General features: G+C 48.4%; 1 protein-coding gene across 1 annotated transcript; it reads left to right on the top strand.

The window, feature by feature from the left end:
• Positions 1–5,407: 5,407 nt before the first annotated feature.
• Positions 5,408–41,941, top strand: VSIG10L (V-set and immunoglobulin domain containing 10 like). The gene is made up of 12 exons (XM_048501668.1): positions 5,408–5,612; positions 8,585–8,701; positions 18,972–19,292; positions 20,286–20,549; positions 25,970–26,257; positions 28,395–28,649; positions 30,591–30,866; positions 32,592–32,879; positions 35,484–35,591; positions 36,850–36,911; positions 38,125–38,250; positions 41,296–41,941. The coding sequence occupies exons 1-12, from the start codon at positions 5,408–5,410 to the stop codon at positions 41,386–41,388; spliced, it is 2,403 nt and encodes an 800-aa protein (XP_048357625.1). The 3' UTR covers positions 41,389–41,941.
• The last annotated feature ends 29,534 nt before the right edge of the window (positions 41,942–71,475 follow it).

Here is a 71,475-nt window from a genome sequence, read left to right on the forward strand (position 1 = left end):
ACTCTTCTTCTTCTGCCCTGGCTAGTGAGGGTGGGCATGCATTTTGCCTGTACTTTGCAAAAGCGGCATCCGATTTGTTTTGCATTTCATCACGGGGGGCTAGTTTTCGAGATTCTTAGACTTTTAAAGTTCAGGCTTGGCATAAAGTCAATAAATAAAGTTATTCCCAGCCTTTAACAAGGGGAAATCACAGACCCCCCCCCCCTTCCTACAGTCACATCCAACAGGGCATACATTTCACAGTCTTCTGTTTCTTGTAGTCAACAATTCTGCCATCAGAAGGCATAAATTGCAGCATATGGATCTTTATGTTCAGTTGGAACAAGTCTCCCTCGAAGCAGAGAGATGTCGCCTTTAAATACTAGCAATCAGACATTAAGCACATCTGTGCCAGCGCAGCGAACATCTGGGAATCCCTTTGTTCTTCTGTTGCGGCAACCCGGTCCACGGAAATCAAAAGGAATAAAAGAGTAGAACTGTTTCTGGACTGTACCGCTCTCTGACTGAAGGAGCGATGTAGATGAAAGCTGTCTCTTTTTTTGGTCATTGAATCACAGCTCACTTAAGGCCACCCAATACGGCTGTTCGCCTCCCAGAAGCACCTGGGAATCCCCTGTTATTACAGCTGGTCTCCAGGTGACCAAGATCAGTTCACCTGGAGGAAATGGTTGTTTTGGCAGGTGGACCCTACGGCATTATATCCAGGTGGGGTCCTTTCCCTCCCCAAACCATGCCCTCCCCAACATCACCCCCCAAATTTCCAGCCTAGTGTTCAGAACCCCCATCTGTGTGGTTTTCAAGGCAAGGGATGTTCAGAGATGGTTTGTCATTGTCTCTGCATAGCATCCTAGATTTCCTGGGTGGTCTCCCATCCAAATACAAATCTCAGGCAGAGGCGTAGCTAGGGAAAATGGAGCCCGGTGCAAAATCTGAATTTTGCAGCCCTCCATGTTCATTGTGTTTTTTGTATTTTTAGTGTTTTGGCCTGCAGGGGGCGCACTTTTTAGGCTAGCAGCATAAAAATTTCAGGGTATCTTTAGGAGACTATCCTGATGATACCAGCCAGGTTCGGTGAAGTTTGGTTCAGGGGGTCCAAAGTTATGGACTCTCAAAGGGGTAGCCCCCATCTATTAGCTCCCATTGGAAACTATGGGGGATGGGGGCACCCCCTTTGGGAGTTCATAACTTTGGACCCCCTGAACCAAACATCACCTAATTTGAGTGGTATCATCAGGAGAGTGAGTCCCCCGAAAACGCCCTGAAATGTTGGTGCTTCTAGCCTAAAAACTGCGCCCCCTGCAGGCCAAAAACAAAAACACAAAAAAACCTGAAGTTTTTGCTCCCCCGCCCCCAGGCGGGTGCCTGGTGCGACGCGCATCCCCCGGTCCCCTTGTAGCTACGCCTCTGATCTCAGGTTTATAATTTTTACAGGATCAGCTGTAAACTCTGTTTGATCTAATATTAGCTGCTGTGGGCCCGACGTTGGGAAGAGTGGGATAGAAAAAAAAATATACTCGAAAGAAGGAACTGTTTACTTTCAAGATATTATGTTCTGTGTACAAGCAGAAAATTTCAGGGGTACCTGTTGCAGTCAGAGAGTTAGCGAGTCCGGTAGCCACTTGGAGATCGTAGATTTTTAGGGTGGGAGCTTTCAGGAGGCAAAAATACCTGATGACGAGAGCTTTGACTCAAAAGCTTGTACCCTGAAAATCTCGCACGACTCTAAGAAGCTAGTGAACTGGAATCAACCTCTTCCATGTACAGGGAACCCTTTTAATAGAGGGAGAGGGCATTCAAGCAGATAATTCCCCCTGTGCATCATCCCATGGTAGCATCCAGAAAGGCTGTTACATCTACCTGTTGGGGCTGGGGTGCTCACAAGAACAGCACTCAGCCCTGCCAGGCAACGTCCCGCACGCTTTTTATATTTGTGCTGCACAAATTACTCGAGGACTGCTCGTCTCCCCCCACCCCGGACTTGGAAGCCTGCTGCAGTGGGGGTAAAGAGCAGGTCTGTTCGGGTGCTGGTGGGGTTCTTCTGGGCGTCATCTAATTTAATGTGTATGTGTGCGTCCCCCCAATTTTATCCTCAGTGACCCCAAATTAGCTGAGAAAAAAAATGTGGGGACTCACTCTTCTTTAGCAAGTGAGTTTGATGGCTGAGTAGATTTCAGAGATACTTTCCCGTGTCATTGTTCAACCACTATACTACACAGTGACACATTCCTCTCGGCAAGGTTTGGGAGGCAGAACACGGTCAGTTATAACTACACAACTTTACTGTGAAATTTAATTGCCACTTCCCTGGGAACAGTAGCGTGTGTGTGTGTGGGGGGGGGGGAAATGGCGCTCAAGCCTCCCTCCTGGCGCACCCCCCCCCCACTTACCTTAGTTCAGCCGGCTGCAAAAAGCAGCCTGGCTGAGCCTGACAGGCTGTTCCGGGCTTCTGCTGGGCTTGGGGGGGCGGTGAGGCAAGGGGAGGAGTGTGGGGGGCAATTTTCCCAGTCCCCACGTGATGCCAATGGCGCGCACCCATGGCGGGGTGCCCCCCCCCCGCCCCATGGTAGCTACGCAACTGCCTGGGAATTGTTATTGTTTTCTGCTACTGCTGCTTCTTGTGGCAGGGAGTTCCACAGACAAATTACAAGCTGCACGGAAAAGCTAGTTCATGCGATCATCTTTGATTTTTTGATATATATGTTTGTTACGGCCCATGGTTAGGTCGCTTTACACTTTATATTGTCTTTTGGTATCTTATTCCCTATAATTCTTGATCACTGGGCTCTGGCTGTGGATTTGAGCTCTCTCTTTCCAGCACGGCCCTTTTAGTTTCCTCAGTTATCTAAACTTTTTTTAAAAAAGAAATACATTTATCCAGACCCAAAACACTTTTAATACAATGGCATATTGGGAAAAGCACTGTGTAGCTACTTCATTTCTGAGCAATGAGCAATATTCAAGGGGAGGGCTGCAATTTTAATCCCTTCGGTGTTGAAGAACTACATTTCCCATCAGCCCTTTGGTGGGCTGATTGGCAGCAGCTGCAGAGGAGCTAAGCCTCTAGATCCCCTCTAGACAGCTGTTTAAATGTTGCCAGTCTGCACAATATGCTGGAGTATGTGGTGTTTATCTGCAGGGAGGGGTTGCTATGGAAAAGAGGAGAGACCTTAAATATTTGGCACTTAACTGGGTCACATGGGAACAGAAGCATTGATGAGAAGGCCTTATCGCGCGGAGGGGAGGCGAGGTGCGCATTGCTCCCTTTTATGGGGACCTTCTGGCTGCCCTCCAAAGGGATATCTGGGTCAGCTATTTTCCTTCTGCCGTTTCTTTCAAGAGAGCTTGTTCCAAGCAGCTGGGTCTTTGTACATTGGCAGCATCTTCCCTCCCATAAAAGATCTGTCCCCCACCCCTTCCTTCTTTTGGGGGGCTACCAATAGCAAAGATTGCTTGCTGGGACAGCCTGTTGGGGGGCGGGGGTGGGATCCACCTTGCTGCAGGCCAGAGGGGAATTGTATCTCAATCCTGCTGCTTTCACCTCCGAAACCAGCTAATTTTCTTTTTTGTTAATTTCTTTACCCTATACAAGTGGGGGCCGGGGGGGAGATCTTTTGGCTTCACACTCGTGGCCATGGTACGAAGTAGGTCAGGGTGAGGTCTGCTTGCACTTAAACAATACCCTCCCCTCCCCCCCGAAAGAAAAATTTCCTGTGCAGTATAAATTATGCACATGTACATAGTTCTGCATGGCTTGGTGCTTTGCTTAATTTATTCCAGTCTGGCTAGACTTGGGGAGAAGGACAGGGAACTATGTACATCCTGAAGCCAGAGAAAGAAGAAGATGATGAAGAAGAAGAATTGGATTTCTATTCCCCTTTTCTCTCCTGTAGGAGACTCAAAGGGGCTTACCAACTCCTTTCCCCTCTCACAACAAACACCCTGTGAGGTACGTGGGTCTGAGAGAGCTCCAAAGAGGTATGACTAGCCCAAGGTCACCCAGCTGGCATGTGTTGGAGTGCTCAGGCTAATCTGAATTCCCCAGATGAGCCTCCACAGATCAAGCGGCGGAGCAGGGAATCAAACCCGGTTCCTCCAGATCAGAGTACACCTGCTCTTAACCACTACGCCACTGCTGCTCCAACCTAGGAAATCTCTTTCAGCCAGTTTTGATATTTTAGCAGGTATCACACCAGCAGCCCTGACTTAGATAGCCCAGAGTATCCTGGTCTTTATAGATCTTGGAAGCTCACCACGGTTGGCCTTGGTCAATACTTGGGTGGGTGGCCACCAAAGAAGACCAAGGTCATGACACAGAGGCAGCGGCCAAAGCCACCTCTAAACATCTCTTGCGTTGAATGAAGTCACCGTTCAAGAGAGCCAGCGTGGTGTATTGGTTTAAGAATGGTGGGCTCTAATCTGGTGAATCGGGTTTGTTTCCCCACTCCCTACACACGAAGCCTGCCGGCTGACTTTGGACTAATCACGGTTCTCTCAGAACTCTCTCAGCCCCACCAACCTCACATGGTACATGTTGCCGGGAGAGGAAGGGAAGCGATTTGTTGGCTGTTTTGAGATTCGTTCCAGTTGAGAAAAGTGGGACGTAAATCCAAGTCGCTCTTCTTCATAAATTGACTGCAACTTGATGACACTTTCCAACGTTGCCATTATGGCAGTGTGATTGCGCTAATATAATTACGGCATTAATTATTATACCATCATAATGTTAGGGACATCATGAGGACTAGAAACTTGATCTTTCCTTTTCAAATGAATGCTGTTTATAGCTGAGGCGTGGTGGAGACTGCTGTCAAATCAGAGCCAATTTAGGGTGCCTCCATAGGGTTTTCAAAACGAGATGTTCAAAGGTGTTTTCCTGTTGTTGTTTTCTGCATAATGCCCATGAACATCCTTGGCGGTTTTCCATCCAAATACTAACTAGAGTCAAGCTGCTCAGGTTCTGAGATCTCATGACATCCGGCCAGCCCCGGCCCCCCAAGTCTGGGCGATTCACAGCTATGCAATGACTGCTTCGTTTGTTTTTAAATGCCGTTTACGTATTCTGAGTTTTGAATCTCTTGACAGGTGGTCAGTTCATCTCAGGAAGCCGGCGCTGGCTTTTTATATGCAGATTCAAATCTGGGGTGAAAACCTTTGCTTTGTACAGTTCAGACAGTTCGAGGGCAGTCCAACGGCATTGCTTACCGCAACCCTCCTTGAGTCAAGAGGGGCGGTGCCTTTATGATTGAAGAAGTTTACAATGTGGAAATTTGACTGTAAGGGGCAGGTAGATTTATAGTTTTGCAAAAAAACTGTTTGGGGAGGAAGAGGAAAAGAACAAACTTGCATCTGAAGCAACAGCAAGCCTGAAGACGCTGGTGAGAGGCAGTGGTGTGCTGCTAATGGGGACATGGGGCATCCCATGTTCCCGGCGCACGCCGCCGAGCCCTGCCCCCCTCCTGGCCTCCCTGCAGGACGGCTCCTGACCTACCCCAGGCCCTTGGGAGGGCAGAAGTCAGCCTGCAGGAAGACTGGGAGGGCCAGGCGGGCGCCACAGCGCAGTCCGGCTCAGGAGTTGGCCTGCCGCCACAGCACCCAGGCCGGGGGAGGGCAGGGTGCAGGGAGGCGGTCATGCCCCTGGGTGCCATTTAGACTTGTACACCACTGGTGAGAGGAGAGGTACAACTGTTCACTGAGTGAGTGTGTCACTCTCTTTTGGAGCAGCAGTGGCGTAGGAGGTTAAGAGCTCGTGCATCTAATCTGGAGGAACCGGGTTTGATTCCCAGCTCTGCCGCCTGAGCTGTGGAGGCTTCTCTGGGGAATTCAGATTAGCCTGTACACTCCCACACACGCCAGCTGGGTGACCTTGGGCTAGTCACAGTTCTTTGGAGCTCTCTCAGCCCCACCTACGTCACAGGGTGTTTGTTGTGAGGGGGGAAGGGCAAGGAGATTGTAAGCCCCTTTGAGTCTCCTGCAGGAGAGAAAGGGGGGAATATAAATCCAAACTCTTCTTCTTCTTCTTCTTCTTCTTCTTCTTCTTCTTCTTCTTCTTCTTCTTCTTCTTCTTCTTCTTCTTCTTCTTCTTCCTCCTCCTTACAACAAGTGCTAGAAGAAAAAACTGCCTTATATTTAAGATGCCGCTAAACTCTGTTTTTGCAACAATCGACTGGAATGGCTGGTGGTGGAAAGTAAAACAGAAAAGACCAGAGTAGGTACAGATATGTCAAAGTAAACCAACATCAAAACATTTCTATACCTCGGCTACACTCTATAGAAATAGCAATCTGGCAGTGCAAAATGACAGTATATTAAACGTTACGTAAACATATACACAAGAACAGTTATCCACAGAGGTCTTGCCAGAAGACAGCGCACATCCAGTGTTAGCGCTCAAATACAAAAACAAACCAGTTTATCAATGCAAACAGACAAGTCCCCTGGTATCTGTTCCTTTCGTGGGATAAATTACTGTCCACTTCCTCAATATAGTATCATCAGTCCTGTCCGCTTCTTTATAAGGTCACCTTCCCATTAATAGCATCCAGATTCATTATAATCTCTCGTAACAAGGAGGTATCCCGTCTGACGGGGTGGAAAGTGACATCAAGACATGGCTAGTTTGTGGCAACTCCACAGGGTTTTTCAAGGCCAGAGTTGAACAGAGATGGTATGTCATTGCTGTCATGATATATAAAAAAGAGTAAAGGTTCACTAAAGGGTCATTTCAAGTTAGCAGAAGTTTGCCAACCCCAAAGGACGGAGACAGTCAGTTTAGGGGCGAAGGAGCAGTTAACCTTTAACATGATTGGTTAGTTCAACTGTGACTCTAGACCAATGAGAGGCTGTTGCCTGGGCGGGGAAAAGTATCCTGTTGGATGTATGCATTGTATATGCTATGCTAAGTTCAGATAGATAGAGATAGAGACTGAGTTGAGTTCTGTGTGTGTTGAACTTTGTTATTGCTGAAAAGTTCTGTATAGTCTTATAGTCTTGTATAGAATAGACTTGTATAACCTTGCAACTGCTAAAGTAAAAACCTTCCTATGGAAAGAACATCTTGTGTGGAGAGTATTCTTTTCCAAGTGTGGTAGGAGGCTGTAGTGAGTGCAAGAAGACTATAGACCGTCTCATCTTACCAGAGTGATTCCACTTTAAACTCTGCTGATAATCGCATGGCTCTGCAGAGACCCAGGACTTTCTTGTTGATCTCCCATCCAAGAACTAACCTTGCTTAGCTTCCAAGATCTGATAAGATGAAGCTAGCCAGTGTGATGTAGTGGTTAAGAGGGGTGGGCTCTAATCAGAGAACTGGGTTTGTTTTCCCACTTCTTCACATGAAGCTTGCTGGGTGACCTTGGGCTGGTCACAGTTCTCTCAGAACTCTCTCAGACCCACCTACCTCACCAGGTGTCTATTGTGGGGAGGGCAAGAGAAAGCAGTTATAAGCCACTTTGAGACTTGTTCAAAGTAGAGAAATCAAGATAAAACAACCAACTAGCCTAGAACATCCATGTCATCACATGGTCATTGCTGTGAAAAACAAGACACACCCTACTCACTAAACACACACTAGAGGAGCTTGCCGTCATGTCTCTGATTCACTCCTTTGGTTTTTGCTGCCTCGTCAGGTAAAGATAATTTAGTTACATTGACATGTGAGATACACTCAGTGGTGGGATCCAAAAATTTTAGTAACAGGTTCCCATGGTGGTGGGATTCAAACTGTGGCGTAGCGCCAATGGGGTTGGGCGGGGCACAACGGGGGTGTGACCGGGCATTCCAGGGGCGGGGCATTCCTGGGCGAGGCTGTGACAAGGACGCAGCCGCTGCGCCGGTCCTTGGGCGAGAAACGAATACACGCAGGAGCAGGCTGCCATGCACACCGGTGCACCTCCTGCTAGACTGCTTCAAGTTCTGCACGCTACTGCTGAGAGGAGGGCGTAACTAAGGCAAAAATCACGTGGCAAAATCACCCATTAGTAACCCCCTCTCAGCACACACAAATAATTAGTAACCTACTCTCGGGAACCTGTGAGAACCTGCTGGATTCCACCTCTGGACACACTGGATTCCTTTGACCATGCTTGAGGCCAAGGGATAGCAGAAATTCAGAGGAGGTGCATCCAGAACAGTGACTCATGCAGAGACATGGAGGGTGAACTCCACACCGAGAGCAGCTCATTTATGCTCTTCCAGATGGCGGCAACAAACGTTTTTGGTGGGGCAGAGTGAAATTAGTCCACAGTTTTAACTTGCGGGAGGAGCAAAAGCCTCTGCTACAAACAGAGCTGTTCATGCATTCCCTTTCTGCCTGCTCTGTGCCCTGCCCCAAACCACTTCATACCTCCCTTGCAAAACCGTATAAAGAACAGTTTCTGAATGCTTCTCTTACAGTGATGTCCCTCCCCTCCTCGAATAGCCCAACAGGTTTTCCTGGTGCATAACTCGAATAACTGAGAGCTCCCATTGTCGTAGCTCCCTGAGGGAGGATCGTATCTCCTCCCCGGGGCCTGACAGCTCCTTCCGCTACCTGGCGTCACCTGCCTTCCGGCCAAGACAGAAAGCCCTTCCCTTCCCCATGGCAAAGCTCTAGACCTTCAGACCTTCGCCCCACCCCAGCGGGGTCAGCCAGGCATGGCACGCTGCTGGCAACAGGGTACCTGTCTCTCCACCGCCCTCACAGGCTGGCTGCTGGCCCTGCTAGGTGAGTCTGAAACACTCGCTCCAGGCTTTATTTCCAGTTCAGTTTTGGGGGTTCCTGAGAAAATCTGGTAGAGGGGCTGAGCTGAGCATACAAGACACCAATTTATTTTTCTGGCACCACACAACGAACGTAGATAATGACAGCATGCTACGGACCTTCTTTGCCTGCTGAGTCCAGATTCAAAACTGGACTCGGGCCTTTATTGGCTAGGAAAAGAGGAGGATTATGCTTGGGAGCTGTTTTCCCCTTTATATAAGGACAACACTGTAAGGAGAAGTGGGACCTATGGGTTGCCTCTGTAACCCCGAAGCCAAACGAGCCGAACTTTGTGGCTTCCTGGCTTCTTGGCGACCCCTGCTTTAGTAGCCGCAGGCAGACACAATAAAATGTATTTATTGAAGACATTTCCCCCTGCCCTTCCTCTCAGGTGATCAAGATGGGCAAACTTTGTTTCCCCAACTCCTCCATTTTATGCTCACAACATATCTGTGAGGTAGGTTAGGCTGAGAGAGACAGCAGTCCAAGACTTGGCAAGCTTCTAGTTTATTGCGTGTGTGTGTGTGTGTGTGGGAGAGGGTCGAACATAAATCTTGCTCTCTGGCCTTGCAAGCATAGAATCTTTGTTCCACCAATCAGATTTGGGGAAACAAGTCATATATTTGGAGGGTACTTCTTGTGTCACCAGTGGTAGTCATAAAAGGAGGCGGCTGCGCTCACAAGCACCCAGGGAAGGTACGGCAGCCGCCGCGAGTGCATATCTGTTAATAACCTTCCTCGAGGAAGCGGCTGAGTTTGGGGAGAATAAATGACATGCTGATTTTTCATCTTCATAATTGTGCCTCTCTGCTCCCACCCACCCCGAATTAAGAAATGCTGGGTTGAAAGGATTCCGATCTGTATGATGCAGTGCATCAGCCCCTACATAGCCCTCTTCATCTAACTTCAAGGCATACGTTTTTCCCATCAACTGACTGATTGGGTTTTGAAGCCTGTGGGTTTGTGGGCCTGGGATATTTTTTTCACATTTGGACTCCTGCTCTTCTCCCAAGGTCGTGGCAAGTCTGTGCTGTTATCGCTTTTTTATCTTCTCAATAACTGGGGGAGGGAAGTTAGAAAAAGAAAGATGTGCTTTATGACTGAGCAGGATTTGAACTTCCTCCTCTGGGCCCAGTGCTCAGAGGAGTGGGTCAATCCGCACCAGTCTTCAGAACTCAGCAGAGTCTATCTGTTTCCTTTCTGAGGCATCAAGATCTCACAAAGATTACTCTGAGGTATCCTTGCTGGTGCAATTGAAGCAAGCCTTTATTGGCATAGACAGCAGTACAACAATAATAAAAACAGATTAAAAAGCATATACAATACAGGATATACATGTTAGGACGAAGGAAATCTACTGGCATTTAGTAATTTCCAGGAGAAGGTCTGCCACTATCATACAGAGAGAAGGATCAGGGTTGTCCAACAAGTAGTGTAATCTAATTAAATCGGGGAGATCGGGTAAATGTAAAGGAGTGAGATTCACATACTTGGATCTGATTTCCTTGAATCTGAGACAGTTAAGTAATTGGTGGGCCAAAGATTCAACTGAGCCATCGTTACATGGGCACAATCTTTTAGCCTTTTCTTGCTTCTTAAATGTGCCATGTAACAAGGCAGAAGGCATAACATTAAACCTGGCGAGCATTATGGCTCTCCTTTGAACAGGGTTTATTAAGCAATACAGGTAGTGTGCCAAGTGGCCCCGTTCAAATGGGAGAGAAAAATACAGGGGGGAGCATGTTTTCTTGGCTGCGGTGATTAGGGTAGAGAACTCTCTATGCAATAGTTGACCTTTTAATTTCCTATAAGCTTCTGAATAGGACAAAGGGCAAAGTGAATCCACTGACAGTCCAATAGAGGCAATTTTTTCTTCAATTATGGAAAACCAGGGGTTGGAATGGGTGTCAGAGAGCAGACAATGGACCTATCCTTGCTGGTGGAATTTTGGAGGTATGGCAAAAAATATGGATGCCTGGATTCACTCGATCCATTTGTTGCATCTGGTTAAATGCTTCATCTGGACTTCGGCCTTCATGTACCTCAGCCTGCGTTTCTCAGGTTCAACATTTCATTTTTAAAAAATTCATTGTGAATATCAAATCTTCCTCCAAGGAGCTCAGGAAAGTGTGCCAGTCCCCTTCCTCTACGTTCTTCTCACAACAACTCTGTGAGGTAGGTTAAGTTGAGAGAAAGAAAAACACGGCAGGTTCAGAGTCCTCCACTGAGCTTCTTCCTTAACGATTTGAAACCAGTTCTCCCTTCGTTTAACCGGATAGTCCAATCACTGCACTGATAATGGGGATATTTATAAATAGATTGAATAGGAGGATCTATAGAGTGGCCTACCTTACAGAGTTGTTGTGAGGATTGCTGAGGCACTTCAGTCTTCGTCACCTGCATTGATTTTCCAACCGCAAACCCCTCCAAGAACTTGCTGTTTGGCTATTATTGGGAAAACGTACAAGAACTGATAGCCGCATGTAAGTTTCCACAGCAAAGCAAATATAGCATAGGTGTCCAACTCATGGCCCTCCAGATGTTATGGACTACAGTTCCCAACATCCTCTGCCAGCATGATGCTGGCAGGGGATGATGGGAACTGTAGTCCATAACATCTGGAAAGCCATGAGTTTGACACCTGTGAAATATAGGATTGATAGGAAGTATTTCAGGTCAGAATCACAAGGTGGAGAGCAGGGGGACTGAAACTCCTTCTCCTAACATGCTGTGATCCTGATCCAAATTATGCTTGGATACTCCTGGGAACAGAGTCCTCAACACAAAACCCCAAATACACATTTGACCCACATTTATTGTGGTGGCTGCGTGAGCGCCGTATGGATTTTGTACCAGTTTGACCCAGTTTTTCAACTGCAACACACAGTCTTTTGGTTGACCTTCTACCCAGTGGTGGGATTCAGCCAATTCGCACCAGTTCGGTGGAACCGGTACCGAATTTTTTGTTGAGTTTGGCGAACCGGTTGTTAAAAGCAGCTTTTGGAGCCCTGGAGCAGCTGAGTGCCTTGCTGCTCTGGCTGCTGTGAGGCGCTAAAAGCCCCATCACCCCCTTTCCCAGGGGAGCGAGGGAGTTTCCAGATCAGCGGCGGCAAAGGCCTATTGCCCCCCTCCACCTCCACAAGAAATTCCTCCGCAGCAGGTATGTGTGTGGGGTGTGTGGGGGAGGGTGCGCGTGGCCAGGGGGAACCAGTTGTTAAATTATTAGAATCCCACCACTGCTTTTACCCTTTTCTTGCTTATGTTTCATCTATTTCTAGGACCTCCAGTGTAATTGTAAGATTTGGCAGGGGGTTTTCTTTGGAGAGTTCGCCTTTGGAGAGTTCGCTCAATACAGACACTAAACCAGAGATCCCCAATATTTTGAGCTTGCAGGAATTCTGACAGAGCGAGGGGCACCAGCGCAAAATGGCGCAAGAGATGGAGCCAACGCAAAATGGCAGGGAGTGAGGTCATGCATCACTATAACTTGTCAACATTTCTGGCAGAAGCTCTTTTTTAAACAGGATGCCTTTTAAAATGAAGATATTGTTTAGAAACGTTGATTTGCATACACACACCGAAGACTCTCATGCCGCGGCAGCAGGTTCTGCTGAAGCAATGTTTTGGTGAATCAAAAACTCCTGGGCAGAAGTCCTACTTGACTCCGCCCTCTTTCTGAAAGCATAGTGCCCTTGGGCACCATTTTGGGGTCCCTGGTGGGCCACTGTGAGTAGCATTTTGGGGTCCCTGGTGGGCCACTGTGAGTAGCATTTTGGGGTCCCTGGTAAGCCACTGTGAGTAGCATTTTGGGGTCCGTGGTGGGCCACTGTGAGTAGCATTTTGGGGTCCCTGGTGGGCCACTGTGAGTAGCATTTTGGGGTCCCTGGTGGGCCACTGTGAGTAGCATTTTGGGGTCCGTGGTGGGCCACTGTGAGTAGCATTTTGGGGTCCGTGGTGGGCCACTGTGAGTAGCATTTTGGGGTCCGTGGTGGGCCACTGTGAGTAGCATTTTGGGGTCCCTGGTGGGCCACTGTGAGTAGCATTTTGGGGTCCGTGGTGGGCCACTGTGAGTAGCATTTTGGGGTCCCTGGTGGGCCACTGTGAGTAGCATTTTGGGGTCCGTGGTGGGCCACTGTGAGTAGCATTTTGGGGTCCCTGGTGGGCCACTGTGAGTAGCATTTTGGGGTCCGTGGTGGGCCACTGTGAGTAGCATTTTGGGGTCCGTGGTGGGCCACTGTGAGTAGCATTTTGGGGTCCGTGGTGGGCCACTGTGAGTAGCATTTTGGGGTCCCTGGTAAGCCACTGTGAGTAGCATTTTGGGGTCCGTGGTGGGCCACTGTGAGTAGCATTTGGTGGGCCACTGGGAGTAGCATTTTGGGGTCCGTGGTGGGCCACTGTGAGTAGCATTTTGGGGTCCGTGGTGGGCCACTGTGAGTAGCATTTTGGGGTCCGTGGTGGGCCACTGTGAGTAGCATTTTGGGGTCCCTGGTGGGCCACTGTGAGTAGCATTTTGGGGTCCCTGGTGGGCCACTGTGAGTAGCATTTTGGGGTCCCTGGTAAGCCACTGTGAGTAGCATTTTGGGGTCCGTGGTGGGCCACTGTGAGTAGCATTTTGGGGTCCCTGGTGGGCCACTGTGAGTAGCATTTTGGGGTCCGTGGTGGGCCACTGTGAGTAGCATTTTGGGGTCCCTGGTAAGCCACTGTGAGTAGCATTTTGGGGTCCGTGGTGGGCCACTGTGAGTAGCATTTTGGGGTCCCTGGTGGGCTAGTTCGAGTAGCATTTTGGGGTCCCTGGTGGGCCACTGTGAGTAGCATTTTGGGGTCCCTGGTGGGCCACTGTGAGTAGTATTTTGGGGTCCCTGGTGGGCCACTGTGAGTAGTATTTTGGGGTCCCTGGTAAGCCACAGTGAGTAGCATTTTGGGGTCCCTGGTGGGCCACTGTGAGTAGCATTTTGGGGTCCCTGGTGGGCCACTGTGAGTAGCATTTTGGGGTCCCTGGTAAGCCACTGTGAGTAGCATTTTGGGGTCCGTGGGGGGCCACTGTGAGTAGTATTTTGGGGTGCCTGGTAGGCCACTGGGAGTAGCATTTTGGGGTCCGTGGTGGGCCACTGTGAGTAGCATTTTGGGGTCCCTGGTAAGCCACTGTGAGTAGCATTTTGGGGTCCGTGGTGGGCCACTGTGAGTAGCATTTTGGGGTCCGTGGTGGGCCACTGTGAGTAGCATTTTGGGGTCCCTGGTGGGCCACTGTGAGTAGCATTTTGGGGTCCCTGGTGGGCCACTGTGAGTAGCATTTTGGGGTCACTGTGGGCCACTGTGAGTAGCATTTTGGGGTCCCTGGTAAGCCACTGTGAGTAGCATTTTGGGGTCCGTGGTGGGCCACTGTGAGTAGTATTTTGGGGTCCCTGGTGGGCCACTGTGAGTAGCATTTTGGGGTCCCTGGTAAGCCACTGTGAGTAGCAGAGTGCTGGACTAGATGGACTCTGGTCTGATCCAGCTGGCTTGTTCTTAGGTTCTTATGTTCTTATGTACGCTAAACCAGCACATAAAAAAAAGTGCACTAAAGACTGGTAACGGTCATATTTATTGTTAAATATACGGGTGCCAGATACCAGGTGGGACTTGGGGATCCCCTGGAATTACAGCTCATCTCCAGATTACACAGATCAATCCCCTTGGAGAAAATGGTCCTTGTGGAGGGTGGCCAGCCTCATGGGCATTATATCCCGCTGAGGTCTCGGTCCTCCACAGGCCGTGACCCCAAATCTCCAAGAGTTTCCCAATCTGGCAACTCAAGTTCCAAGCCCTGTTGGGCACAGGGACCTAGCAAATGCGGGGCGAACGATGGATGTTCCTAATTCTCCACTCCTCCCATTCCATTTGGCCAGCCCGTGGCTGACATTTTAGCAACGGACAGTGTCTTGGTGCTTTCGACAGCTCCACAGCAGGCAGAAATCTGGTCAGTTCTGGAAGGAGAAAAGCTTCGGCCCCTTCCACACACGCAAAATAATGCGTTTTCAAACCACTTTCACAACTGTTTGCAAGTGGGTTTTGCCATTCCGCACAGCTTCAAAGAGAACTGAAAGCAGTTTAAAAGTGCATTATTCTGCATGTGCGGAATGAGCCTTCCTTTTTGGATACCTTCCTTAGAAAGCACAGGGCAGCGGGAGGGAAGATGTCCCCCTTGCCTCCATCTCCCACGTCTTCTCAAAGTTGGGCCGAGAAGGCAGGAACCTGGATGCCCGCCCCACCACCCCCTCCTGTTAGATTTATGACCTTCTCCCATCCGTGCCCCACTCTCTTTCCCTGCAGGGAGCCAGCCCATCCATTATGGCCTGTGGTGGCTGCCGGGCTCCCACTGAGCCAATTTTCATCCATCTTCCCTTGTCGGTATCCCCTGCTGCCTCCCGGCTCTTCTCAGTCAGCTCCCGCTAATGCAGCCCTTGGCATGCAGCCGATGCTGTTGTTCGGCTTTTAATTTATAAAGGGCTCAGACCTGTAGGCCTTGCTGGCTGGAGGGTTTGTTATATGGATGGTTTCAAAGAGCCGGAGATGGAAAGGACGGGCCAGGATTAGAACCGGGCGAATAAATCGGAGGGTGTTGCCTCCCCTCCGTCGTGTTGACAGACAATAAAGGGATTTGTGGAAGGAAATGGAGACTAGAATATTGAGATGGGTGGCGCGCTCCCTCGTATATAACGTTATCAGCCCGACTGAGGGGACGGTGACTCATGCTGCCGGCTTTAGACTTCTGAGTTGGGTGCCCCTGCGTGCTTCACAAAAACAAACACCGTGTAGCGTGTGAGTTTTATTCTCTGTCCAGTCGTAGGCGAGTCGAAGGATACGGGCGTAGGACGGTGATATGTTGTTTTATTGCATGCGGGGGACAGAGCCGCAGATACCAAAACTGTGTGAGCGGAAAACATGGCCCTCTCGGGCACTGAATCAGAGGGGATTCTGGGAGCTGGGCCTCGGCATTGCTGGTGAAAGCTAGCCAGGATGAGCCTGGAACAGGAGTCTGCATTTCCAGGAAAGAAAATGGGTCAGCTGCATTTATCACTGGATTTCAAGTGGTGACGAGATGTTCCTGGAGTTCCCGCAAAATACTCTGCCCATCTCCATTACTAGTTGGCACGTCATCCCTTAATTTAATAACTGGTAGATGGTTCAGGGAGGAAGCTGTACTTCATTGGGGCACAGCTTCAAGTACTGGGTAAATGACTGTCTCAAGGGACAAATCCTCCTTTCCCCCTTGGATGAAATCGTGGTGGGATGGAGGGAAAGAGTCCTGCAAATGACGATACAGTAAGAGATCCGCTTAAGGAAGACCGTCTGTAATCCACATGTGCAGCACCATTTTGGAACCAGTCTTCATGGCCACAGGAAGAACAGGAGGAAGTCTGACTAGGGCAGTGGTGGCGAATCTATGGCACGCGTGCCAGAGGTGGCACTTAGAGCCCTCTCTCTGGGCACGCGCGCACAGAGTTCGTCATGTGGGGGGAGCGGAAAATCGCCCCCACACACGCATCTAGGCTGGCCTTGCTTCTGAGTAAACCCTCCTAGGGTCGTGATTCACCCCTTCGAAGCGTTGCTTCATCAAGCTTACTCTCGAGTAACGCGCGCCTCGGAGCAAATTGTTTTGTCGAAACTAAAAACTCAGTATTCAGGTTAAATTGCAATGTTGGCACTTTGCGATAAATAAGTGAGTTTTGGGTTGCAATTTGAGTACTCGGTCTCGAAAAGGTTTGCCATCACTGGACTAGGGCAAGACAGGATGATAGACAGAGGAAAAATGGGTTGCCATGGGTTGCCAGCCTCCCTATGAGGCCTGCAGGTCTCTTGCAGTTACAACTGATCTTCAGACTACAGAGATCGGTTCCCCTAGAGAAAATGGCTGCTTTGGAGGGCGGCCCCTATGACATTTCACCCTGCTGACATCGCTCCCCAAATGCCACCCTCCTCAGGCTTCACCCCCAAATCTCCAGGAATTTTCAGACCTTGAGTTGGCAACCCTACCCCACACGGAGAACTCCAGATGGCCAGAGAAATCTATCTGCCAGGTCCTGCCATCACTCCTGTCAGCCGCAAGCAAGCCAGCAAAACGGGACTGCCAGAAACACCCTGGGATAGGATGGGATCAGGAACCCTGTGAAGATATATCCGATTCCAAGCATTAGCAATATGCCCACATCCTCCGAGCGGCTGCATGAATATTTCACCGCTCCTTTTATGAATTCCCTAGCAAGGTCACTACCTAAGAATTGTTCCTTCCAATGGCTTCCTTCAAATTGGCCTTTATAAGGCTGGCAAATCTAGGCGAGGGTCAGGGAGGGGGCTGCGGGGTGTCGGGGAAGACACCATTCTTCCCAATTTAGCTCTAGTTGGAGCTGTTTCTGCAACTTGTCGATTGCTCCCAGCAAGATCCCATGCCCTGGATTCAGCCCCTGAGTGCTTTCTGCGCGGACTCTGATAACTACTAAGAAAGGACCAAAGAACTGGAGGGGCGAAAGCAGGTTGGGGCGAATACAGGGATGATAAAGGTGCAGTGCCGTTCCCGTGACAGTTTATAGGCTAAAGGCAGCGGCTGGCCATTTTTGTCTGGACGCAGGTAAACATCTGTCAAACCCACCCTGAAGGATTCAACGGAGAAGAGAGAAGAGTGAAGAGGAGTTTGGATTTATATCCCCCCTTTCTCTCCTGCAGGAGACTCAAAGGGGCTTACAATCTCCTTGCCCTTCCCCGCCCCTCACAACAAACACCCTGTGAGGTAGGTGGGGCTGAGAGAGCTCCGAGAAGCTGTGACTAGCCCAAGGTCACCCAGCTGGCGTGTGGGGGAGTGTACAGGCTAATCTGAATTCCCCAGATAAGCCTCCACAGCTCAGGCGGCAGAGCTGGGAATCAAACCCGGTTCCTCCAGATTAGATACACGAGCTCTTAACCTCCTACGCCACTGCTGCTCCCCAGACCTCCTACGCCACTGCTGCTCCCCAGACTCTCCACATCTCTCGAGAGGCCAAAGAGATGAACCCCCTCCCCCCCCTTTAAACGCGTCCTTGCAATTTTTTCTGCACAGATGAATGAAATGTGCAAAGAGCTGGACCGGATACCAAAGGTTGCAGCTGGTCCTGCTCCTCTTTGGCAGGCGCCATTCCGGCAAGCCTTTCCCCTTGTAAAGTTAAATAATTTAACAGACATGTAATTTATTTAAATGCATGCAAATTTAAAACAGCTGTTAGCAAGCTTTGGGAGTGAGTTTTAGTATTATTGTTCATTGCTATATAACATTAATTAGAACTAATTAGAAACTAAGGCTGATGGATGACAATAGATTTTAAGAGGATGAAGGTAAGATGAAAAAGACATCCTTAGGGGGGATTGGGGGACGAGCGGGCTCCCCCCAACTTATTTTTTTTCCCCTCTTCAAACGTGTTTCGCTAGTTTCTGAAGCACTACAGACACCTTCAAAACTGGCGAGGGGAGATGACAATAAGGCAACTGTTGTCATCTCATGCGACGACAGATCCTCCCTTCAGATCTACCCCAAAACTACCCCCATAATTTGAGGGCTGGCTGAACGGGAGAACTGCCAAGCAATGCACTCTTCGCTTAAATTGGCTGCTCAGTTTCAAATGAGATGAAATGGTTGAAATCGGCTGTGAGCAAAAGTTGCAATTTACATTTTTGTAACTTTCGGGGATTTTCCCCCTCCCCGCTTTTTTCGTAACTCACATTAGGAATTTTGAAAAGGATGAAAGAAAGTATTTCATTTGGCCATTTGATGCTAAAAACCTTGGAATAAATACCTCTGTGCAGTGGTGGGATCCAAAAATTTTAGTAACAGGTTCCCATGGTGGTGGGATTCAAACAGTGGCATAGCGCCAATGGGGCTGGGCGGGGCACGACAGGGGCGTGGCCGGGCATTCTGGGGGCAGGGCACTCCTGGGCGGGGCTGTGGCAATGACTGTGGTGCCAATTGACTGTGCCTGCAGGGGCTGATGGGAATTGTAGTCCACAAATATCTGAAGTGCCAGAATTGGACACCTCTGCTCGAGAGTCCACCTTCCAAAGCAGCCATTTCCTCCAAGTGAAGTGATATCTATCATCTGGGGATCAGTTGTAATCTCAGGAGATTTCCACCCACAACCTGCAGGTTAGTCTGATGTAGCCCCGGGGAGCGATGGACAAGACTATCACAGCTCTCTCGATATATCTCCCCCCCCCCTCCTCTTTCCTTTAGCTTCTGCCCTTCCTTCCACCTGTCTGGATAGACTTGCTGGGGACAACGTATCTCTCGCCATCCCGTTCTCTTTACCAGCTCCTGAAATGGTAACCACCATTGCCTGGAAAAAGAATCAAATCAACGTGGCCACAGGATACTTCAGGCCCAATTTCTCAGTCGTGGTTGATTCTGAGTATCTGTCTCGGTTCCACGTGGATCCCATCAGCGGAGGCCTCAATATCACTGCACTGAAGCTCTCTGATTCCGATGTCTACACAGTGGTGGTGGTGCCCGTCGGAAGCGTGGAGTCGAAGGCAGACGTCACGCTCAAGGTGTATGGTGAGCAGATGCTTCTCCCTCCTGAAATGGTTTGGAAAACTGCTAACAAGCTTTGCTGGGGAACCTGCTTAAGGTCATTTTCAATGCAAAAATGTGATGAAATGTAAAACCATCCAAAGTTCGTAAAAATATTAAACACTCTGCTTTAAAAGCCCAGCATTTAAAAACCACTTGAGTTGAGCTTCTATGCCATTTTTTTTACTGCAGCCTTTCAACAGCCACTGTAAAAGATCTCTGGTCTTCTATTCATGTATGCATAGAAGGTAGCAAAAAAATGCTGATTATGTGCACTGCTGCATAGATTTGTTTGCACACCCAACATTCTCCTTAAACCAGTTCTCCAGAATCTGCAGTCTGGTCTAGCCTAGCAACACTTACCCACTCCCAACTTCTCCCTGGACACAGTTTCTTCCCCCTCTTCCAATCTTGGCTGTTGGTTTTCCAGATGATATTGCACACGGTGGACCTCTATTGCACCTCGCGCAATAGCATAAGGAACAGATTGTCACCAGCAGCTAAGCAAGATACAGTGGCAATTTCAAATCTTTCTATCTGCTTTGTGATCAGTCTCCTCAGAGATCCCTAGATGTTGCCAAATTCCTGGCGCTGGCACAACAGATTCGCCACAGATTTTAGTTTATTTATTTATTTATTGTTTTAACTGCTGGAAATGTCTTTTACTTATTTTATTTACTTATTTTAACTTGATTCTCCTCAACCTCTCTGTTGTATTTTAAACTCATGCCAATAAAAGGTTGATGATGATGATGATACAGTGGCAATTCTGATGGCAGCTGAGTGCAAAAGTGACTGGTCAGCTTTGACCTGTAGGCTACAAATTTTGGACTAATGCATGTATGTGTAGGGGAGGGAATTGAGAGGAATGGGTCACCTTGACTAACTGGAGGGGGGGGGGGGACAGTAGTATCCAATGTTCAGAACAGCAATGTGTGGGAAAGGCCCCTGGCCCCATTCTTTTGTGTGTCTTCTTAGAAAAGATACACAGCGTCTCCGTGACCGTGTCACCTACGGAAGTGTTCGAAGGGAACAGGTCAGTGACACTAAACTGTGGCCCGGTCCAAGGATCTGTCACCTGGACCAAGGATGGTCAGACCCTGGGTGAGGACCCCCGATATGTGCTCACCGATGGTTCCCTGAAGATCAGCCATCCTCAGCGTGCCGATGCAGGTAACTACGGCTGCACCATCTCCAACCCTTTCAGTAACGGGACCAGCACGGCTCAACTGACTATCTACTGTGAGTACACATCAGAGACAGATGTTCTTTCTTTTGTTTTCGCATTTAGGTTTCTGGGAATTTCTGTGCCCAAGGTTTGGAGGCGTAGATAACCAATGCATTGAAAGGCTTGACAATAGCCCATTCATCCTACCTTTATTTATCGGACAGTTCCTTATACATCTGTAACCCATTTCTCTTCCATTCTGGAATACGTGAACCTATCTTATGACAAGTCAAGCCGCAGGACTATTAAAGATTGTGCTTTTTTTATTTTATGTTTATACCAAGTTGGGCTCCAGACAGCTTTCAACAATAATATGTCACAGACAGGCATATTCTGTAAGTTTAAGATACAGAATTTGAAATTATAAATAACAATTTAACTTAAAAGGTGGTCTTCTAATTTAAATGCCCACTACTCTCTCTCTCTCTCTCTCTCTCTCTCTCTCTCTCTCTCTCTCTCTCTCTCACTCACTCACTCACTCACTCACTCACTCACTCACTCACTCACTCACTCACTCACTCACTCACTCACTCACTCACTCACTCACTCTGAAGGGTATTGTCCACTTAGATGAGGTTTGCCAACCTCCAAGTGGGAACTGGAGGTCTCCTGGTCTTACAATCTCCTGACTATCTTACCCTATATGATTTCTAAATGTCATGATAATCAATCTTCAGCCAGTGGGCACGCAGGAGGCTCTCCTGCTTACCCATTGAAGGTGGGTATGGTTGCTTTCAAAAGGGCCTGATAAAGAAACAAACCCACCAAAGCCCTCCCCTCTCCCCCCACCCCCAGTAGGTCATTCTGACTGGCGGAGCAGGGGTGCCTTTTGTGCCTGCTGCTCCGCTGGCCTGGCAAAGCCCCCCTGCCTTCCCTCAGCATCCACATTTCACCCTCCCGACACCCCAAGCCACACCTTTTCACCTCCCCCAATCCTCACTTTCCCACCTACCCCAAGCAACACCTTTCCAATCTCTCCCACCGCCAAAGCCACAGACTCAGGACTAGGTAGGTGGAAAGTGTCATGCTGGAAGGGGAAAGCCACTACCGCCCTGGTAAACCCAATTGCAGGGGGAAATGCTTCCTCCCCCCACCCTTTGCAAGGGCCCATTGGCAGGGCCGGAGTGAGGGGGAATGGCACCCAGGGCTTGCTGCGCCCTGTGGCCCCCGCCAGTGCATTGCACACCCCTGTCCCCTTGGCGCTACGCCACTGCCCATTGCATCTCCTGCACAATGGGCTTTGCTGCTGGTAGAGAGATAAATGGAGGGTGGACTCTAAGGCATTGTACTTTGCTGAGGTCTCTCCCCAAAGCCCACCTCCAAAATCTCTAGGAATTTCCTAACCCAGAGCTGGCAACCCTAAGGCCATTTATGCATGCACCACTTACCCTGTGGCTGTTGACTTTTGCACCCTGGCTACCAGATTGCCCTGCTAAAAAGTGTCCTTAGCTGAGCCAATACACTGTTTTGCTTGCCTGCCACTTCCTTGCTTGTTTCATTGTGACCCCCTTTTTGGAACCTTTTAAAGAGTCCATTGCTCCAGAGATAGAGCTTTGACGTTAAAACTGGAAAAAGCTTTCTGATTGCTTTATAATATAACAATGGAACTACTGCCCATCTGCCTCTTCCTTGTTTCTGTTGCCTCTTTCTTTTCTTTCTTTTCTGACTTTCTTTTCTCCTACGTTACTTTGCTGGCAGGATCTGTTGCTCCATCACTAGACTTTTAGCATTAAAGAAAAATGAAAAAAAGCCCTTCTGATCGATTGATCTCAAATGTTGGATCTTGGGCGGGGGAAGGCAGGGAGGAGCGAGAAAACCTGAAAAGAGGTTAATGTGGAGTCTCTGGTTTGTGGCATGGTGAGTTTGGGAGCGGGGAAAACATGTGCATATCTGAGAATCTGATCCGAAGGGAGTGAATGCTCAATGCATGGCAGAACACATGTGCACAAATGGCATAAATCTGTGTCTGGTCAGATCTTGGACAAGAGACTTCCTGCAGGGCTTCTGATGAGGGGAGGGAACTGGGGGAAAAATCAGGGGGCCCAGCTGGTGGGTTGGGGGATGGGGGCTGAAGCCAGCCAAGTGAATGCCTTTCCAATGATTTTCCTTTTGCCACACTTCTGGCTGCCGCCACTAGGGGCATAGGAAAATAGTGCATTGTAGCCAGGACTGCTGAGAGTCCCCCCTGCAAAGATTCCATTTGGGCCCCCTAGAACCCTGATCCAAACCAAGTATCACGAAACAGAACCACCTGGCTGGCTGCTACCAAGCATCTATAATAAAGGGATTCGCATGCCCATCTCTCTACCCATTTGTGGTAGGTATAACTCATCGGGAAATAAAACTAGGAATCTCAAAATGGGCCATCAGCTGCAGGGAGTTCCAGGGCCAAAATCGAAAGAAATTGAAATATCCTGGTTATCCCCAGACGCAGCCCACCCCCCCACCCCCAATGCTACTTGCAATTGAACCTAAGCTTGTGTAGTGGTTGAAGTGTTGGACTAGGACAGTGATGGCGAACCTTTGGCACTCCAGATGTTATGGACTACAATTCCCAGCAGCCCCTGCCAGCATGGCCAATTGGTCCATAACATCTGGAGTGCCAAAGGTTCACCACCACGGGACTAGGATCTGGGAGACCCAGATTTAAATCCCCATTCTGCCATGACTTTGGGCCTCTCACAAACTCTTGGCCTAACCAACCTCACAGGGGTGTTGTGAGGATAAAACAGCGGAAAGGAGAACAGTGTGAGAGGCTTTGGGTCCCCGTTGGGGAGAAAGGAGGCAAATACATAAAGTAAACAAATACATGTCCTGCCTTCTGTTCCTCATTTGTTATCACTAAGGTGGATTAACGTCCTATTATCATGCGTGTACAGAATGGAGGGTGAACTTTAATTGATCATGGGGCAAACTTAATTCTTCCTTCTGTTCATAACATTAACAAAGGTTTGCTGCTGTACTGCCCTTAAATATGTCCTAAGTTGCCCACCAGGATGGATGAGAAGAATCCGAGACTAAAAAATGACAAGGGCTGGGGAGAGATTAGAAGTGGACAGATCATGAAAGCGAGAGAGCAAAATGAAGGCGGAGAGAAGTGTGGGAAAGAGATAGAGAAATGTAGGAAAAGGCAGCAAAAGGTTTTGTTTGTTGCACTTTTTCTTTCTACGCGTGGGCCCCTTTGCAAGCTCTGGCTGTGCTGCAGCTGAGTAGAACGGAAGGAAGAGGGAAACCTTGGCCTGTGGAGATCACTTTGGTAGGACGCTGGATCCTGGCATGGACTGCAGTTTGTCTTGGCTGGTCTTGCCTTTGCTCTGGTGTTGCCTTGACTGACAGTTTTAGCAGGTTCTGAGAATTGAGGCTTTTCCTCCGTGTTGTAGTAAACTTTGCAGAAAGGCCTGAAACAGCTCCTCTTTACGATGCTCTGCCTTCCCTGGATACTGTTCGAAATTTTTTTAAAAATGCATTCCATGAATACATCACAAAGTTGGCTTCAAGGACCCCCCACTGGCAGGGCACAGGAATCCCCCCCTTGGCGGCCCTGGTTGCAGCAAGATAAAACAAGCTTTTCCCTTCTTTTCCTTAATCTCTTTTTCTCTTTTCCACTCTTTTCTCATTCGTCTCTCTCTCCCTCCGCTTAATTTCCCCATTACTCCTCCCACCAAGTCTTGGTATCTTTTTTTCTTATCCCTATCCCGCTTGTCAACAGAATGTACTTAAAAGTAGCATAGTAGCAAATCTTTCTTAGCATTATGGGGAGAGGGGGGGGGGGAAGTAATTTTTCCCCATGGTCTGATGAAGTAGTAAAAGGATGCTCCCCCCACTTTACATGCAGGGTAATGGGACATTCATCTGTTTTAGTGGTTATACACGTAGAACAGAAGTTAGAATTCCCAGTTCAGCCCTTGGGTTGTTATCATTATTATTGTGTTTGTGGAAGCTCTAATAGCCTTTTACTCGGTGACAAATGACATCAACTTTTAAAAGCCATTAAAATTAGATTTATAACAGGGGCCTTGCCTAGTCTTCCTCCCGAAAGGGGGCCCAAAGTAGCATTGTTCTGCTGTCCTCCATTTTTTGCCCACAACAACCTGGTGAGGTAGGCCCAGCTGAGGATGTGTCACCCAGTAACCTGGGAATCTGTCAAAGACACATGTCAGGTGGCTTAAAAACTCTCTTATTGCACGTTGCCTATTGTGAAGATAATCTGGTACAGGATGTTCTAATTCGCTTCATATTCTGCACTGCAGCTTCTATCCTCATTTTGGGGCTGGTGGCCAGTTTTCAAATATATAGCGTTATTTTCTGATAAGCTAATCCAGCCACAAAGATCTTTAGTTTCCATTGCAAATAGCTCGCATAGTGTGTGTGTGTGTGTGTGTGTGTGTGTGTCATGTGGGGCAGGGTATTCCTATGGCTTTCCATTTTGGCCCTAGAACCACGATCATCCTGAAGCTGGTGGCCAATTTTGAATCTACTAGCCTGATTAACTGATGAGCTATGCCTGCCATAAATTGACAAACCGATTCTTTTATGATGATCGTTTCACGGTAACAACCGGTGAAGTGGTTTGATTCGTTCTGATAATTGGTTTAGATCAGGGTCACATGGCGATGCTCAAATGGACAAGGGTCTGGGGCACCATGGTGGTCCCTCAGCACCCCTGATCACACGAGAGCTTTAGATCCACCTGGAGAGCAATAGCTCAGTGGCAGAGGGTCGTGGGTTCAATTCCTGACAACTCCAGTCCAAATGATCAGGTAGCAAGTGGTATGAAGGACCTCTACCAGAGACTCAGGAAAGTTACTACCAGTCGGATTTAGGGTAGCCACCTCTGGACCTTCAGATTTGGGGGGTGGAGCTTGGGGGGAACAAGTCTCTTTCATCTGGAGATCAGTTGTTATTCCAGGTGTTCTCCGCACCCCACCTGGAGGTTGGCAACCTAAATCCAGATCCCCCCATCCCCAGCTGAAACCAGGCAGCCTGATTCCTGAAGTACAAGCCATGGTCTTGAACAAGACCCCCCCTTCCAAACATATGTACGCTGCTTCCCTATTTGCGTTTGCGGCTGGCGGTCCAGGTGGCCGCCAGCAAACACAGTTCAAGAAGGAAAGCCTAACGTCTCTCCGCCGGCGGAAGCAGTCATGCGAACTGGACCGGAGAGAAGCTCTCTGCTTTCCATGCGGCTGGGCGGAACGACAGACCATAAGGGCCGCCTTGCTGCAGCTAAACAACCACTCCATCAAGTTGAATGGCCCCGTTCATCAGCAAGGTCGCAACCTGGATATGGAAAGCCGCACCAAGGAGGTGGAACTCCCAGCAGTTATAGACCAGACAGATAAATTAGCTGTCGTGAGCATATTTTTTTAAAGATGGCAAACAGGTATTTTGCTGGTACTGTACTATATCACAGCAATGTTTCCGTTCCTCCCAGATGGCCCCGACACCCCGAGAATCAACGTCTCCTCGACAGATCCGGATGCTGACAAGGAAAGCTTCGTGCTTGTGAATACCAGTGTGAACCTCACCTGTCTGGCTCCCTCCCAGCCCCCAGCAGAGATCTACTGGAATGTGGCAGATCCGGAGGACAACGTGGTGCCTTCTTCACCAAGTCTTCTGCTCCCCAGCGTGCAGCTGAATCAGGCTGGAACCTATTCATGCTTGGCCATCAACCGGCGCACCAAACTGCAAGTCCGAAGCACCTACCGTCTCACAGTTGCCCGTTAGTTGAATGAGATGGTTGGGTCCTCTGTCCCTTGGGGGTGGTTGAGAGCTCTGTCAAATTGCAGCCGATTTGTAGCAAGTCCTCATAGGGTTTTCCAGATAAGGTGGTTGGTCATTGCTTGACTCTTTTGCGGAGCCTTGAGTTCTGGGGGATGGGAGCTCTGTTCTGTGTGAAACTATTCTACTGCTGCTTCCTGGCTTCGCTTATCTTTCCCGCGCTTAGTGAAGGCCAAATACTTTGGTCAGTAGTACAGCTGTGAAAGTGTATGATGGGCGAGGGATGGGCCTGCTGGTAGCTTTATGTTTGCGACGTCCAGTGGTGGGATCCAAAAAAATTCGTAACAGGTTCCTATGGTGGTGGGATTCAAACTGTGGCCTAGCGCCAATGGGGCTGGGCGGGGCATTCCAGGGGCGTGGCCAGACATTCCGGGGGCGGGGCATTCCTGGGCGGAGCTGTAGCAAGGCCCCACCCCTGCACTGGTCCTTGGGTGGGAAACGAATGCACGCAGGCATAACCTGCCACGCACGCCGGTGCACCTCCTGCTAGACTGCTTCAAGATCTGCGCGCTACTGCTGAGAGGAGGGGAGTAACTAAGGCAAAAATCATGTGGCAAAATCACCAACTAGTAACCCCCTCTCGGCACACACAAATAATTAGTAACCTACTCTCAGGAACCTGTGAGAACCTGCTGGATCCCACCTCTGGCGACGTCTCAGTTGAGATAGCCAGAGACGTCTTGGAATCTGTACGGAACTTATCTTGCCTGCAATGAAGAAATCATTGTTCATCACAACTGTTTCACTTGTCTGGTTCAAGGAGGTTCTGACAGACTCTGGGTTGCTACCCTGGACTTCTTTGGTGGTCTTCCATCCAATACTAAACAAGAATGACCTCTCTTAGCTTCTGAGATGTGATGAGATTAGACTAGCCAGGCCTTGTCTCCACTGGTAGTGGTGGAAAATGTCATCAAGTCTAGCCAACTTATACTGACCCAGTAGGGATTTCAAGGCAAGAGATGTTTACCATGGCTGGTCTCTCTATAGAGACCTTGGACTTCCTTGGTAGCCTCTCATCCAAATATTAGTGAAGGCAAACCTAGTTTAGCTTCCAAGATCAGACTAGCCTGGGCCATCAAAGCCTATCCCTTCTAGGGGGTGCAATTTCAGTTCAAGAGTGTGGTATACGCCAGTGTTGGGCAGATCCGGCATTATAAACCTTATACACGCTCAGCGGTCAGGGGACTGTGGTGCAATGGTTAAGAGAGGTGGGTTCAAATCTGGAAAACTGGGTTCGATTCCCCACTCCTCCACACGAGTGGCAGACCTTAATCTGGTGAACTGGATTTGTTTATCTGCTCTTTCACCTGAAGCCTGCTGAGTGATCCTGGGCTAGTCACAGTTCTGCAGGAACTTTTTCAACCCCACCTACCTCAGAAGGTGTGTGTTGTGGGGAGAGGAAGGGAAAGGAGTTTGTAAGCCCCCTTGAGTCTCTTTGCAGGAGAGAAAGGAGAGGTATAAATCCAAACTCTTCTTTTTCTTTTAATACTGAGGCATACAGGAGCCCAATTTGGATCAGGGCCACGGTGTGTGGGTTGAAAGAGCTGAAGTTTCCTTCTTTCCCATGTTTTCTCAGCCTGAAACGGCCTCGGGTTTGTTGGTGAAATATCACAAGGATCTTGCATCTGATGCACAATGGGAGTTCTGTGCCTTCCGGGTGCATGCCGACCCATTCTTGTTCATGACCACAGTACGTGAAGAAACTAGGGCAGCCAAATAGGGCAGCCAACTCCTGGCTGGGAAATCCCTGGAGATCTTGGAGGTGTTACCGGAGGAGGGTAGGGTTTGGGAGAGATTTCATTAGGTAGAATGCCATAGAGCAGTGGTGGCGAACCTTTGGCACTCCAGATGTTATGGACTACAATTCCCATCAGCCCCTGCCAGCATGGCCAATTGTCCATAACATCTGGAGTGCCAAAGGTTCGCCACCACGGCCATAGAGCCCAACTTCCAAAGTGACCATGTTCTCCAGGTGAACTGCTCTCTAACACCTGGAGATCATGTGTAGTAGCAGCAAATCTCCAACCACCACCTGGAGGTCGGTAAGCTTACTTGTTTCCCCTCTTGTCTTTCCTTAGAACGACCCACTGGATCCCCCCACTGCTCTGTGTCTTCAACAAACAATGGCACTGCTTTGCTTTTTGCTTGTTCCTGGCCTGGGGGCTTCCCCGATCCCCATTTAAGCTTCCTGGGCCTGCCAGTGAATAAGGAGGTCACTTCCTCTCACTTGGAGCACCTGGAGGTCTCTCCCTTCCCAGCTGGGCTCAGCGGCCAGAACATCACTTGCTTGGCGAACCATTTGACCGGTCAGAGGCAATGCAGCATCATTCCAGGTGAGTTCGATGACTGGCTGTACTCCCAGAAATGGCCAGGAGGGGGAGCCTAACGCTGCAGTAGGGCTAAGGGTTACCAACCCCAGTTTAGGAATTACTGGGAAACTGGGGAACTGCAATTTGGGCTGGGGGGGCAGGGGGCAGAGTTTCGGAAGAGGCTTCAGTGGGTAAGTGATGCTGTTGAGCCCACTCTTCAAAGCCGTGGTTTCCAACACAGGGATGGATCTTCATTGTCTGGATAGCAGCTGTAATTCTGGGAGAACTCCGTTTGTTTGTTTATTAGACCTACTATGCCGCCGCCCCCCTTACGGCCTCGGGGAGGTGAACCACATCCATAATACATACAAATAAACAAAAATAATAAACATTTAATAAAAACATACCTGTTACTATGATGGAGTTTATATTCCGATCCCTTTACAACAGTAAGACCTACCACACCGAGGGGACCTTAATTAACATTGGTAACGTTAATAGGAAATGAATGAATGAATGAATGAATGAATGAATGAATGAATGAATGAATGAATGGGAGAGGCCTAGAATGTTAAGTGTAGCTGCCTCAGCAATATGATTGGTGGAACAACTCTATCTTACAGACCCTGCAAAACTTCACTAAGTCTGGCAGGCTCCTGGTCTGCTTGGACAGAGCTGTCCATCAGGTTGGGACTAGGACTGAAAAGGCCTTGACCCTGGTTAAGGCTAGCTGGACATCCTTAGGGCTGGGGATCACCAGAAGATTGGGAATTCACTGATCAGAGCACTCTTTGGAGGACGTACCAGGAGAGACAGTCTGGAGAGATGGCTCTATAGTTAGCGTTGCCAGGTCTGGGTTGGAGGATATCTGAAGATTAGGGGAGCGAAGCCTTGGAAGGCCAGGGTTTGGAAAGGGGAGGGGGGCTCAGCAAAGCATAATGCCATAGAGTCCACCCTTCAAAGTAGGCATATTCTCCAGGACAACTGATCTTTATAGTCTGGAGATCTCTGCGGGAGATCTCTCCAGGTGAGATCTCCCAAAGGCACCTGGTGGGCCACTGCGAGTAGCACAGAGCTGGACTAGATGGACTCTGGTCTGATCCAGCTGACTTGTTCTTATGTTCTTATGTTCTTACCTGGAGGTTGGTGACACAACAGCTTTTATTGTTGAAGGCTTTCACGGCTGGAATCACTGGGTTGTTGTGGGGTTTCCGGGCTGTCTGGCCGTGTTCCAGTAGCATTTTCTCCTGACCTTTCACCTGCATCTGTGGCTGGCGTCTTCAGAGGATCCCAATGATTCTGGCCACAACACCCCAGTTCAGAAAGTTTTGTTGAATTGGGGATGGAGTGGGGGAGGGTGGAATTTGGGGAAGAGAGGGACCTCAGCTGAATATGAGCACTCAGGGGGCCAATTCTCAGCTCAAGTAAAGGTGCTGAGGCAGGAAAGGGAATGGGGTGCGAGGATGCCACTGGGAGCTCTACTGGGGCCAGTGGTTTGCAACAGATTGAATTAGGGCAGAAGGTGGCCAATCTTTGCCAGCATGGCCAATTGGCCATGCTGGCAGGGGCTGATGGGAAGTGTAGTCCATGAACATGGAGGATCATAGGTTGGCCATCCCTAAGTTAGGGTTTCCAGTCCCCCAGTGGCAGCCCTAGCAGGAGACCTGGCCATATGCCGCCAGTCTGCGTGCAGCCTACCTGGCAAGGTTGTTGTGAAGACAGAATGGGGGGAAACCCATTTATCCTTCTCTGACCACATTGGATGTAGAAGGGGGGGAGGGGAGGTAATGGTGTGACACATCAGAATAAAAAAAAAATACAGCCAACCAAGCCATGCCATGCAAAAATGATATTGCAAGATCGCCCAATCAAAAAGTAAACGTGAGACTCAAGTTTAAATTGCGCCACATTTCAGATTTTGCACGCAGCTTTGGTTCATCGACCTGACTTGCTCGCTCTCTGCAGAAGCCCCCTCAGGGGTCTTCCTCTCATTCCAGGCCTCTGAGGACACAAGAAGGATAGTTACCATGGAAATGGATTGCCAGGGCACCTTCAACCCGGCAGAGATTGGTTGGCTTCGGAGTGGGCATCCGCTGGCTTCGGATGGAGACCGCTTTAAGCTCAGCCCTGATGGAACCAGGCTCTCCATCTCGAACTTCACCACCCCGCAGGACCTGGGGAATTACAGTGCCAACTGCACCAACCCACTGGGGTTCCAAGATGCCAACCTCACGCTCATTGGTGAGAACCTCCCTCCAGTGAACTGAGGGATAGGTCTGTTTGCTTACTCCAGTTATGCCCTGCTTTGCTCTCCAGATGGGACTCAAAGCGCCACAGTCCACATTATTCTCATCTCCTTCATGTTGCCTTCACAACCACCCTGTGAGGTAGATTAGGCCACCCAGCGAGCTTCCATGGCAGAGCAGGGATTTGAACCCGGCTCTCCCAGATCCCGGTCTGATGCCTTAAACACTGCCCTATGGACCCCAATGTGCTAGTGCTGTGGCACCTACCAACACCTTTCTTGGTGCCTGCCAAGTGTTATTAGAAAGGGGCGAGCCAGGTAGAGCTTTTGCCCAGCAAGGCTTTTGATTGGCCATTGGAGGTTTGATTGACAGAGTAGATTCTAGAAAACATTGCTTCAACAGCACCTGTGGCCAACCCAAGGATCTTCACTTGTGTGACTGAAGGTAAGCTGCAGCGGCCATTTTGCGGCAGCCATTTTGTGACTGCACCTGCCATGTGGTGTCCATGAACTCAAAAAGGTTGGAAACCCCTGCATGGGGCTGCTAGATCCCCCCAGAGGTGGGGGATCCCTTGCTTTCGAGCCCTTCCCCCAGCATGTTCACCCGGCCAACAACAAACCAGTGGTTCATTGATGTCACTTTTGTAGCTCACTGAAAGTGACATCAGCACATTGATGTCAACATGGGGGCGCTCTGCTTTTTAATTTGCCAAGACACTCTGCAGATGGGCAGAGGCACTGTTTTCCAACCAGCCCCTAGCTGCAGGGACCAACTGATTCGTACCCCAACGACATCTTCTGAAATGACATCCAGACCTAAGCTCCAGTAGGAAAAACGAAAGATTGTGGTTACTAGTTTTAAATAGGACCATTCATCAACATTTGCTGTGTGGACCAGATCTTCCACATTTTCATTGGCCACATAGTCCTGTGGACTTCTCTGCAGCTGCTCTGTAGACCACCAGTGACCCTTGGACTGCTTCCCAAGAATCATTGCTTGGACAGCATTGCTTGTGACGGGACACTAAAGGTTTTTGTTCCTGGTTTCCAAAGTTTCACCTGACAGCCAGTGTGGCTCAGTGTGGCACAGACTAGGATCTGGGGGACCCGAGTTCAAATTCCAACTCTGCTGTGAAACCTTGCTGGGCAACCTTGCGTCAATCATGCACTCTCAACTTTGCCTGACTCACAGGGATGTTGTGCAGATAAAATGAAGGAGAGAACTATGTGAGCCATGTTGGGTCTTTGTATTGTCGAAGGCTTTCACAGCCGGAATCACTTGGGTGCTGTGTGGTTTCCGGGCTGTATGGCCGTGTTCTAGCAGCATTCTCTCCTGACGTTTCACCTGCATCTGTGGCTGGCATCTTCAGAGGCATCTTCACAGATGCATTCCGCTGAAGATGCCAGCCACAGATGCAGGTGAAACGTCAGGAGAGAATGCTGCTAGAACACGGCCATACAGCCCGGAAACCACACAGCACCCATGTTGGGTCTTTATTGGAGAGAAGGATGGGGCATCCTCCCCAGTTGCTGGAACAATGTAAAGGGGATTCATTTAAAACATTTTGAGACTGGAAATAAAACATTGGGGGGTAAAAGGAATGCAGAACTCCATAGAGGAAACATTTTATTTCCTGCCTCAAAATGAATTGTGCAGGGGTGGGGTGGGGAACCCATCAAAGAAGAAGCTCCATGTGACCGACGTTTGTGTTCCTTGGCAGGTCCCACCATCTCAGAGTGGGATCTGTCCCGCGGAACCGAGGCTGGATCTGCGCACATTGCCTGGAAAGTTCCCAGTGGATCTGTAGTCACCGGTTTCCAGATCCAGATGCAGGGGCCTCGACAAGCTCGTTCTGCCTCGCAATGGGAAACAATTCAAGAGCTGGAAGCAACCAACCGGTCCACCACTGTGATGGGGCTGCAATCCCAGTCTTCATATTCCTTTCGGGTGGTGCCCCTCTTGGGATCCCAAGCTGGAAACCCTTCTCAGGTCCTGACCCTACAGCCAGGTATGCTTTGTAGACTCAAAGAAAGAGTGTGTGGGAGAACAGCCATGCAAATGAAGTTACTCAAATCACTGTTCATCTGACCTGTACACATTGGACATATTAGAACAGTGGTGGCGAACCTATGGCATGGGTGCCAGAGGTGTCACTCAGAGCCCTCTCTGTGGGCACGTGCAAAGAGAGTGCCCCCCCCCCCCCAGACATATCTAGGCTGGCCTGGGCCGCTGGGCTCGATTATTAGCATTAAACCTAAGACATTGTAAGCCATCTTGAATTCTGTAAGGGAGAAAGGAAGAGAATAAATGCTTTTTATTTTTAATATAATAATAATAATAATAATAATAATAATAATAATAATAATAATAATAATAATAATAATAATAATAATAATAATAATAATAATAATAATAATAGAAAGAAAGAAAGAAAGAAAGAAAGAAAGAAAGAAAGAAAGAAAGAAAGAAAGAAAGAAAGAAAGAAAGAAAGAAAGAAAGCTTGTGGCAAAGCTAAGACCTAATTCAACGAAACAGGGGGACCAAGGGGCAGAGCCATTGTGTGTTTTGTACACTGCCTTGTGCATTGTACAAGTCAGAGTACTTTTGAAACCAATGCGTAGTTGAGGACATTTAAGTTTGGGCTACGTATTCACTATAATACAGATGCCTCTAGTTTAATTTTTCAGACGCTCACTGAATCTGACTATTTAAATTGGTTAGCACTCATTGATGGTAAAATTAATGCCATTAATATTAATGTGCTTTGTGTTTTCTCTCACTCCGAGACTTTCAAAAGAATAAAAAAATGCACTTTCAATCCACTTTCAATGTACTTTGCAGCTGGATTTTACTGTGCGGAATAGCAAAATCCACTTGCAAACAATTGTGAAAGTGGATTGAAAGTGCATTATTCTGCATGTGCGGAAGGGGCCTTGGGTCGTTTCCGCATGGTATATCCTGGGTTGATCCAGAAAAATATCCCTGTGCAGCCAAGAATTCTGCGTGGTTCCCAGTCCTAAAGTGGGTTTGCCCTGCGATATTTCCCTCCTCCCAGGGTATTCAAAAACCACCAAATTGGTGGTTCTTTTAAAAAAATCCAGGGGTGAGCCTGCTAGAGCCTGCTACTGTGTGAACACCAATCGGGAGCAGGACCTGTTTATTTTTCCCGTCCAGCTGCCTGATCTCCCCTCCTCATTCAAGCTGCCACTCAAAAACAACAGCCAATCAGAACACAGGACACCCGGCATGCTAAGATATGCTTCCAAAGTAAATACAGAAGTTCCGGGCTCGTGCGAAGCAAGCTGGAGTATTTCCTGCTGGTCTTCACTGGATTCCTTCAAAAAATGGGCAACCATGCGAACAGACCCTCTGGGATAAAATATACCCAGGTTTTAAAAAAAAAAAACTGGTGGTACATAGGTATCATTTTGCTGTGCGGAAACGACCTTAGAGTTGGATGCCCAAACTCTGTTTAATGCTACTTTCAAGACTTTGGGTTTAGTGATTTCAATTAAATATGGTCAAGCAGCTGATTATTTTTATCACCTGCAGAATCCAATCCAACTCAGAGCTTTCTCGCTAGCTGGATTTAATGTTATGCCTTCTGTGTTGCTGTAGGGAAGGTTTCATAATGTCCTTCAGGGATGGGTGTTGCTGAGACTAATTCACCTTTTCTTTTACTGTCCTTTTTATGACGTAATCCGTGAGAAAAATATTTACCCCATTTTAATCCGTAGAGCTGGACTTCCTGATATTGTAAAGATATCTTGTTTATTAAACACTTCTGATCCAACCATATGTGAAGACGTAGTTAGTTTCTTGCAAGCAGTAATAGAACTTTATCATGGTATTAATCTGTTTGACTTCTCAGTACAGTTTGTTCCATATTTTTTTTAGTGTTTCCAGGAGTGATTTGATGATTTCCCCCCATTTTTAAAAAAATTGTATTTGTAGCTTTATACCTTAATGTTAAACATGTAAATCCATTTTTGAGATTTCTGTGTTGTTAATATTCATGTGATGCCAATAAAGGCTATGGAATGGAATGGGCAGAACCATTTGTAATCTCAACGTGTACCCAAATCCTGATTAAACAGTTACATAGTGCTGACACCCCATCCCCCAAATTCAGCCTTACACTCCCAACCTGCCGAAAACTGTGGCTAAAGAGCAAAACAAAGCAAAGTCGCAAGATACCTGTGTTGTAAGCTGGAACAAATTTTCAACCATGCATTTATACTACTCACGTTAAGTACCAATTAAGGAACCTTTCCAGTGAGTCTCATGTTCTCCAGAGCACTTTGTAGGGATGACTTCAGTAACTTTATTGCAAGACTGTTCTGCAAGGCTTTCATAGTTTGCAAAGGATTGGAGAGGTGATGGAAAATTTGGGTGCTGTGTGGTTTCCGGGCTGTATGGCTGTGTTCTAGCAGCATTCTCTCAAGGAGAGAATGCTGCTAGAACACGGCCATACAGCCTGGAAACCACACAGCACCCAAGTGATTCCGGCCGTGAAAGCCTTCGACAATACATTGATGGAAAATTGTTTTGTGCTTATGGTAAAACCATTCCTGGAACTCTTGAGTTTTTAATCCTGACTTCCGTTTTGCAGAGCCGCATCTGAGTCCTGGAGCCATTGCTGGAATTGTGATCGGCTCCCTCTTGGGCTTCATTTTGATCCTCGCCCTTCTGATCTTGCTGATCTGCTTTGTTCGCAGAGGTGAGCTGTGCAGGGTCGAGGGATTCTTTTTAGGGTTTGCCAGAGACAACGGTCTTTGCCACAAGCTGATCAGATGAAAAAAGGCTGAGTGGATTGTTTGATTCGAACCAGTCAAAAAGGCTACCAGTGAAACCTGATGTGGGAAACAATCAGTCAGCTCTTTCCAACCAATGTGATTCAAAAGCATGAAAAGATGGCATAGGTCCAGACTGACCCAGAGGTGTGTGGGGGGGGAGGGGGGGATTGCACCCTGGAGAACACCTGCTCTGGGCACACCCCACTACCACAGCGCCCCACTTATCGTAGCCAGCAGGAGCCTTCCACATGCTGCTCCTCAGCCCGACCCAGCCAGGCCGCTCCTTCGACTAGCAGAGGCTCCACTGGCTGAAGGAGCAGCCTGATGGGGGCTGAGGGGAGGAGTGTTTAGGGGGGTGATTCTCTGCCTTCATCTGTACTTTTAAGAGAGGTGAAGTTAGGAGAACCAGGAAACAAAGGCCCAAAGTAAGTGTTCTATGAGTAATGGGCCTCTACCTAGTAATCAGGGGTCTGCAACCTGCGGCTCTCCAGATGTTCATGGACTACAATTCCCATCAGCCTCTGCCAGCATGGCCAATTGTAGTCCATGAACATCTGGAGAGCCGCAGGTTGCAGACCCCTGGTCTAGTTCTACCTACAGTGACCCTGAGCAGTCTCATCATAAAAATTAAGAGGGAACATTGTCTGTTCCTGAACTGGCCAAAATAGTTTTTAGTTTAGTTTACTATGGTCAACTGACCCATGTAAGCAACCATGTACAAATTGCAAACACAAGATCAATTAACTAATTAATAAAATATGTTTTGTAAACTGGTAAAATGAATAGCGTATTAACACAAGAAGTCAGCTTCTGGGGTTATCTGATGTTTAATTTCGAATACCTCTGCCAAAAATTTCGCTATTTCCAGTGTGATCCTGAAGTTCTGGTCTTTTAATGAATCATAAATGCAAACGAACTTCTTAGATTTGTCAGTGGGGAAGATTCGGTTGTTATTGATCCCGATGGTAAAATTTGCAAAGTAAAAGGATGTGTGATAGAGTTTCAGTGTCCTGGAAATTACAGGGACAAAGTCCAAGAGAGAATGGGACACCTGTTTCTAGCAAATAGGAGTTGGTAGGGCACCCAGGTACGTTTTCCTGGTTCATGCTGCATATATCCGGGCACTCAGAGATAGTCAGTTTCTCAATATGAAACTCTAATGTTCTTTTTAATTCCTTGTAGCACGCAACCAGAAAGTCCCTCCCACACCACCGGAGAATCGTCATCATTACCTGTCTCGCCAGGTGAGAATGATTGGGGTATAATCTGAGGGTCTGAGAAGTTGGGAAGTTATTTTTCTGTCTCGAGGAGGAGGTACGGTTAAAAAGACCCACCCCATCCATCTAATTATTTGTTGACTAGCAGGAAAGCCCATTTCACGCTGCCTTGCACTCCCAACCTGCTGGACTCTAGATGGGGGTGGGGGTAAGGTGTGGCAGGGTGTGGGTGGGCTGGTGGCAGGTGTTCTTGGCTGCCTGCCTTCTCCCCGCGCCCCTCACTGGCACCATTCCCACTGCTTCTCTCACTGCTGCGAACTCACCCCTGGGTCACCCTGAGTGGGATTGCTCCATGACTCATCGTACTGCCGCTCTGGTGCTGTCCCACACTGCTGCCACCATGTGGAGCAAGGTGACTTGTGGAGGTAGTGCGAGGAAGGAGGGTTGTCACAGGTGGGAAGAGTGGTGGCTGGCCCAACAGGAAGGACGTCCCACCAATGGGTGAGCAGGACTGAGTTCTGCGTGCCGATTGTTGTCTGTGTGCGGGGAGGGAGGCAGAGGTGGAATCCAGCAGGTTCTCACAGGTTCCCAAGAGTAGGATACTAATTATTTGTGTGTGCCGAGAGGGGGTTACTAATTGGTGATTTTGCCACGTGATTTTTGCCTTAGTTACGCCCCTCCTCCGCTCCTCAGCAGTAGCGTGCAGAACTTGAAGCAGTCTAGCAGGAGGTGCACCAGCATGCGTGGCAGCCTGCGCCTGCGTGCATTCGTTTCCCGCCCAAGGACCAGCGCAGCGGCTGTGTCCTTGCCACAGCCCTGCCCAGGAATGCCCCATCCCTGGAATGCTCTGCCACGCCCCCGTCGTGCCACGCCCAGCCCCATTGGCGCTACGCCACTGTTTGAATCCCACTACCATGGGAGCCTGCTACTAAATTTTTTGGATCCCACCACTGGAGGGAGGGGAGTTCATCATTGAAAGGTGGAGATTGGTTGCCACTTAGGCAATTACATATGGTAAGATTTCATTCATTTGGTCCCCATGGTGGCTTCCATCATTTCCCCCTTTCATCTTATGCACACTACAGCCTTGTGAGGTAGGCCAGGTGGTGAGCATGTGACAGACCCAAGGTCACTCATTACACTTATATGGCCGAGCGGAGATTTGAAGCTCTGTCTCCAGAGCCTTATCCAACACTATCCACCACAAGCTGTTCCATTATCTCTCTCAACTCCATTCCAGTTCCCCCATGGTAAAGAGTCAAATGAGCCTTCCTGGGGAAATCCTCGCTGGTCCTCTGGAGACTCAGACATCTATACCATCACCTATGAAGAACATCTGCGTAGATATGGAGGGCCGGCCACCTTGGTAAGGTTTGCTAATTTCATACAACCCTTCAGCTTCGAAGCGGCACCCACACGCAGTGCCCACACGCAGCACCCTGGTGTTGTATTGGGATACAGGAGGGACCAGGAATGGGGTCAAGAGGAATCCCCCTCCCCAGCAACACTTGCCAGGTTCCATTTCCAGAAGCAAAGTATTCCTTCTCTTGCTAGCACAGCAGCTAGTTCTGATAAAACCACTGCCTTCTGAGCAGTCCCAGATATCTGTGGCCCTTGGGTTGCCAACCTCCTGCTTCTGTTGGAAATGGTTCAATTTGATTATATTTGCAGGAATTATAGCCAGTGTTTTGTGGCCAGCTTATGGCATTAATACTTTCTTGAAACAAGAAAGTTCACAATGAAAATAAAAACAATGAGTTCACAATAATTTTTTTAAGTTTATCTTTACATTGGTATTGGGTTACTTTGAGCAAACCTGGTGCAAAATTTCTAGTTGTATTACAACTCCAGGTTAGGCCAGGAGATCTTCTGGCATTACCCCTGATCTACAGAGATCAGTATTCCTGGAGAAAATGGCTGTTTTGGAGGGTAGACTCTATGGCCGTGGTGGCGAACCTATGGCACTCCAGATGTTATGGACTACAAATCCCATCAGCCCCTGCCCGCATGGGCAATTGGCCATGCGGGCAGGGGCTGATGGGATTTGTAGTCCATAACATCTGGAGTGCCATAGGTTCGCCACCACTGCTCTATGGCATTATACCCTGCTGACGTTTCTCACCCCAGATTCCACCCTGAAATCTCCAGGAATTTTCCAACCTAGAGTTGGAGATTCTATATGGAATGGAACATTCCCTTGAAGCAGTCTTGCTTCTAAGGGTCTACCATTCTATCCCCAAAGCTCCCGAAGCTTCAGCCCGTTTGCAAATGACAGTGGACGTATGGCCAATCTGTATAGATTTTTTTTCTCTTTAGATCAACACAAAAACCAAACCAAACCAACTCACAAAGCAGGTATAGCGTAAGCCAGGCCAACTGAAAGAGAAAGTAAACAAACTATACCCAGACTACTCAGAAACACAAGCCTTATACATCACGTGAGTAAGGGTTGGAATGAATCGACGACTCGTTTCCGGCCAATGGGCGAGCAGGGCTCACATGCAGGAGTCGCTTTGTGAGTTCTGCGTGCCCATTGGTTGGAAGTGTGTCCCTCAAATTCTAACCCTGCACCCTCTCCATTCCCCCAACCACCCTCTCCCAACCCCTGATCAATAAACCCACCGGTGGGGCAGTGGCAGCTGAGCCATCCGCTGCCCTGCCAGCTCCACCAACACCCTCCTCATTCCACTGCCTTCCCTTTACCCCCCCCCCAGGACCACCCTGGGATGCCACAAGCCTCCCCCCACTTTCCCCTCCTGCCCCCAAACACCAAGACAGGACAGGACAGGACAGGTAATTTGTCAGCAGCTGCTAACTTAGAGGTGAGTTGGGGGGAGGGTGGTGGATGAAGAGGCAGTGGAGGCTACTGCGGGGGGGGGGGAGAAGGCAGGCAGGCAGGCAGGAAAGGCGTCTCCCCCCCTCACTCCCTGTCTAGACCCCATTTTATTAAGCCATCAAGTGGCTTTACTGCTACTTAGGAATAAATGCATAAAAAAGCCAAAGTACACTGATCTCTACAAAACAGACATATGTCGGGCAGCTCATCTCATATTTGAACTTTTATGGGCGGTATTTTGACTATCTCTATGTCCATTGCATCTGCTTGTTGCTTCCTCGCTGCGTAATACACAGACTTATGTATTAAATGTGGACCTTTTATGCAGGTAGTTCTAACTGTGTTTCTGAGTAGTCTAGGTATAGTTTGTTTATTTTCCGTTAGATTTTTTTCTTTATACATAGATTGGGTAATTCTCGTTTTACATTCCAAGCAAAGGGGTCACTGCCCATTCATGCATGCACTGTTTGCTTCACGGTGGATTTCCCCCACTTCTGTTGTTGTTGTTGTTTGCTCAGGGATTCTCCACCTGTGAAGTGTGATCAGGTGATCTGATCCGCTATTTTGCCCACCCTTGTTCTTTCCATGAAACCCCCTTTTGAGAAGGTTGCCTATCTCCCCCTCCCCACCCTTTTTGGTATTTCTTTGGTCTACTTTACTAGGCCAGTGATGGCGAACCTTTTTGAGAACGAGTGCCCAAACTGCAACCCAAACCCTACTTATTTATTGCAAAGTGCCAACCCGACAATTTAACCTGAATGCTGAGGTTTTAGTTTATAAAAAAAACTGGTTGGCTCCCTCTTCCTCTGCCCCACCCACTTGAGCAGGGGCCAGCCTGCTCTAGCCTCCAGCAAGTCCCGCACGCACTGCTCTGTGCCTCTCTAGCCTCTCTGCCTCCTCTGCACCCCACCCCTCAGGCAGCAGCCACCCAGACCACAGGCACCAGGCCCGCCAGCCAAGTCCTCCCTGCTCACCGCGGTGCGCGCACCTCATGCTCAGTGGCCAAGGCCAGCCTAGATGTGTGTGTGTGTGTGTGTGTGTGTATGGGGGGGGGGTGATTTTTCGCCCCCCACATGACGAACTCTGTGTGTGCGTGCCCACAGAGAGAGCTCCGAGTGCCACCTCTGGCACCCGTGCCATAGGTTCGCCATCACTGTACTAGGCCATGTCAATTTCATGTCAATTTCACAAGGTCTATCTCTTCAGTGCTAAAACAAACAAAAAAAAGTTCTTCTGGTCCTTTTGAAATGGTGCCCCAAAGTTGGGAAGAAGTGCTGTCATGTGGGTGGAGGAAGGTGGGGAAGAGTGAGAACCTTGAAGAAAGTCTGACACATGGATCTCCTTCGCTTTCCCTGCGTAGGGAGAGGAAAAAGTCACACTTTAACATCTAGCTCGCCCGAGTCCCCCCCAAACCTGGACTTGCCAATGGGGGCTGGTTTCTTCCACGACACTGATGGGGTGGGCACAGATTCCCCCTGAATGAATATGGAGGGGATGGTTCTGAAGAAAGAGAATGCCTACTTTTTTCTGATGACTCTCTGACCCTTTCCCTCTCCCTTTTCTAATTCTCCACAGTCCTTTCATAGCAGAGACAACGGTCACTGCAATTCCACTTCTTCGCTTCCGCAGCCCGGCGCCAAGAACATTCGCAGCGCTACTCAGGTCTGACTTTGGGAGGGCGCGTCAAGAGACTCGAACCGGGGAGCTGCCCGTTTATGTGGGACTCCAGAAATGGAGCTGTGCCTCAATAGAAGAAGAAGAAGAAGAGTTGGTTTTGATACCCTGCTTTTTCTGGTTTTCACGGAGTCTCAAAACAGCTTGCAATTGCCTTCCCTTGCCCTCCCTACAACACACACCTTGTGGGGCTGAGAGAGTACTGGGACTGCCCCAAGGTCACCCAGCAGGCTTCACGTGGAGGAGCAGGGAAACAAACCTGGCTCGGCAGAGTCCAGTCTGCTGCTCGTGTAGAGGAGTGGGGAATCAAACCCTTTTTTTCAGGGGTTAGAGCCTCCTGCTCTTAACCGCTATACTACGCTAAGCATGGGATGCTAGCTTCTGGAAGACAAGCCTTGGTTTCTGAACATACCTTGTGGGACCTTGTGGAAAAAGCCACCTAGCAAGCCCCAGTGTCGGAGACCAAGGTGTCCGGTGAGAAATCTTTTGGCTATATTGCACACAGTCATGGGATCTAGGCATTGGAAGCATGGACAATATGAAGAAGAAGAAGAAGAAGAGTTTGGATTTATATCCCCCCCTTTCTCTCCTGCAGGAGACTCAAAGGGGCTTACAATCTCCTTGCCCTTCCCCGCTCACAACAAACACCCTGTGAGGTAGGTGGGGTGGGGCTGAGAGAGCTCCGAAGAACTGTGACTAGCCCAAGGTCACCCAGCTGGCGTGTGTTGGTGTACAGGCAAATCTGAATTCCCCAGATAAGCCTCCACAGCTCAGGCGGCAGAGCGGGGAATCAAACCCGGTTCCTCCAGATTAGATACACGAGCGCTTAACCTCCTACGCCACTGCTGCTCTCTGACATGGGGGAAAACTCTTGTTTTGAGATTCTGCATTGTAGACGTCGCCAGTTCTCATGGAATGGACTTGTCTACGGGACAATCTGAGTCCTTGGAGCGAGATGCAAAGAGTTGCCCACGAGAAAAGCGCTGAGGGGCTCATCGTCTACAAACAGCTGGCCACTCGTGTTGGCAGCAAAGGACAGCGTAAGAGAGAACACTGATTCCAGGGGCTTGGAAGAAGGTCGTGGAGCTGCCTGCTTAGGAAGGTGGCACTGGGAGTTGCCAGGAGGGCAGGGGCCTCATTTGAGCATTTGAAGAAGAAGAAGAGTTGGATTTATATCCCCCCCCTTTCTCTCCTATAGGAGGCTCAAAGGGGCTTACAAACTCCTTTCCCTTCCCCCCTCACAACAAACACCCTGTGAGGTAGGTGGGGCTGAGAAAGCGCTGAAGAACTGTGACTAGCCCAAGGTCACCCAGCTGGCGTGTGCTGGAGTGTACAGGCTAATCTGAATTCTCCAGATAAGCCTCCACAATTCAGGTGGCAGAGTGGGGAATCAAACCCGGTTCTTCCAGATTAGAGTACACCTGCTCTTAACCACTACGCCACTGCTGCTTTGGGCCGTTTCTCATGTCTAACAGCTCCAACATTTCTTTTGCCAAAGTCCTCATCCTGCCTGGGACCAAGGCCCTGAGCTGTGATTAAGAAGCTCTATTCACAGGTGAAAGCAGATGCACGTATAGTTTAGCCTCCAGAAGGGGGGTGGAGTTCTCTTGGAATTACAGCTGCACTGCAGACTACAGAGTTCAGCTCCTATGAAGGAAATGGCAGCGGGGGTGGGGGGTGGGTGGGTGGGTGGGCTGCCATCCCTGCTTAGCTCCCTCCTTTCCCAAAGCTCTACCCTCCACAAGTTCTGTCCTCAAAATCTCAGGAATTTATCAAGCCGGAGTTGGCAATACTAACGTGCATCTCTAACGTGCCTGTAACGTGAAAGTTGCCAACTTCAGGTTGGAAAATTCTTGGAGCTTTGGGGGTGGAGCTTGGGGAAAGGGGAGGGGCTTGGGGAGGGAACGGACCTCAGCAAGTCACAGGACTATAGAGTCCCCCCTCCAAACCAGCCATTTCCTCCAGGGAACCGATCTCCGTTGTCTGGCGATCAGGCCTCATGTAGAGATTGGGCAAGGTCGACCTGTGTTTTTACAATCCATTTTTATTCATCAGAGCAATTTATATTGACATAATGAAATCAGCCACAGTAACACATTTTTATAGTTCTGTTGGAGTAGGTATTCATCTAAACATGAATCTTAATGTGCTGTGTGTTCTCTTTAAATACTATATTTTCCTGCTTCTTTGCTGGCCCAACAGGAGCCGGTTTCTCCTTGTTTTACTCAATGGTGTATTCGAGTGACTTGTAACCTCTTGTTTATTTTTTCTAATTTATGTTTCCAAATGACGGTCACAGTTGATCTGGTAAGCAATGTATGCCTATAAACCTCAATCCAAGGCCCTTTCCGCACGGGCCTTTTACAGCGCTCTAGGGACGGCAAAAACGCCATCCCTAGGGAGCTGTTCGCATGGGGAGTGCAGCTGAATCACAGCCGCGCCGCCCTCGCTCCCCCCCAGTGGCGTGAAACCGCTGTTTCCAACCCTCGCTCCCTGAGCGAGGTTTTCTGGAAACAGCGGCTGGAAGGCGCCATCCCCCCCTTTTCCAATCGACTTACCTTCCCTGTGACCTTCCGCTGTGTCGCCAAGGCCTGGGGACACGCCCCTCCCTGCCCTGCATCCCCTGGCCTCGGCAATTCGCTGGGAGGTTGCAGGGAAGGTAAGTCGATCGGGCGACAGCGCAGCGCTGCGCCGTCTTCCCTGTCTTTACCGGGACCGTTCGTGTGAACTGTCCCGGGGGGGGGGGGTGTCAGCGTTAAATATGCTGACGCACCCCCCAGCATGGCTGTGCAGAAGCAGCCCAACATTCAGTTTGAGATGTCCATACGTTGTTAACATGTAATCTGATCTGGGAACCAGCTATGTATGAACATGGTAGCCTTCTTAATGCTATTGAACAGCGTTATTCAATAGCATTAAGCATTATTCAATAGCATAGCAGTCTTCGTAATGCTACTGAATAGCACTATCGAGATAAAAACAAGGAGAAACCGTAAAAATGTGTTACTTTGGCAAATTTCATTCTATCAATATAAATTGCTTTGACGAATAAAAAAATGATTGCTATAACATGTGCCAAACTTGCACAACTTTGTTTAAATAGCATATACACATTTGGTTGTGTTCCTCCTATTTTTTTTTCCCTGAGACTCTGGAGGTTGGCATTCCTGCTGTGCCTTAAATATCTCAGGGAGTATCTTTGTTACTGCATCCCTTTGTAAGGCTGACAGGCTTTTTCTCAATTTTTTTTCTTAAAAAAAAACCTTTGGAGAAAAGAGTACAAATTTGTCAGATGTGCCAAAGAGATTACCTTGAACAAAAAAAGATTCACACTGAGGTTTTTTTTCCCCATTTTTTTTAAAGGGGAAGAGTATTCTTATTTCATGCTAACTTAATCTATTTTGATGGTTCTGCTGTTCATTTCGGCTTATACCAGATTTTGTGTATTTTGTTCCTCGGCTGTAAATTGTATAAAATATGTATTTTTTTAAAAAAAAATAATATTAACTATATTGGAAACTGTCATGGCTGAAAGGCAGGCACTGACTGACTGACTGAATAATGAAACCTAATCTTGAAATCCTACCGACTCTGTGCGATTTAGACGTGCCTTCCCTGAAATTCAAGTATAACTTCCAAGTTTGGCCTGGTTTGCAGAAGGCAGTACTGCCTCTTAGAAGTGATAATCAGGGGGTGCGTTTTCATGGTCTAGTGTGGCAGTGGATCTTGCTATGGGGCTTGGAGCATTAGAACGTATTTCAGGGGAGTGCTGCTTAAATCTGTGAAATGCTGGAGTGTATTAATTCAGGTTTCCCGCACTTCCCCAGGCCTTTCCATCTTTCACAGACATCAACAGACTGTTACGATGCTCTGGCAATTGCACAAATCTCAATGTTAAAGATCATAGAAATCACTGGAATTCCTACACCATCCTGGTAGGGCCCCCTGACACAGAGCATTTCCCCACTCACCATGATCTCCTCCTATGTCACAGACTAAAGTTCTCAGTGCTGCTGCATTCCCAGGCACTGCCTGATGTCCTCCCATGACCCCCCGCTCCCATGGGGTCACTGTGCTACCGTTTACATAAGAGCCAGGGATGCTAATGCAGTGCTGAGGGGGGGGTGCGCGATAGCTGGGTAGCTACCAAGCGGCTGGCGCTGTTGTCAGCCACAGAGTAATGGGGACCCCGCGCTACTCTCCTCAAGTAGCGCGGGGCTTAAGGTAAGTGCGGAAAGGCCCACAGTTTCCCGCCTCTTCTCTCCCACTACCAAATTGATGAGTGGAGGGTGCTTGGTGTGTGTGAGCAGGGGAGCTCACTGCCACCTGGCATCTGGCAATCCTATCCTCCCATGTTAGCTTCATGACAGCATTTTGAGATAGGTTAGGTTGGGAGGTAGTAGCTGGGCCTAGATCACCCTTTCCTTCTCCTAAATACTACTGCAACTACTGAACTCATACCTGCCCAACAGTGGGCCTTCCCGCATAAACCCCCGAAAACGTTTCTAAAACATTTTCAATCCTCCCTCCCTTTACCACAATATATGACTGCATTCATACCCTCAAAATGATCCCTGGCCGCCATTTTGGAATTTTTCTCTGTGTGTGTGTGTGTGTGTGTGTGAGTGAGTGAGTGAGTGAGTGAGTGAGTGAGTGAGTGAAGGGGGAGTGCGTTGTCCAGTCAGTGCTTGTATACATCACAGCTTTGTGCTGCAATTCTCTGCGTCTTCTATACTCCCATCTTTGGAAGATTATCCTCCCCACCCACCCAACGAAAGAAACTCACAGAAATGGTGCAGGAAAAAGAGGCAACGGGCAATGAGCGAGTCAGAAAAAGGAAGTTCAAGGTAGTCGGACCAGGGTGGGAAGCGTCACAGAGATTACACCAGCAAATGGAGCCATTTTGAAAACATTCCAACCAAAGAATCGTTTTAAAGGGGGATTCATTTAAAACATTTTGAGGCTGCAAATATAATGTTTTGGCAACCAAAGGGGGTAAAAAACCAACAGATCTCCATGGAGGAAACGTTTCATTTCCTGCCTCAAAACGTTTTTAAAGGTTTGTGTGGAAAGGGCCAGCAGCACCTGGTCACGTGACCCGGGCCCCCGGAACTTTGCCCCTCCCCATGACCCGGCTCCCCTAGAGAGTCATTCCTAATTCTGCCTGAGGCCCTCCTCTCGGCTTTGCTTGCTGCTCTCCCCCCTCCTTCCTTCTCACTTTCCGGGATGAGGTTTTGATATTCAGCCCCGCTAATGTGTCCTGATAGCCGACTCCCTCCTGGCTCTTCAATCATTTTTGTTGCTTTTAAATGGGAGCCCTGATGAAGGCTAAATGAATTGGAGCTCTGTGATGGGCCATTGCTCTGATTGGAGACAGCCTGGGACTGCGGGTCGGGTCAGAGATGAGCTGAGAGGGACCTGCAAAGGAGCTGATAGGAAGCCCTCAGGGGTTCTGGTGGGGCGGCAACAGACATGCTGAGGGGACCAATCGAAGGCGTTCACCGTCACAGAAATAACTGCCTTCGAGGACATGCAGAACATGCCAGGCCTGGAAATGGGGATGCTGAGTCATATTCTAGGGCCTCTTGTGTGAACTGTCTACAAACACTGAGCTCTCGCAAAGAGCAAAATGTGCATAGCTAACGTAAATGTACGCCAATGTAAATTATGGCCGTTTCTGCACGGCCAGAGGCAGCAGTGTCCCACCAGCTTAAATGAAACTGGTGGGGCGTCGGGACTGTTCACGCGATTCTGTGCGGGCAGTCCTGCCGCTGCCACTGCCTGCAGGGGCGGCTTTGCACAGAGTCACCCAGTGTGTGTGGGAGGGACTTGCCTTGCCTTCCTGTGTAGCTCCGGGCGGCTGGACAGACACACCCATGCTGCCCTCTGACCCATGGGGGTCAGAGGCAGAGGTGGGATCCAGCAGGTTCTCACAGGTTCCCGAGAGTAGGTTACTAATTATTTGTGTGTGCCGAGAGGGGGTTACTAATTGGTGATTTTGCCATGTGATTTTGGCCTTAGTTACGCCCCTCCTCTCAGCAGTAGCGCGCAGAACTTGAAGCAGTCTAGCAGGAGGTGCACCGGCATGTGTGGCAGCCTGCGCCAGCGTGCATTTGTTTCCCGGCCAAGGACCGGCGCAGCGGCTGCATCCGTGCCACAGCCCCGCCCAGGAATGCCCCGCCCCCGGAATGCCCGCCCCCGTTGTGCCCCACCCAGCCCCATTGGCGCTACATCACAGTTTGAATCCCACCACCATGGGAATCTGTTACTAAAATTTTTGGATCCCACCACTGGTCAGAGGGCTGCGTGGGCATGTCTTTCCTGCGGCCCGGAGCTACACAGGAAGGCAAGGTAAGTCCCTCGCACACACTGGAAGGGCCAAAAGCAACGCCCTCACGCTGGTGCGGTTCGCTTTTGGAAAACCTCGCTTGGGGAGCGTGGTTTGGAAGCGGCGTCTTCGTGCCGCTTGGGCGGGTCCAGCACAGCTGTGCAAACAGCACCCCCGGGATGGTCTCTTTTCCATCTCTAGGGCGCTGTTATTTGGCCGTGTGGAAACGAACTATGTAAATTATGCAGATTTATCGTAAATGGATGCAAATTTATGCACATCGACTGTGATCTAAACAGATGTATTATTTCCCATCATGCCATCTCTGCCTGCTGTCCAGGTGCTGGCTGTCGAAGGGAGGATTGCCAGCCTCCAGGTATCACCTGGAGATCTCATCGTTACAGTCGATCTCCAGATGGCGACGATCAGTCTCCCCAGGAGAAAATGGCTGCTTTGGAGGGTGGACTCTATGGCTTTATCCCTCGCTGAGGTCCCTCCCCTCCAGTTCTCGAACCCCTCCCTCCTCTGGCTCCACCCCTCAAATCTCCAGAAATTTGCCAAGCCAGAGCTGGCAACTTCAGTTTCCCTGGAGAAAATGAAAGCTACAGAAAGCAGGCTCTGTGGCATTATACCTCACTGCATGCCTCCCCCTCTCTCCCTAGGCTTCGCCCCCAAACCTCCAGGAATTTCCCAATTCAGAGTTGGCAGCCTAGACAATAAGGAACTTTGCTCTCCATCTTTAACTCCCCTCAAACATCCTGGTCAGCTTGAGGCACCTTTCTTCCATCCACAGGGAGCTCTGGGTCCCCCATGGCTGCTGATTTGACTGGGCCAAAACAGTCTGAGAAGGATTTCAGAGGACAGGCTACCAAAATCAGGCCAAAGGAAGGAAGGAAGGAAGGAAGGAAGGAAGGAAGGAAGGAAGGAAGGAAGGAAGGAAGGAAGGAAGGAAGGAAGGAAGGAAGGAAGGAAGGAAGGAAGGAAGGAAGGAAGGAAGGAAGGAAGGAAGGAAGGAAGGAAGGAAGGAAGGAAGGAAGGAAGGAAGGAAGGAAAGAAAGAAAGAAAGTAGGGAAGGAAGGAAGGAAGGAAGGAAGGAAGGAAGGAAGGAAGGAAAGTAGGGAAGGAAGGAAGGGAGGAAGGAAAGAAAGTAGGGGAGGAAGGAAGGGAGGAAGGAAGGAAGGAAAGAACATAGGGGAGGAAGAGAAGCTCAGCTCAAATCTCATTTATTTGCCCCAACAATATTCACCCACCTTCTTTTCCAGTGTCCCCTACAAGGGTCTGGTTTAAGGCCCTGGTCAAGTGGGAAATAAACTAATTGCCTCCTCATAGAGAACAGGACAGCAAATTCTCCTGCACTGCCTATAGTGACTGGAGTGCCAGATCTGGGCTCGGAAATTGCTGAGGATTTGGGGATGGAGGCAAGGAAAGTAGTGTTTGGGGTATGGGGAGGGGGACCTCAGCTGAGTATGATGTCATCATGGAGCCACCCTGTCAATCAGCCATTCGCTCCAGGGAAACTAATCTAAAGCTCAGGTGTCCTTCTGGGGAATCTCCGGGTCCTACCTGGAGGTTAGCTACCCCATGCAACAATTTTTTAAAAGTTACTGAACGAGAGATGCTGTGGGGGCATGTCAGAGGCGTTCCTGGGGTTGGAACTGGGGTGGGATTATTGCAGCGCATGCATACGCGTGTGGGAGGCTGTCCCTGAATATATCCCACCCCTCCATGCACAACTTCAGTATCTAAAGTCATAGGCTGTAGCCCAGGCTAGCCCAGTCTTGTCAGATCATGGAAGCTAAGCAGGGTCGGCCCTGGTTAGCACTCGGGTGGGAGACCACCAAGGAAGTCCAGGGTTGCTACACAGAGCAAACCATCTCTGTTTGTCTCTTGAAGAAGAAGAGTTTGGATTTATATCCCCCCTTTCTCTCCTGTAGGAGACTCAAAGGGGCTTACAATCTCCTTGCCCTTTCCCCCTCACAACAAACACCCTGTGAGGTGGGGCTGAGAGAGCTCCAAAAAGCTGTGACTAGCCCAAGGTCACCCGGCTGGCTTGTGTAGGAGTGCACAGGCTCATCTAGTTCCCCAGATAAGCCTCCATAGCTCAGGCAGCCATAGAAACCCTACGTGGCTGCCATCAGTTGTCCGCAACTTGATGGCACTTGACGTACACACAAAGTTGCAGTGGGCAACTGTAGCGCCCCTTCATCTCCGGGGATGCTACAGTCATAGACCCCTAACCTATAGCATACCTAAGATAGCAATTAATCTTGTCCTCGCAATCCCAGCTGTTCCTGAGCATGGAGTGGGGAAGCAGGCGGGTGGGATAGAGAGTTTGCAGTAAACCGTGCCATGGCTAGCCACGCTTCGCGACAGGATAGAGCCATCACGAAAAAGAACCTTGACAACCAACACAGTGTGGCTGAGATGCCAGACAGCCATGACGGGATGTGATCTGACAGTCGGTTCTCCACCGCCTCCTGCCTGTTCTCACATCCGTGCGGACACCCGGTCATTTCCTTCGTACCCTCTCTTTCTGCCTGGCTGCTTTGAGTTCCCACTGGCGACAGCCTGAGGGCTCCACTCCAACTGTTAAGCAAAATGGACAACTACAGGGAGATGGGAATTGTCTTCTGGGTCCCACCGGCCCGGCTGGCTGGCCTCTTCTTCCTCCCCAATCCCGGAGTTTTTCCTCCCCATCTATCATTCTGTTTACACCTCCCCCGCCAATGCTGCCATGTAGACACCATTGTATCCTTTTAATCCACATTGATTGGAAACCACAGACGTATGTTTCCTGTTTCCATACATGCAGTATCAAATCTTGCAACATTGGGTTAACTGTCACACTTTGTGCCAGGTTAAGGACATGACGGAACAAACTGAGATCTTCAATAGATTCAGATAGATTCTAGCTTTAAAAAGGGCTTAGCTTTAAAAAGGGCTTGGACAGATTTATGGAGGAGAAGTCAATCTATGGCTACCAATCTTGATCCTCCTTGATCTCAGATTGCTAATGCCTTAGCAGACCAGGTGCTCAGGAGCAGCAGCAGCAGAAGGCCATTGCTTTCACATCCTGCATGTGAGCTCCCAAAGGCACCTGGTGGGCCACTGCGAGTAGCAGAATGCTGGACTAGATGGACTCTGGTCTGATCCAGCAGGCTAGTTCTTATGTTCTTATGTTCTTATGTTCAGATAGGTTTTTTAAAAAAATCAGCCTACAGGATACCACAAAGTTCCTACGGTCTGTTCTTAACTATTGTTGGCTTCATCGTGACAAATACAATCATGGAGCAGAATTTCCACTTACATGCTTTAAAAACGCAATATGTGCCCTGCTGGATCAGACCAGCGATCCATCTGAGCCATCCATCAGAGGCACAATATTGTAATCTTGGAGACTGGAATCTTGGAGACTCAGGTTCGAATCCCCACTCTGCCATGGAAACTTGCTGGGTCACCTTGGGCCAATTATAGACTCTCAGCCAACCTACCTCACAGGGTTGGTGTAAGAATAAAATGGAGGAGAGAAGAATGATATAAGCAGCTTTGGGGTCCTGCCGGGCAGAAAGGCGGGATGTAAATCAAGTAAATAAGGTTAAATAAATCTTGTCCAGCAGCCTGTTTCAAACAGTGGCCAACCATTTGTCCTGGAGGTGCAACAATCAGCCTGGCTGAGTCTAGTTTTATACCACTGGCTCCATCTCCAAAGTCCATGTAGCTTCACAGATTAAACTTCAGAACTGGCATGATAAAGCTGGACTTGGCCAGGACAGAATCCGCAGTTCATGGCTGGCCTCAGCCTGGCTGGTCCAGCTTTAAACTGCAGGCATTAGAGGTAGAAGCAGTGGTGGGATCCAAAAATTTTAGTAACAGGTTCCCATGGTGGTGGGATTCAAACTGTGGTGTAGCGCCAATGGGGCTAGGCGGGGCACAACGGGGGCGTGGCCGGGCATTCTGGGGACAGGGCATTCCTGGGCGGGGCTGTGGCAAGGACGCAGCCACTGTGCTGCTAATCTGGGCATAGGAAATCTAGATGCACGAGGGCGCAGGCTGCCACACACTTGCTTGATTGCACCTCCCTGCTAGACTGCTTCAAGTTCCCATGCCACTGCCAGGGAGAAGAGGGGCATAACTAAGGCAAAAATCACGTGGCAAAATCACCAATTAGTAACCCCCTCTTGGCACACACAAATAATTAGTAACCTACTCTCGGGAACCTGTGAGAACCTGCTGGATCCCACCTCTGGGTAGAAGTGGCCATTTAAAACCAGAGTGGGCCATTTAAAACCAGAGGTGGCCAAGTCAGGCCCTAAAATGTGCTCCTCCAACTCCACATGGAGTTGGATGGGAAAGGTTAGGGGCTCACAGGTCAAGGCTAGGCAGTGCGTGCCCTGAGTCCCATCTTTCATAGATACACCCTTGATAGAACCCACCTTTCACTAGCAGTTTTCTCTATTGCTTGAAGGTCATTTGTAAGCCCAGGGGATTTTCAACCACCACGTAGAGGTTAACAACCATAGTGACAGCTCTTTCAAAATGGCACCTCGCTAGTGCCATTGCTTGTTCCCCCCGTCCCCTTCCTCACTTGCACACTTCTGATCCACCTGATTGTTTTCCCCTTTAAAGAAGCCGGCAACCGAACTTCAAACAGAAGGGATTTTTCCCCCCTTTTCTTTTAATGGAGGATTTTATGTGTGGTTTTCCGTTCTTCAGCACAAAATGTAATGATCCTTCCTGTGCATAACAAATGGTCACATTCCCTCAACGTGCTATTATCAGAACCTTGGCACAAGTTTGCTCATTTTCCCAGCTTCAACACTGTCCAGGAGCCATTTAGAGGGAAATAATGGCTCAGTCAATGAAGGGCTTGATAACCTGTTATTTTAATTGTAAACAACCTCTAGCAGGACTCTGATGAGAAACACGGAAATCTCGCAAATAAATGCATCCCCTAAATCAGACACAGGGCAGAGAGCGCGGCCAGAAAATGGCTGCCACACAACGGTTGCAGCAGGAGGTGGGGCCAGTCATAAAATGGCGGCCGCAGCTTGCCTTCAGTCACACAGAGAAGATCCTTGTGCTGCAACGGCAGTTGTTGTCAAAGCAATGTTTTTCAAAACCTGCACAGCCAATCAAAACCCAACAGCCAACTGAAAGCCTTGCTGGGCAAAAGCCCCATTTGGTTAGGCTGACCAGACGTCCCGCTTTTGGCAGGACAGTCCCACCTTAAAACAATTTGTCCCGGGTCCCGCAGGTTTTTTCAAGTGTCCCGGTTTTTGAAAGGCTGCTGCACTGCCTTCTGGGGCGCAAGGCAGTGGGGCAGTCTCCCGCGCGCATGGCCGCAGGAGCCCATGGCCTTCTGGGGCGCTCCTGAAACGGGAGCGCCCCAGAAGGCCGTGTGCTCCTGCGGCTGCGCGTGCGCGTGCCTACCCACCCATCCTGGTTCACAATTTGGTCCTTCTCACTTTCCAGAAACACCTGGCCGGTGCCAGAAAAGGTGTCAGTGGGTGCCATCCATCAGAGGCATGCCACCCCTCCCTCACTCCCTGCCGTCACTCCCCTTCCTTTGCATGCCAAACAACCCCTCCCCCTCCCTCTGCTAGGGTGGGTGGGCCATGTCCAGATGCTGGGCCCCCTCCCTCCCTTGCATGCCACCCCTCATTCCCTCCCCTCCCTCCCTCTCCTTCCCTTGCATGCCACCCCCTCCCTCTCCCTCCCCTCCGCTAGGGTGGGTGGACCATGTCCAGATGTCGGGCCACCTCCCCTTCCCTCCCGTGCATGCCACCCCTCCCACCCTCCCTTTCTCCCCTCCCACTCCCTTCACTAGGGTGGGTGGGCCATGTCCCGATTCTGGGTCCCTCCCCTCCCTTGCATGCCGCCCCTCCCTCCCTCCCTCCCTCCCTCCCTCCCCTAGGAAGCCAGCTTATGGGCACCACATTGGTGACCCCTGGCCTACATCCAGTGGTGTAGTGCCCAGGGGGTGGGGTGTCTTGCACTGGGCACACGCCAGTGTGGGGGCATGGTGGGGGCCAGTGGTGGGATTCAAATAATTTAACAACTGGTTGTTTATAAGCACCATTTTAATAACCATTTCTGCTGAAGTGGTGCGAACCTGGTGAATCTCACCCACTGGTAGGGGGGTTCAGGGCTAAGCGGGGACGGGCAGGGCGGGGGCGCAGGGGGCTCGGTTCCCCCTTGCTGCAGTTATGCCTACATCAGTAATTAATAAAATTAATGAGGTAACTTTGGCCACTTGGCCATCTTGTTATTACTTTTTCCCGCTTCCCCCAGATTTGTGGGGTCTCTTTTATAAGTAAGAAATGCTCCAGAAACCCCTTCATTTGAAGCAAAGCTGAAAAAACTGTCGGTAGCTTCCTGTGTCTGCTCACATCTTCCCGGCCTGCTCCCTTTTCTTCCTGTCCACCTCTTTTTGCAGTACAATCCACCTTACAGACACAAACACAGGACTCAGTTTCATGGTTTTATTTCGATTTTATTGGAAAAAGAAAGAACTTTTTTTTTTAGTACTTTAATTTGTAATTTTTTTTCCTCATGGATTTGGCAAAAAATAATAAATAAATTAAAAAAATAACCCAAAGGATCAGGAATCTGGCCGTAGCATCCCCCCCCCCACCGCCCGGAGACGGGTTCGAGTCCCTGCGCTGTGAGGTGTGTTCGAATCCTACCTCTTTGGGATGGGGTACGGCTTCCCTACGATGGGTGTGGCCCCCCCAAGGGGGCCTCATGAGATGGAAGACAAGGTGGTTTTGCTTGCTTTGCTTGCAATAAAGTTTCTCTCTCTTTTTTTTACAATAGGTTTTTTTTGACATTTTTTAAAACTTTGAGGTACAGCATCCACCAACATGCCCCCCCCCCCAACCTGGCTGCCCTCTTATCATCCCGCCCCTGAACCTCTGCGACCATGATTGAGCGTGGGATCACTGGTGGAGCGTGTGGGCTGAGACCTTTGCCCGATTTAGGCCACAATCCTATGAACACACAAACCACACTGCCCAAAATGGGACATACTTCCCAGCAGACCCAGTTAGGATTGCTCCCTTAGACTCTTTGACCTGCTTCCTACCCTATTCATTCCTCACTGCCAATTCATTCATTCATTCATTCATTCATTCATTCATTCATTCATTCATTCATTCATTCATTCATTCATTCATTCATTCTACTTTTCTCCTTTCTTCTGCCTGATCTCCATTATGAGTTAGACCGAGCTCTAACCTGGTGGTGCCAACCAGTTTCTTCGGGGAAGCTCACAGGCAGGGTGCAAGTCCATCAGAGATACACTGCTGCTGAACAGGGAAGCTCCACTCTTCATCGCTTTCCTGTCCTACGTGAGTTTGTCAAATCTTTTAAATCTGCCCAGATGAATGTCTGTTGCCAGATCTGGTGGCAAGGAATTCCACAGAAGAACCCTTGTACCCTCATACCCCTTGCTTATGTTACCCTATCTCATAGTCCACTCACACCGCTTTCCTAAGTTTCTATTGCTTTTGTCTATCCTGCTTCTTCCCTTCAACTGTCATTCCCTTCTCTGCTTCCTTTCTGCTAAGGCAACCAAATTTGAAAAAAACACAAAAACACCAACCCTCCATTTAGCATTAGTTTGATCTGAGGTGCTGAGCAGGTGGAATTAGCAGGTGGAATTAGGGTGGAGCAGCAGTGGCATAGTGGTTAAGAGCAGGTGTACTCTAATCTGGAGGAATTGGGTTTGATTCCCCACTCTGCCGCCTGAGCTGTGGAGGCTTATCTGGGAAATTCAGATCAGTCTGCGCACTCCAACTGGGTGACCTTGGGCTAGTCACAGCTCTTCGGAGCTCCCTCAGCCCCACCCTCCTCACAGGGTGTTTGCTGTGAGGGGGGAAGGGAAAGGAGATTGTAAGCCCCTTTGAGTCTCCTACAGGAGAGAAAGGGAGGATATAAATCTTAACTCTTCTTCCACTCCAGATCAAGAAAGGTATCAACTGGGAGGGCTTTCTAGCAAGTTGGCAAATCTACTGCATATTTTCAGATTGTATTTCATCTTAGTCTCTGCTTCATGGGGAAGGGAAGGGGGTGGGACTTTCTTTGTAAGAATGAACTGTGACTTTAGCAGTCCATGCAGAGGTTAAAGACTCACCGTATTAAGCTTTATCTACCACTGCGGAGGTTTCATGCTGACCTGTGGATCTCTTGCCTCCTCTGGAGCAGTTAAAGGTTTGGCGTTGCAGCCCAGTCAAAGGGGCACCCACCTAGGCTTGGGAAATACCTGAAGATTTGGGGGCAACGCCTGGGAAAGGCAGAGTTTGAGGAGAGGGGGTATGTGATGCCACAGAGGTTATCCTCCAAACTACCATTTCCATGAGGGACACTGATCTCTGGGCTCTGTGGATCGAGTGTCATCCTGGGAGAATGCCAGCTGCCACCTGGAGCTTGGTACCCTGCTCCTATTTCCCCCTGGCTTCTCTCTCCCATTTCTTTTTCTCCCTTCCCTGCTTTCCAGAGAGGGTATCTTTGCAAGGTTTGCCCTCCTGCTTCTCGCCTGCCTTTGAAACATTCCCCGCTTTTGACCAGTCTGCATCAGAACTTCCCCAAAACTGGCATGCAAGAACTAAAGAAGCGTAAACCCTTAAGCACAAAGGGAGGTGCATGCCACACAGGGGATCTCACTCTTTGAAATCTGCGCCCCCCCCCCAAGGGGGACTTTTTCCAGGGGTCACTCTGTATTTTGAACAGTGCGTGTGGCACCAGCCTGCAGGTTGGCTATTGGGCATCCCTTCTGTGGGCAAAAAGCAACTTGGGGTAGGAAAAAGAGGGGCAAATGGCCGAAGGGCAAAAGAATTGTGATTTACTCTTCTGTCCATATGACAGCCCTGATTGAAGAAGGATTTGGATTTATACCCCACCTTTCTCTCCTGTTAGAGGAGTCAAGGCGGCTTACAAACACCTTTCCCTTCCTCGTCCCACAGCAGACACCTGGAGAGGTAGCAGCGGTGGCATAGTGGTTAAGAGCAGGTGCACTCTTAATTTGGGGGACCGGGTTTGATTCCCCGCTCTGCCACTTGATCTGTGGAGGCTTATCTGGGGAACTAAGATTAGACTGTGCAGTCCCGCACACACCAGCTGGGTGACCTAGGGCTAGTCACAGATTTTCGGAGCTCTCTCAGCCCCACCCACCTCACAGGGTGTTTGTTGTGAGCAGGGAAGGGCAAGAAGATTGTAAGCCCCTTTGAGTCTCGTTACAGGAGAGAAAGGGGGATATAAATCCAAACTTTTCTTCTTCTAGGTGGGGCTGAGAGAGTTCAGAGAAAACTGTGACTGACCCAAGGACACCCAGCAGGACATAAGAAGGAGCAGAAGACAAATCCAATTCACCAGATAAGAGTCCACTGCTCTTAACCTCTAACTCCATTGCTTTTAGTCTTTGAACAAGAAATATAGGAGATCCTAACCCTGTGGCCTCTTATGAGCTTGTCACCACTTTTCCCTCACTGGAAATCTTGCCCGCTTAACGGATGCGCGACAGGCAAAGTTAAACAGGCAAGGCTTTCTTTGAATACTCTGTGCTGAAGAAAGCTACACCTGCTGGGCTTCTGCCTAATCCCGCAGTAGTTAAACGAGAGGGAAGGAACGGGCCTCTTGCCTTGCGTGGCTTGTGGCACGATGGGAAACATTGATCTTTTCCGGAGAGCAGGCGGGCCCTCTAAATCGGTTCTCTTCTCTGACGCCAGTAGCCCGGAAGCTTCTCACCTCTGGTCTAAATTTATCACCAAGTCGTGCACAAGAATAGCGAGGGTATCAGAGTAAGAACCACGCGCTCCATCAGAAATCACTCAACGCTCTTCCTTGTGGGGGAAAAAAAGAAGAACAATCAATTCCCTGCTCCCTCTCCCCCACCCTCCAGTTTTACAATACTGACATGGTGCATATTAATTAGTGGCTTGCACAAGTAGTTTGCAGGTGCAGACAAGGTGTAAAGTCTGTGTAAAGCCAGGGGAAGGTTTATCCCCTCCCCCTTACCTAGTTTTGGGGTTTGTTTTTAAAATCATTTGCAACACCCTCAGTACATAGATTGCACCCTGTTTATGCACATATGGCACAGAGCTTGCAGCTCCAAATCGTTGTGGCGTCATTAGGGTGGCCAAATCCGGATTTGGATTCCTGGAGATTTTGGGGGTGAAGTCTTGGGGAGGGTTGGAGTTTGGGGGCAGGGAGGGAGCTCAACAGGGTATAATATTATAGCGTCTACCCTCCAAAGCACCCCTCTTCTCCAAAGGAATGGATTCCTGTCATCTGGAGATCATTCTTAATTCCTCGAAATCTCCAGGTCCGACCTGGAGTTTGGCAACCCGAGAGACGCCTTTGTGTTCCCGAAAGAAATCTTCTCACACATCCCACCTAGCTAACAATGGCTTTCCACATGCTTTCCATAGAGCTTACACTCTGTTTCCACATGCTTGATGAATTGTTTACACCTGGTTCACAAAGAGCTCAAACTCTTTGCAATGCGCGCGCGCGCACACACACACTTTACAACTATTATACATCTGGCTTACATGTGCTCCACAAATCATTTACATTTTTTTGTGTTTTTTTGTGTTTTGTTTTTTTTTGCACATACTTTACATGGTGTGGTGATTTGGGAAAGACTTTGCACTCTGCTTACACATGCTTTAGGCAGAGTACGAACATTGCTTTTTTTTTTTCACACAATTTACATGGAGTTCACACCTTTGTTCCGCCTGTGCTTTACAATGGATTTGCATATGCTTTATAATGACTCCGCACTTTGTTTTTTTTTTCTCGGCATGCACTTTACACAGCGTTTACAAGTGCTTTACACAAAATTATGCCTCGTTTACATATAATTTATACACGGTTTGCAACTGTTTTAAACAATTCTTTTTTTTTCCTGTTTACATGGGCATTAAAAGTTTACATGTTTGCACACTGCGCAACACCTTCAAAAATGTGTTCTTGCGCTTCACACATAGACTGAGAATGTCTCGTCGTTTTATTTACTAACACCGGCAAAACTAAAACATCATCCTCAGTTAAATATACTAGCCAAGCTATGCTGTCCAGTACATCAAGGCATAAATAAAGAAAATTGTAATAAGCTTACTCCCAAATGACACCATGAGCGTGTTACTGGCTCATGAGTGTATGTATGTTTTCTATTAGTACTGACATGTATTACATGTGAATTTTCATGTGACTTACACATGGTGTACACATGGGTTGACACATGGTTTACACATATGCTTACACCAGGGGACTAGATGTGGCTTGCACCTTGTATTCACATGCGTGGCAGGTGACATACATACGATGCATTTGAGAATTATTTTTTGGAAGAGACTGATCAAGGCTGGCACTTGGCTTACATGAAATTGTCCAGGAAGTTAGATATCACACATAGCTACCGCATGCTTTGCTCCTGGTGTAACACCTGATTTAGTCATGGTTTCCTCATGCTTGGTACTATTTACTTATGATTTCCTTGGGAAGGTGAACACGGCTCCCTCGTGACTGGAAAGCGCCCTACTCATGTTTTACGCGTGGCTTACTCGAGGCTTGCAAACTGCTCGTCCACATCTGACGTCGGCACAAAAACAGAAACGTGCACGCCTATCCTCTGACCACCTATCGCTCCCGCGGTCATGCGTACACATGACCCAGTTCGCGTACACAGGTTGAGACTGTGACATGTTCATGGCACACTGTCAATACGGACACCTCCCTCCTGATAACGTGCAATTCTAAAGTATGCATGGGTCAAGCAGGACCATAAACTCATTGTCAGCTTCACATATAGGGTTGCCAACTCCAGATTTGGGGTAGATCCTGGGCGTGACGGCGTTTGGGAAGGAAGCATGGAAGTGCCCCTTGTCCACTCTCAAAGCCACCCTTTCCTCCAGAAAAACCAACCTCTATTGCCTGGAGACCAACTCTAAGTCCCGGGAGATCTCCAGGACATACCTGGAGCACAGGTGGGAGGCAGCCTATTCGCACCTATTCGGCAGAACCGGTTACTAAAATTTTCTCAGTTCGGAGAACTGGTTATTAATGATTAACTCCACTAGGAACAAGGGGGTAATCTCTGTCCCTGGGTACAACAAATCTCATCAAGTGGGGGATGCAAAATCGCCCCCCCCGGGCCCCCTGCGGCCCCCCTGCCCCCCATGGCACTCCCCATGTGTGTATGAACTGTATGAAATAATACAATATATAGTAATTCTATTTGGGGGGGGGGGATTGATATAAAGGCTGGGAAAGTATTATAGGTAAAGATTTTTCATTTTCTTTTTCCCCCTTGAAATTTATATTGGAAAGAGAAGAGTTTAAACTACTCTTTTAGATTAAGGATTTTGGATCTCTCCCTCTGTTAGTTTTCTTTCAAGTGGAATAGATAAAGTAGCTATAGGAATCTGAAGAGGAAGTAGAAAGTAGGGAGGGAGGGACATATGGGAAGGAGGGAGGCAATATAGGATGTTTTAGTTGGGGGGGGGTTGAGAGAGATAGACAATTAGATATGTTTGTAATATGTTAACAATTGTAAACAGTTTTTGGTTTCTCTCCTTACTTATGTTATTATTTAAAATCAATCAATATAATTTTATAAAAAAAGAAATAATACACTACCATACGGTATATTGCTTTTTTAATACTTTAAAGTGTCATTATTTGAATCTAGAGGCGGGGCTAAGGGGAACTGCACCTGCCCTGTGTCCTTGCCACAGCCACGCCCAGGAATGTCCCACCCCCAGAATGCCTGGCCACGCCCCCATCATGCCCCGCACAGCCCCATTGGCGCTACGCCACTGTTTGAATCCCATCACCATCGGAACCTGTTACTAAAATTTTCGAATCCCACCACTGACCTGGAGGTTGGCAACCCTGCTGAGGTAACCATAATACTAGTAACACGGAGAGTTCACGGCATGGCACATATCTGTTCCACTGCCCTTACTCCCCACGCAGCAGCTGTCTCCCTCAAAACAAATTCCCACGCGTAGTGGCAACGTTACTTAAGCCGATCTGCCGCTTTAGGATTGAAGCCGGTGGCAGCGGGAGCCAGCCTGAGACCGGTTGGAGGCTTTTATTTATTTATTTGTGGCGCCACTCTTCCAAAAAAAAGGGAGGGGGGGAGCCCATTTGCTGATGCATGTATGTATCCGACTGTACAGCCAACCTTCTCCCGAGGGCTCGGAATGGGTAGCGACGGCTTAAAAACCAATATAAAATCCTGTTAAAAATGCAGACTTGAAATCCCATCCAACAGCTGTGAACGTTGCATATATTAAAGAGCCTGATCCCCTACAGTGTTGAAGCCCATTCCTTTCTTCCCACCCCCACGTCCACCCTTAAACCCAGCCCCAATGACAAGCGCGAAGGAAAGACACTCCAGCTTTGGTGAGTCTCTAAGGGACAGATTCACAGCTTTGTGTGTTATCTCCTAGTTTTTTGCTCACCTTTGGATGACTCATAACGCGACGGATGACCTGCCTCTGTGGAAAAACACCGGGGCTTGAGGAATGTTCTGTTGCGGGTGTTGAGTACGTGACTCATTCATGTACACACACATTATGTCTTAATGTCACGTGTGTGAAAAGGGCACAAGGCTCAAAGAAAAGGGGGTCCTATAAGAAATGGGGTAGCTGTCCCTTTACATGCCTGTGTTTCTCAAATGTCATCAGTGCTTGCTCTGAGACAAGGCCTTCCCACCACTACAGCCCAAGGCTGGCAAAGCTAAACCTGCTGCATTTCTGTCTGGTGGTTTCTACAGAAAGACCTGAAGAATACTTTACATTCCTGGGGAAATAGCAGTGAAAATATTTCCCCACTCGAGGAGAACAAGCTCAGCAGAGGGAAGGAAGGGAGAAGGGTGACGGACGGGTGGGTTGGGAAATTCCCGGAGATTTGGGGGCAGAGAACTGACAGAGCAGAGTTTGAGACGATGGAACTCAGGAGGTCTGTGATGCCACAGAAGATACCCTCTAAACTACCATTTCCTTCAGGGAAACTGATCTTTGTAGTCTGGTCATCAAGTTCCGTCCTGGGAGAATACCACATACTACCTTGAGATTGAGAACTCTAATATACATGGAGGATGGATGGATGGATGGATGGATGGATGGATGGATGGATGGATGGATGGATGGATGGATGGATGGATGGATGGATGGAAGAAGGCTATGTCAACAGTGGAAGAATTTTTCATCGGTCTAAATTGCGCATATTTGCTAGCTTACTATGTTTTTTTCTGGGGAAAACCTGTAACAACGAATGGGCACCTTATAGATTGCTTCCAGTCATGGTCCATCAAGTTTTCCTTGTCTTCCCAATTCTACCTAGGAGCTCTCATCTCTGGCCCAGTACTTCCACCATGATACTCCTACAATACATGGGTGTCTCTTCCTACTTGCCTCATGGAAACGATTGGGACTAGACATACTGGCTATAGTGGTAGTTGTAGTAGAAACCATAGAGTTTTGGGGTGAGTCCCAGAGCACCCATGTGAGGTTGTGCCAGGAATGACATCATTGTGCAGCGACAAAGATCACTTGCAGTAAGCATCCGCCTTTCGCCATCTCAAGTCTTGTCTCACAGCCTCATTTATAGGCCTATATACAAGGATTCCTAATGTGGTAACTCTTCAGACTTTCAGTAATACTTCAGTCTACTATCTATTAATAATGTTTTATTTAGGGCAGGGGTGTCCAGCTCTGATGCTTCAGATGTTCATGGACTACAATTCCCACCAGCCACTGCTGGCATGGTCAATTGGCCATGCCAGCAGGGGCTGATGGGAATTGTAGTCCACAAACATCTGAAGCACCAGAGCTGGACACCCCTGATTTAGGGAGTTGGGGGCTTGTTTGCCGAAGTTATTGGCGTTATACTAGGCTAGGGGAAGATTAAACTGTGAAATGTTCCTGCCCTCGTGTTTACAGCTACTACAGTTAAGCTTCAAACCCAGCCTTGGCTGTCATTTTGGGTTTAATGGAGGACATCACTGTTACCTGTTTGCTTGGTGATGAATCTAGAGGCATTGTTGGGGGAAACACTTTTAAAATAGATTTTCCACATTTTATTTTCCGTTTAGAGCCTTGGAGAACTGTCTGTGAGATTCACCTCTTTCTACCTTCTCTGCGCGGTCAACATTTAAGACAACATACTCCTTGAAACACAGAATGTCTTTGCTTAATAAATGCCATCGATATGATACAGTATGTGTATCTTCAGCAAAAACAAACCGACGGATGCTTAACTCAACTTCCCCCCTCCCCCACTCCTCCCTGCTTCTAACCGCAAAAGATGATGGCCCAGCAAAAACACAAAGATTATCTCAAAGTATGAAGAAAGCCCTGAGATCATTGGATTCTAGTTTTCGTTCACAGACTTGGCAACAAATGCCTCATCCCGACTTTCTAAACCCAATGCTGTCTCCAGGGCTTACCTTTCTTATCCCTAATCAAAGTAACAGGTTGGCTTCAAAGGTCACGGCTTAACCTGCTGGGTTCAGGTGGCACAGCAAACATCGTACTAGGATGCAAGGGAGGTGAGTTACCCCACACCCCCATCTTTACCTCTTGGCCTTCTTTCCTCTACCTAATAAGGAACTAATAAAGACATTTCACTCATGACATTAAGAACGAAGAAGAAGAAGAAGAAGAGTTTGGATTTATATCCCCCCTTTCTCTCCTGTAGGAGACTCAAAGGGGCTTACAATCTCCTTGCCCTTCCCCACTCACAACAAACACCCTGTGAGGTGGGTGGGGCTGAGAGAGCTCCGTAGAGCTGTGACTAGCCCAAGGTCACCCAGCTGGTGTGTGTGGGAGTGTACAGGCTAATCTGAATTCCCTAGATAAGCCTCCACAACTCAAGCGGCAGAGCTGGGAATCAAACCCGGTTCCTCCAGATCAGAGTGCACCTGCCCTTAGCCACTACGCCACTGCTGCTCGAGTGTATTTCCCCCAGTTCTGTCCCTCTACTATTCTGGCACAAGGTTGCTAATTTCCAGGTGGGGCCTGGAGATCTCCCAAACTAAGAGAATATTTTCCCTGGAGAAAATGGCTGCTTTGGAGGATGGGCCCCATAGCATCACATTTAGCTGGGCTCCACCCTCAAAAGGAATTTCCCAACCTAGAGCTGGCAGCTCTATTCTGACGTGACCAATTCCTCTTTGGACTGAATCTTGTTTTAAATTGCCAGTCTTTGGCCAATTCCACACTAGTTAAATCACCCAAATCCAATTTTGTTTATTTTCCGGCTTCCCTCCAGCATCAAGGAGCACACATGCCCCTCCGCTTTTTTGTGATCTTTCTCAAATCTCCTTTGCTGAGAAGGTTTGGGAAAGAAGCATTTAAGTCTGGATGGCTGCTGTGGTTGGGAAATTTTAGATTTTCTGCCCATGTGTTAGCCATTTTCCCTGACCCTCTCCCTGTATCAACCATTTCCTCTGCCTGCCAATCGGGGAGGGGGCATTTTTTTTTTAAAAAAAAGGCAATTGACTGTAATTATATTACAATAATATGTATATCCAATTCTCTGAATTCCCAGCTTGCATTTTTTTAAAAGTAATTATCTAGTCCCTTTTGTTTTTTTAAAAAAAGTATCTAGGTCCTTCAGTTGTTTTAAAGTAAATCTCTAGTCATTTTTTTGTTTTTTAAAGTAAGTCTCTAGTTCCTTTCATATTTTTTTTAAAAAGTAAGTCTCTAAGCCTTTTCATTCATAGAGGTGTAAGTAGAAAGGCACTTCTCCACAATGGAAGAGGGTAGAGGCTCAACTTTAAAAAAAGAAAGAAACCTAATGAATGTGTTGTTAAGATGTTACATGATATTTAATTGCTGATTTTTTTAAAAAAGAAAAAGCTCTGGGGACCTGGGGGAGAGAGGGTGGCCACTGCCATGGATTGCAGCAAGAAAATTGCAGGGAAACAAGCTATCTGGAATCCCTGTGGCAGCTTTGCCATATTGCTGGTGGCAGAAGCAACAAGGAAACCACACAAGCCTGTCTCCTGTGGAAACCACCTTTGTCACCACTCCCTAGCCAGCACCCCAACTTTTCTGTTGGTTGCAGTTTTTAGTATAAACTTGTCTGCCTGAAGGATGTATGTATGAAGTGAGCTCTGACACAGGAAAGGATATGCTGGAATTAATTTTGAGCATCTTTAAAGGAGTTGAATTTAATGCTACTGACTAATGCGGCAATCCACTGGACTTTTAATTTGGAGATTATCTTTAAAAATGTTTAGAACTGGCAGTCTGCACCTGTTTTATTTTATGCTTCTGTTTTTTTTTCTCTCCATCTTTGTCACTAATGCATGTTTGTAAGTTATTTATTGTGTTTTTAGCTAACTAGCCTGACCTCGTCAGACCTCAGAAGCTAAGCAGGGTCAGTCCTGGCTAGTATTTGGATGGGACTGCCAAGGAAGAGCAGGGGCATGATGCGGAGTCGGGCAACGGCAAACCACCACCGAACATCTCTTGCATTGAAAACCCTGCAGGCGTGCCATAGGCCAGCTGCGACTTGATGGCAGCCCCCCCCCCAAACCCCGTACATAGTCCAATTCCTCATTTTATCCTTCCAGCAACCCTTTCAGGTAGGTTACATTTCAATCCTGTGCAAAATACTTTACACTAAGACCACTGATTTTTCTATGGGGCTATCAAGAAGAGACTTTTTGATAGAGAGTTTCAACAGATGCTAGAGGAAGCTAATAAAACCTGTTCCCCGATCTCTCTGGGAATACCCGTGGATGGATTAATTGTAGCCCAGTACCTTTATCTCCTGGTTGAGGCCCAGTGGCGTAGAGCAATCACCTTAGCTTGGTGTAATGCCCTGCCTTCTGCCTTTAGCCTTGGCGCCACCTTGGAATTCCACGTAAAGAAAGGAAATGCCCGTGTGGCATGGGTTCTGTGGAAACAGTATCTCATATGCTGTTGAATTGTCCTTTTTATGAGATAGATAGGACGAAGCACATAATCCCCTTCCTGCATGGAAGTGAAGGCATTACAGATAAACAGAAGGTTATATATCTTTTAAACAGCCACAACTACGAGCTGTTGGAAGCGGTGGCTAAATTTTTTAATGGTGTTTTTTTAACTCGTCAGAAGTTATAAAGGCCGTTATTATCTTGCAATGTTAATGTTAAACTATTTATATGCCATTAAAGGTATCCGAAATCGAATCGACCACTGATTTTAATAGGCTAGAATCACTGTGCATAGGATTGCACCATTCGTCTGAGAGCTTGACTACCCACAAGCCAGTCAAGAGAATTTCATGGCAGAACTTGAACTCATCTCCCCAGTTCCACTTGAACAATCCAATTGCTACATCACACCGGCTGCAAGGCAAAACAACCCTGACGTGACCAAAGCATGACTGCATAAAATTGTGCTTTTCTGTAGTGTTTTCCTGATGTGCTCCTCTGCATTGGTAAAACACTGCACAAAAGGAATCTTAACACAACCACATCTAGTCTCCCTTCCTCACTGTTTTTTATCCCCTTGGCGGTGTTTTTTCAATGTGCACTCACTGATCAGGAAAACACAGAGGAAAATGCATAGAATCTGAAGGAACTAAACTTCGCAGCAAACTCCGCATACAAATACATTCACTTAATCCTGGAAACGAATCCAAGCAATTCAAAACTCCAAAATCCAGGACGAAATTTGGGTGATGAGGATTAAGTATGCTGTTTATATATCACCCAAATCTGTCATTCAAAAGCAAAGTCTGCATGGCGGAGCCTTTTTGGAAACTCACAAGTCGAGGGAGCCCCCATAATGTACGGCTCAGACGATGCCTCGAGTTCTTTTTGCTATGATTTTTTGAACTGGGGCAGGGGCTGCAATGCAGAAAAAGAGAGAGAAGCAGAAATATAGGCCTTGCTCTGTACTTTAGTTAAGGCCACCAATTAGGGCCACACCTGTAGAAAATGGTGCCCAGGGCAAGTACTATGTCTCACCTGTCCTGCCCCCAAACTCTATAGCCCCTTCCGCACCGGCAGAATAAGGCACTTTCAATCCACTTTCAAAGCACTTTGCAGCTGGATTTTACTGTGCGAAGTAGCAAAATCCCCTTGCAAACAATTGCGAAAGTGGATTGAAAGTGCATCATTCTGCACGTGCAGAAGGGGCTATGTGAAGTTCAGGAGCAGGGCTCACCTGTTTGATGCTGGACCTTTAAACTGAGCATGGAACTGAACACTGGGTATGTCCGGCTCTAGTTTTATACTACTAACTCTGATCTCTCCCCCCTCGCCAGGCTCCACCTCACTGGAGGTGAAGTTCGGTTGTGGAGCCAACAGTATAAAGCTGGTGCCACTCTGACTGAGTCCTCCGTTCAATGGTGGGCTCGGCATGGCTGAGTTGAGCTTTAAACTGCAGGCTGGAAGCAAGGAGCCTGCAGTTTGAAACTGAGCCCAGCCAAGCTGAGCCCAGCGTTGAATAGGTGCCGAGGCATAGCTAGAGAAAATGGAGCCCAGTGCAAAATCTGAGTTTTGTCCCCCTCCCCCGGTTCGTATTTTGTATTTTTTAGTTTTTTTCCCAGTTTTTGGCCTGCAGGGGGCGCAGATTTTAGGCTAGCAGCACCAAAATTTCAGGGTATCTTTAGGAGACTCTCCTGATGATATCACACAGGTTTGGTGAGGTTTGGTTCAGGGGGTCCGAAGTTATGGACTCCCAAAGGGGGTGCCCCATCCCCCATTGTTTCCAATGGGAGCTAATAGGAGATGGCGGTGACATCTTTGAGGGTCCATAACTTTGGACCCCCTGAACCACACTTTACCAAACTTGGGTGGTATCATCAGGAGAGTCACCTAAAGATACCCTGAAATTTTGGTGCTGCTAGCCTAAAAACTGCACCCTCTGCAGGCCACAAAGTGAAAAAAACACTAAAAATACAAAAAACACAAACCTGAATTTTTGTGCCTGCCCCCTCCCCAAACACGTGCCCGGTGCAGTGCGCACCCCCTGACCCCCTTGTAGCTTCGCCTCTGAATAGGTGTGCTCAAGCATGTGCCATTTTTTCTTTTTTCTTTATGTTTTGAGGGAGGTGTCTTTGAAACTATGACGACTCAAAATATGGGCCGAGATTCTTGTATCATGTAGCTTCAAAGACACCTCCCTCAAAACAAAAAACAACAAAAAAGAAAAAATGACACATGCGCCAAATTAGCAGTCAAAACTAACTTTATTCATGTACTTTTTACATGGAAATGGCAGGTGGATGAGATGCAAGCAGAGGAAAATGGTGGGTGGCACGTAAAATTACAAGCGGGACAAAATGGTGGGTGCGAGCTGCAGTGAAAATGAAGTTAAGAGTTTTTAAATTGGGAAGGAAAAATAAGACATTTCCTGCTCGGCACAGCAAACAAGAAATGTCTTGACCCGTCTTGGGGAAAAACGATCACTAGTTTAACGTTTTCACAAAAACCTGGGTTGAGCAGAAATAAAACATCCTGAAAACGTCTTTGGGGAAAAGCTGTGCAAACTTCGTCTGCAAAACGCTTCTTTTAACACCCTCAAGCAGTGGTGGGATCCAAAATTTTTAGTAACAGGTTCCCATGGTGGTGGGATTCAAACAATGGCATAGCGCTAATGGGGCTGGGCGGGGCATGACGGGGGCGTGGCTGGGCATTCTGGGGGTGGGGCATTGCTGGGCGGGGCTGTGGCAAGGACACAGCCACTGCGCCGGTCGTTGGGTGGGAAATGAATGCACGCAGGCACAGGCTGCCACGCATGCTGGTGCACCTCCTGCTAGACTGCTTCAAGTTCTGCGCGCTACTGCTGAGAAGAGGGGCGTAACTAAGGCAAAAATCACGTGGCAAAATCACCAATTAGTAACCCCCTCTCGGCACACACAAATAATTAGTAACCTACTCTCGGAACCTGTGAGAACCTGCTGGATCCCACCTCTGCCCTCAAGACGTTTTATTTGTGCGGTGCAGGAAGGACCATTGTCTAAATGGAAGAGGATTCTGAATCCAAGGATTAATCAAGGGGCTTGTTTCTTTTACCATTCTACTCCTTGTTCCACTACCAAGCAAATTACTTCCTGCACAGCTACCAGGCAAAACAGTTCAAAACCCATTTGGTTTCCTAGAACAGAGCTCAGCAAAGTCATCCTCAGTTGGTAGCTGCAAGTCATGAAATCCATTAAAATTAAAATCTTGCATTACAACTACAGACTCGAATCCGGCTGAAGTGATTTGTAAATTGCACTGCTCAGATGCTGATCCTGTGACATATTTGCTGTCTGTTGTAAACCTCTATGCCTGAGGGACACATGGTTATTTGCTCAGAGCGCATATTCAGTGCTGTAACCCTATGAATGGCCTTATGTCTGCTCTTCTGCTGCCAATCCTCACTGCTCCCTTATCCTGGACTTTGCCCCCATCCCAGACATGCAAACCTTTCCAGGACTGGGAAGTACTGGAAGGAACGCACATTGAATACTGACTCTGCAACAAATATTAAATAGCAATAGCTGTTGATATGGATGGACAGAAACTGATGGATGGAACCGATTTGGACATGCTGCAGCACAGGCTGGGAGAGAGGAGGAGGGGCCACCTTGCCCTCAATGAAGGAATAATTTCGGGTGGGATACCATTCAGGACTTTCCAGAATGACCAAGAGTCAGCATAGGGTCCAAGTCCGAGGCGCAGTCCTGCCCAAACCCCATGAAAATGGATGGAAGCTGGGCAACGTAACGATGGAAACTGAGTTTTTATTTTTTTTTTAATGTTGCCTTTCTAGCCAATCAGGATCCACAAGTGGAGAACATTAAAAACATGACAACACTTGAGCAACTAAAAATACTGTCAACATTACTGAAATATTAGAAGACATTCTAAGCCTGGAAACCAAGTCCTGGTGCTGAAACCAAGACATAGGACTTTTGCGAGAAGCAAAGTGGCACTGGTGGGCCACTGCGAGTAGCAGAGAGCTGGACTAGATGGACTCTGGTCTGATCCAGCTGGCTTCTTCTTATGTTCTTATGTTCTTATGAGTTAAGCAAGCAGAGCTTATCAGTGTTATAAATGTGATTCTGGGGTACTAATTAATCTAATAAACCTAGAAGTTGTCACTATGAGGTCTGCATATGATCTAGGTTCTGACTAGCTTATTCTGATATTCATTATTGTTTGGAGGCTTTTTGCTGCATTTGATTGTATTCCAATCTACTTAATGTTGTTATGGTTCAATGTAAGTAAACAATGATAATTTTTGCACTCCGTCGGGAGGCCTCTTTAACATTAGTTGTAGCCCTTTTTGGTACAATTTTGTCTTTTGTTGGCCGAAACCAAGACCTAAGCACAAGCTGGAAGTCACCTGGGAAGGACCCTACAAGATCATCAGTCAAGTTTCTAGAGTGATCTACGGGGTAGATGTGGACCCAGAGAGAGGGAAGTCTAAACTATACCATGTAAATATTCTTAAGCTGCACTGTGATCGAAATGATTTGGCCTTTATGACCACCAAAGGAACATAGAATGAACTGGAATTAGTTGGTTGGGGAAAAATAACAAAGGAAGCATTGTAAATTTAGGGGATTTAAAACCAACCCTGATCAAGGATTAGAAATGACAAGTGGCCCATCTAGACTGGCTCCTTGTTTTTGGTGGACTACGAGGCCATTTTTTTCTGATGTCCCTGGAAGAACTGACTTAGCTCTGCACACAAACTGATATGGGCTGTTTGCAAACCAACAGCATTCCCACCTTCCCATATTAAAAACACATAGACACCCCCAGAAGGAGAGTCAGTAACCATTATTGCAAGTATGGCAGATGAAAAACAAAACAAAACTCTACACCTGCTGGTGAAAGGCACCGAGAGAGGAAGTCAGACAAATCTCCAAAGTTTTGGTGCCACAACTGAAAATACCCTTTCTTAAGTTGCTGTCCTTTGCTGAAATCTATGAAGCTGCTGCACACTCGGGTACATGCCCTGGTTGACTGCAAGGCACTCCATGCAAGGCTGCTCTTAAAAACGTTCTGAGACTTTAACGGGTGCAGAGTTCGGCAGTCATTATGTTAATTGGAGTGGGTCATCTGGAGCACTCCTGGCCCATCAAGACTGGCGCCTCGTTTGTTTCTGGGTACAGTACAAGGTGATGGATTTGACCTTCAAAGCCATATATGGTTTGGGACCAGCATTCCTGAAGGACAACCTACTTCCACTATGAACCCTCCTGACTTTTAACGGCAGTCACCTTCAGACTGCAGTTCATCTTTCATCTTCACCTTACTTTGGATGTTGTCAGGGGTCTGCAACCTGCGGCTCTCCAGATGTTCATGGACTACAATTGGCCATGCTGGCAGGTTGCAGACCCCTAATTTAAACAGAGGGGGGGATGGCCAACAATCAGGAGTGATCGTGTCTTCCTGCATGGCAGGAGGTTGGACTCAATGGTCATTGTGGTCCTTTCCAATTCTATGATTCTATGAGTATAGGTCACCCAGCAGGCTTCATGTGGAGCAGCAGGGAAACAAATGCTGTTCACTATCTAAGAGTTTGCTACTTATGTGGAGGAGTGGGGGAACAAAGGCCATTTCTGCATGGCCATGCTGGGGGTTGGGTCGGCATACATGACGCCGACCCAACCCCCCTGGGACCGTTCGCACAAACGGTCCCGGTAACGAGCGGGAAGACGGCGCCGCAAAGCGCCGTCGCTCGATCGACGTATCTTCCCTGCGACCGTCCGGCGTGTCGCCGAGGCCAGGGGCACGCCCCCCTGCC

This window comes from Sphaerodactylus townsendi, linkage group LG06, assembly GCF_021028975.2.
Source record: "Sphaerodactylus townsendi isolate TG3544 linkage group LG06, MPM_Stown_v2.3, whole genome shotgun sequence".
In the NCBI taxonomy this organism is placed as follows: Eukaryota; Metazoa; Chordata; class Lepidosauria; order Squamata; family Sphaerodactylidae; genus Sphaerodactylus; species Sphaerodactylus townsendi.

Coding starts and splice junctions, on each gene's coding strand:
- VSIG10L (XM_048501668.1), top strand. CDS start 5,408: ATGGGGCATCCCATGTTCCCGGCGCACGCCGCCGAGCCCTGCCCCCCT. Junction 32,880..35,483: donor GGTCCTGACCCTACAGCCAG/GTATGCTTTGTA, acceptor TCCGTTTTGCAG/AGCCGCATCTGAGTCCTGGA. Junction 35,592..36,849: donor GATCTGCTTTGTTCGCAGAG/GTGAGCTGTGCA, acceptor AATTCCTTGTAG/CACGCAACCAGAAAGTCCCT.